The sequence below is a fragment of the Camelina sativa genome, chromosome 2 (assembly GCF_030686135.1).
Source record: "Camelina sativa cultivar CO46 ecotype springtype chromosome 2, ASM3068613v1".
Classification (NCBI taxonomy): Eukaryota; Viridiplantae; Streptophyta; class Magnoliopsida; order Brassicales; family Brassicaceae; genus Camelina; species Camelina sativa.
Genome location: NC_141881.1, coordinates 19986443 through 20058531, shown reverse-complemented (window position 1 = coordinate 20058531; position 72089 = coordinate 19986443). Strand labels below are relative to the sequence as shown.

General features: G+C 35.1%; 4 protein-coding genes, 1 long non-coding RNA gene and 6 pseudogenes across 7 annotated transcripts; 7 read left to right on the top strand and 4 right to left on the bottom strand.

The window, feature by feature from the left end:
* Positions 1–14198: 14198 nt before the first annotated feature.
* LOC104752838 (uncharacterized) lies at positions 14199–15843 on the bottom strand (annotated as a pseudogene).
* A 2795-nt stretch (positions 15844–18638) lies between these two features.
* On the bottom strand, positions 18639–19388 carry LOC147948905 (uncharacterized). Its single transcript, XR_015573780.1, has 2 exons — positions 19236–19388; positions 18639–18978 (listed from the first exon to the last, which is right to left on the bottom strand). It is a non-coding gene; the product is annotated as an uncharacterized LOC147948905 (long non-coding RNA).
* Positions 19389–23327: 3939 nt separating this feature from the next.
* On the top strand, positions 23328–28513 carry LOC147948904 (uncharacterized; annotated as a pseudogene).
* Positions 28514–28621: 108 nt separating this feature from the next.
* Positions 28622–29269, top strand: LOC147948903 (uncharacterized). Its single transcript, XM_087469169.1, has 2 exons — positions 28622–28873; positions 28991–29269. Exons 1-2 carry the CDS (start codon positions 28622–28624, stop codon positions 29267–29269), a joined length of 531 nt encoding a protein of 176 aa, XP_087325295.1.
* Positions 29270–40953: 11684 nt separating this feature from the next.
* Positions 40954–47996, bottom strand: LOC104726353 (large ribosomal subunit protein uL11c-like; annotated as a pseudogene).
* Positions 42121–44545, top strand: LOC147948902 (uncharacterized; annotated as a pseudogene).
* A 674-nt stretch (positions 47997–48670) lies between the features above and the next one.
* On the top strand, positions 48671–51940 carry LOC109128662 (uncharacterized; annotated as a pseudogene). Its single transcript, XR_002035060.2, has 4 exons — positions 48671–49669; positions 49796–49973; positions 50059–50808; positions 50888–51940. The product of XR_002035060.2 is annotated as an uncharacterized LOC109128662 (transcript).
* A 966-nt stretch (positions 51941–52906) lies between these two features.
* Positions 52907–55350, bottom strand: LOC104726344 (folate-biopterin transporter 1, chloroplastic-like; annotated as a pseudogene). The gene is made up of 10 exons (XR_015568469.1): positions 55316–55350; positions 54816–54959; positions 54630–54720; positions 54472–54536; positions 54206–54368; positions 53954–54102; positions 53589–53850; positions 53306–53474; positions 53118–53210; positions 52907–52987 (listed from the first exon to the last, which is right to left on the bottom strand). The product of XR_015568469.1 is annotated as a folate-biopterin transporter 1, chloroplastic-like (transcript).
* A 2621-nt stretch (positions 55351–57971) lies between these two features.
* Positions 57972–61897, top strand: LOC104726335 (65-kDa microtubule-associated protein 3). The gene is made up of 12 exons (XM_010445180.2): positions 57972–58360; positions 58501–58588; positions 58704–58910; positions 58998–59249; positions 59343–59552; positions 59636–59791; positions 59919–60230; positions 60306–60393; positions 60477–60550; positions 60644–60718; positions 60825–61041; positions 61139–61897. Exons 2-12 carry the CDS (start codon positions 58517–58519, stop codon positions 61609–61611), a joined length of 2136 nt encoding a protein of 711 aa, XP_010443482.1. The 5' UTR covers positions 57972–58360; positions 58501–58516; the 3' UTR covers positions 61612–61897.
* Positions 61898–62723: 826 nt separating this feature from the next.
* Positions 62724–65646, top strand: LOC104726324 (AT-hook motif nuclear-localized protein 4). The gene is made up of 5 exons (XM_010445170.3): positions 62724–63849; positions 64276–64343; positions 64474–64605; positions 64698–64859; positions 64947–65646. The coding sequence occupies exons 1-5, from the start codon at positions 63324–63326 to the stop codon at positions 65346–65348; spliced, it is 1290 nt and encodes a 429-aa protein (XP_010443472.2). The 5' UTR covers positions 62724–63323; the 3' UTR covers positions 65349–65646.
* A 2626-nt stretch (positions 65647–68272) lies between these two features.
* On the top strand, positions 68273–71066 carry LOC104763379 (AT-hook motif nuclear-localized protein 4). The gene is made up of 5 exons (XM_010486757.3): positions 68273–69269; positions 69696–69763; positions 69894–70025; positions 70118–70279; positions 70367–71066. The coding sequence occupies exons 1-5, from the start codon at positions 68744–68746 to the stop codon at positions 70766–70768; spliced, it is 1290 nt and encodes a 429-aa protein (XP_010485059.2). The 5' UTR covers positions 68273–68743; the 3' UTR covers positions 70769–71066.
* Positions 71067–72089: the final 1023 nt, after the last annotated feature.

Sequence of the window (72089 nt, the reverse complement as noted above, 5' to 3'; positions counted from 1 at the left end):
AGAATACTCCAAAATCTCTTAAAATATCAAATTCAATACACCCCCCGTAGTATTTCCTATCATGATCTAATATGTTAATATCCAACATACCATACCATGAAACCAAATTTCTTCTAGAAATACAATATTGCAACATAGAAGTGGTGAATTTCACACCATGATTTTGTTTTTGGAATTAAGCATCAACCATAAATTATTTTATCAGGAACAATTACATAATTTCCCAAAAGTCAATATATATATATCTTAATTTTAAAATGTTCTGAAAAAATAAATATTTCACTAATTTAAGTTTCACTATTGCCTTAAAATCTATATATACATTCTCAATAATATTTTCTTTTTTGTTCCTTATTTAGTTCTGAAAAGTCTATATACAAAATATTTAGAAATCAAAAGTATTGGTGGTGATAGTATTTGTTTTTGATTGTGTTTTTGTTATTAGAACTTTAACCCTTAAACATTTTGCACCTAGAATGAGGATGGTTTGTAACACTTTTTGTTTTCCATATCTAATTGTATGAGTATGACAAATGGATGAATATGTACTTTTATTTATTTATTACAAATTTATGATTTACAAATCACAGTTGAAACAAAATATTACTAGCTTACATTTCCTATGAAATTTTGCAGGGAAACACAATGATGAAATCCCACAAACAAAAAAAAAATGAATGAAAATTTAAATGCTTACCTAAAACACAGAATATCTTAAATACCAAAAATAATATAATTAACTTAAATTTTAGATAAAGATACACAATATATCTTATTGTCTTGATCAAATTGGGAAACCTGTAACTCTCTCTTCTTATGTGAACCGAGAGTGTTCCCCCTAGACAAGACAAGGATGGCTGCTTTAACTCATGATTCAGCTTGTTCAACCGTCTATAAGTCTCATAAACATTGTTCTTCTTCTTCTTCATCCTTTCTTTCTCTTTTTTCTCAGTTTCAAATGACAATATATTAGGAAAAAAATCTTCAGTGTCTTTCTGGAAGCTATCCATCAGGAGATACTCACTTGGAGTCCCAAACCTAGGTTGGTTTTCGAACAGTTTTGGCCTGCTCTGTCAACAAGGGGAGTTCAACAAATAAGGGGAGTTCAACAAATATTTCATTATTCCGATGTAGTGAATAGTTGAGTAAATTCGATTCAATATTTTTCATATCTTCTGAGTTGCCGACTTGTAACCGAGGTCTAGCCGATCAGGTTTAATCTTAGACAAAAAATTTGGTTAAATAAATTTGATTCAATTTATGAAATCTAAAACTTGTTTAACATATTCTCTTGGAATTATCATGCAATTATGTTTATAGTGTTGGATGTCTTGTTAAATGATTTGAAACAAATTATGTCTATGTTATCATTTAAAATTAATTAGATAAGTATGTTTGAATATATATTTCTAGAATCTTAGAAATTGTATCATACAATATACAGTTTTATATATTTTAGTTACAATAAACCTAAATATATAGAAAATGTTGAATTTGATATAATCAAATTATAAATAAAGTAGTAACTCATTTCTACCAAAACAAGAAAAATAGTAACTCATTAATTAAAATAATAATAATAAAGTATGGGAGGCAACATGTGCATATGTTGTTCAAATATGCATATCGTAGCATGATTTAAAAGAGATTGATATAGATGAAGTCAAGATGGTTTAAGTCAAGTGTAATGTAGAAGAAGAAGAAGGCTGAAGAAACCAATCAAAAAATAAAAAAGGTGGTGGAAGCTTGGATTAGATTGGGAATGAAGAAGGATGTGAATAACTTGAAGAACAATGTGGCCAATGTAGCCTATTCATAATTACATTAAAAATACATATGATCCTTCTTCCTCTAATCAGCATAAGATCCTTCTTCCTCTTATACCTACACATGGTCAATGTAGCCTATTCATAATTACATTATAATAAATGGGTATCATGATCTCTTCTCCACACTCAAAGATTTTTTTTGGAAGTATAAGCTCTTATATACTTAATGAGGAGGATGTGAAATCAAGACGTTAGGATTTAGTACTATGACTATCATATAATGCTATTCTTCAAGTTTCTTGTCTTACATACATATCTCTCATTTTTTTTAAATATTTTAAATTAATAAAACTTTCATTTTTAAAAAAAGAAAATCTCTGAAAAGTCAATTGGTTAAAACATTGTTTTAACTAATGCATTTGGTATAGTTTAACTGAGGTTGCAGTTATTTGATTTACGTTACTTAATTTAAATATTTAACATTATGTCATCCGATTAGTGTATCTTTTTATAGTATTCCATCATCATCATATGGATTTGATATTGTCGTTGTATCCTAAACCCTAAATCTCCAGAACTTGCAAATTCGGTTAGTATCCATATGACTACGAAATATATGGATTTGATGTATTGATATTACCACATTTATGGTCATTTGTTATAGATTTGATAACAAACTTTGATGTGTTACTAATACCCACATTTATGGTCATGTGTTATTAGTACCAACAAATTCTATTGGTATCCACATAACCACGAATATATGGATTTGATGTTTTCGTTGTACCCTAAATCTAAGTCCTAAACCATAAACCCAAAACATTAACACAAAATCTACATAAGGCCTAACATCTAAATCCTAAATAATAAAACCCTAAACACTAAAACTTAAACCATTAATCATTTCCAAAAATTCAAAACCCAAAACCGAAAACCCTAAATTCTACCCATGATCCCTAAACCCTAATGTACATTAGTTCATCTAAAATATAGTAATATGGATCTTAAAATGTAGAAAAAACAAAATCATAATCTATTGTATAAAAATAAATAGAAATTGTTTTTGATAATAACTGCTTAGGCCATGATTGGTGACAATAAAAAAGCGTATTTGGAAAGAAAAAAAAGTGAAAACCGCTTTTGTTTACCAATCACAATTAACTGCAGTTGTTTGCGTTTTTTTATAAAGTGAAAAATGATTCATTTGCGTTTTTCCAAACAGAGTAATAACTCATGGACCGCGTTAGTTTTTTGAACCCTCAATTATGCAGCGGGTTGTTTTAAAAAACGCACCTGAATAAAATAAAAGAAATTTAATTTAATTTATGATTTTAATTTATGATTTGAAAAGAACTAATCAACATTCTATATATTAACAAATTTCTCTGTGTTAAACTTGTATTTAATTTAAAAATTGTTAATTGACGTCATAAATCATTTACTTTTTCATATTTTTTTGAAATTAATCTATGTTATTATTTCTTCATATATGACAAAAATCAGTTTTAATTTTCAAGAACAAATTTATAAGAATAAAAATGCAAATAATACACATGTAAATAATTTGTAAATAAAATAAATAAAAACAAAAACATAAATAAAAATTTTGCAATCCAGTTTTTGATATAAAAACATATAAAAACATATAAAAACATATAAAAAAATAATAATTTGTAATCCAATTTACTGATGTTTAGAAAAGAAATTTTTAGTTTTAAAGAAAAACATATGTTTAAAAAATTCTGATTAACAACTGAAATTTTTTATTATTAACAATACCGCTAATAGTTTTTTTTACCAATCAAACATTATTATGTACCGCTTATTCTGCATAAACCGCACTTGTCTCGCAAATACTTTTATGCCACACGTACCGCAGTTGAACTGTACCGCACTATCAAATTGTTAGTTCCGCTCTACCAAATCCGCCGTTATCATTTGGACCCTTAAAGTGGCAACAAAAGGAAAGGAAAAGTAAAAGAGAAAGAGGAGAGGGAGAAAAAAAAAAAAACAATCAATTAAAAAAAAATTATCTTTCACCAATTTTTGTGTCTACTCAAAATCAAATACAAGGCCAAAATTGTCCAAAAAAATAAGCCACATATACAAAACACATTCAAAAGTACACATTCCATCCAAAGTGGGTATAAGTGTAAGAGCTTTGAACCAAAGTGGGTGTAAATGTGAAACGACCCGACCTGTTTTTTTTTAATTAAATAATGGTCCCATACTCACTACCCGCCTAATCACAACCAAACCAAACATCAGAAATAACCAAACAATACTATTATATCAGTTATTAATAAATAATACACCAATAACCGATAATTCAATCCAAAAGAATCATAAATCATAAAACCAGCAACTTAGCAATGTTCTAATGACCCAATTCTAACAACCTAACAGAAGTCAGACCATAATTAACGAGCCACTAGAACATCCTCCTCTTCATTGCCTTGATTCTACGATCACACTTTGCCTTTACCTGCACCACAACACATATGAGATGCGTGAGTATTTTATAAAGTATCAATAAGACAATCCTCCCATATACTGGGCTATACACACAAGCATTTGAGATAATCTAACCATCAAACAACAATCAACAAACAAACAACAAACCAGGACAACTGCATCGGCCAACACCAACCCTTGCATCAACCGACACCAACTGGGGTTGCATCGCCTGACACAAACTTGCTTCGACAGATACAAGGTTCACTTCCATCGACTGACACCAACACTGCATCGACCGATGCATGCTCGACATTTAACGAAATCCCTAATTGCATCAACCGACACCTCCACATGGCATCGACCAATGCTCCTAGGTCAATTCGCGCCGTCCTCGCATTGCATCGATCGACGCACAAAGTGCATCGATCGACGCACATGCCGAGCATCATCTCCCCAGAAGTTCCTCGCTGGATCTCCGTCTCTAAACCACCAAAAGACAAACCAATGCCACAAAGAAGCTTCCCAAAGCCTCTTGTGAGTCAACAACGTTCTAACAAGCCAAGAAAAGAACCACATAACACATAAACATGAAAAGCAGAGAAATGTCGGGCTTAGATAAGCCATGGTCATTCAATCACCTTTGCCAAAGAAGATTCTGACCCAAAAACGACAGATCTACACTCCTAGCAAGCTCCTACAATGCCCCTAGCCTCAGATCTCCCAAGAACAACTATGAATCTCCCAAAAACTCACCCCCCTAAACCAGGATTTCGCCCTTGAATCTCGAACAACCATCAGTCAAGGCCTCCCGTGCAACCGTCTCCATGGCCCTCTCTCCTTTGACCGATCTACAAAGGTCGCCTCTAAGTGATAGACTCACGTTCCATGCATTATTTTCTCTCAACTTTTGGATTTTCCTTTACTCGTTGGTCCCAACCTTTAGTTCTGATTGGATTCTCATCAGACCGAAGCCTGCATGCCATAATATTGGCTCCTCATCGGGTCTAAACCCGCATGCCATATATATATAAGGAAGTCTAATATTTGTCTCTCGGGTTGCCACCCTATAGCGCGCCTCTGGATCGTCATCAGAAGTCAATATACCAGCCATACTCCCAAGCCATAAAGTCTCGAATATGACGGTACTAGGAGGACCGAAATCCTCCAAGAGTCGTTTAGGACCAACTGTCTCTAGAGCAAACAATTCTGAACACGTTTGAGTCATATCCCTAACCAGGTTTCCTTTCCATGGCTCGCGTAAAACAACACAATGCCTTACCAACCACATATCCCCTCACTGGAGTACCTCATGACCACACAAGGATCATCAAAATGCCACAAGGGCCGCCACAAAGGCCAAACAAAATGCCCTAAACATGACCGTCACCAAAGCCAAACAATGTCCTAAACTGGACCGTCACCAAGGCCAAACAATGTCCTAAACATGACCATCACAAAGACCACTTGTCCCGAAGGACCGTCATGAATACCACTCGTCCCAAAGGACCATCACGAAGAACACTTGTCCCGAAGGACCGTCACAAAGACCACACATCTCGAAGGATTGCCTAAACATGACACATGTCCCGAAGGACCGTCAAGAAGACCACATGTCCCGAAGGACTGCCTAAACATGCAACATTGGCTAAACAGCCCGCCACAAAGGCCACACAATTGGCTAAACAGCCCGCCACAAAGGCCACACAATTGGCTAAACAGCCCGCCACAAAGGCCATACACGTCTCGCAAGACCGCCACACATGGGCTACACAATGACTCATAAGTCCACCACAAAGGCCACACAAGCCCCACCAAGGCTCACACCACTGAAAATGGACAAATTCTAACTCTCATAAAACTTTCCATTTTTATCACTTTCCACTTTTAGAAACTTTTCTCTTTTAGCATAGCCTTCACGGAAACTCATATCCCATACACCACCTCATCTTGGTTGTTAGTCGCACAACCAACCATCCCTAAGCGACCAAGTATCAAGAGAGATAGGCTAGAATACTCCATTCTCGCTCCAGCCATGGACTATAGCTGGGACCAGGCTAGACAAGCTCAAGTCGCGGCCTGCTTCTTTAACCACTTCTTAAACCTTGCCTTCATCCTCGTTTCTGACTCCCAAGTATGCTCCTCCACACCATCACAGTCCTATAGGACTCTCATCAAAGAAACCTTCTTCTTCCGAAGTTTTTGATCCTCCTCTCGAGAACCCTCACTGGTTTCGCCTCCAAGGTCATGTTAGGCTGAAGATCCTCAGGAATCTTAGCCAACAACTGATCATCTTCGCGGAGATACTTCCGCAACAAAGACACATGAAAAACCTTGTGGAACGCACGGATAACATCAGGTAACTCCAGCCGATATGCCACCGGAACCACCCGCTCAATCACTCTGAACAGACCCATATACCTTGGACTCAACTTAGTTTCCGTCAATGACCTGTTCAGACCCCACAACATGGCCATCTTAAGGAACACTCTGTCTCCCACTTGAAACTCAAGATCTCTCCTCCTCTCATTGGTATAACTCCTCTGCCGATCTTGAGATTCCTTCATGTTGAGCTTCAGAATCCGAATCTTCTCCGAGGTTTCATGAACAAAACTCACCCCATACATGCTCCTCTCCCCCACCTGAGTCCAACATAACGGTGTACGATATGGCCTCCCCAATGCCTCATAAGGAGCCATCCCAATACTCGCCTGTTAGCTGTTGTTGTACGCAAAGTCTACCAAGCTCAGGTGATCTACCCAATGGCCACCCCAGTTCAACACACACATCCTCAACAAATCCTCAAGCGTCTGGATCGTTCTCTCTGACTGTCCATATGTCTGGGGATGATACGCCGTACTCATATGCACCTTAGTGTCCATCTCTGCCTGAAATGCCCTCCAGAACACCGAAGTGAACTTGGAGTCCCTATCAAACACAATACTCGCTGGCACCCCATGCAACATGACTATCTCCTTCGCATACTTCTTAGCCAAGACCGCTGCACCATCAGTAATTTATTGTAATATCTCAGAAGGCATATTATCAATTGGAGCTAAAATCCTATAAAATGATTTAACAATATAACAAATTTGAGATTTCATCAATTTTATCAAATGCTTTTAACCCAAGACATTGGCAGAAACAACATATTTAAAGTACACTATATTTTTTGAGAAGACGAAACTGAGGTTGCATCACAAAATTAACATTTGAAATAACATATAAGGATTTTAGAAAATATATAGCTTGGATTAGTGAATGGATATTCATTGTCGGGTTTAACTGTTTCACCATGTAAGCATTTTTGACTTGGTCGAAAATTATATTATAACAGGTGATGCATTTGGACAACCCCGTTGTAGCGACATAGCACTAAATATGTTCATGAAACTTTGTATATTTACATTTAATATGGGATATTGATATAATTAAATGATCTCTATAATTAGGCTTACGACATTCGACATTAGAACTTTTAAAATTATGTTTTTATGGGATATTAATATGGAATGAACTCTTCTAGGGCCAAAAGGTCAGAAGATTGTCGACAATACTGTTTACTCTTCCAGTGAGGTTCATAACTCATTTTTTGTTACCACGTGATATATTGTTGATTTGCCGAGAAAACATTATTGTGATACTAGAAAATATATGTTATATATGTAGATTAGTAAAATAAGTATGGTGTTTATATAGATTTATCTTTTAAACTTTAAATAATTATATTTATATATTCAATGATTTTTATTGGTAAAATTTTAAACTAAAATTTCGCGTAAATAGATATAGCAAAGAAATATTAATTATGTTCAACAATATATATGTTATATATCACGTAGTAAAACAAGTTTAGTATTTATATAAATTTATATTCAAAAATTTCAATGATTATATTAGAATCTTGCGCTTGTGCGGATACAAATTCTAGTATGTCATAATATGCATTAACTAGAAATTATATACGTCATTCGTAAAAAATAGAATGGGAAGGTCTTCTTGATCTGTATATAGTATTTACTTTTGATATATAATAGCATGAGAAGGATGAACAAAACAGGCAGTCGGGCACCATTTTGCGAGACATCATGGCCCGAAATATATATATGGAATGTCAAACGGAACTAGGATATATCATAACAAACTTTTTTTGTGTGGTTTGCTCAACGATTCTTCAAAAAATATTAGAATCGAAAAAGCTAATATATAAATCGTAGATTCAAAAAAATCGTAGGATTTTGTGATGCATGAAAATTTGTAATGGATGAATCTGGGATATAGAGTCAACGGAAGGGGACCCTTGAAAAATTAGCACAACTTTAAGATTCGCCAATAATTACTAAGTCAACGTAAAATAATAAAATCTACAAATACAATCGAGAATTGAGAATTGTTTATATCCATTAGGTTCAACTCCCATATTTTCTATGTTTAACCTACTATGCTGTATTTCTTATTCTTAATATATATGTAAGCATTAATACAAAAATAGTTTCTTTCTAATTGATGTACTCGTGTTTCTTGTAGCATATATATAAATACAATAAAGAAAACATATGAGAAAAGAAGAAGAAGTAAAAAAGTTTGAATCCAATCATAAAAATGATGTAAGAGAAAGGAGGCAATAGGAGAATTAGCTGATTTTGCAACAGTGGCTCTGATTGGTAACCACGTTTAAATGAGGCGGTTAGAAAATTATGAGCGGTTGTAGAGAAGACGATTAAAAAAACAGTGATTAAATATAGCAGAGGGAAAAGACAGTACAGTTAAAGAGAACGGTTGAATATTTAGTTTGATTGGTAACATTGTAGCGGTTGGATAGTATATTTTAATAAATAGTAAAAAATTAAATTAGTTTAGTTGGAAAATGAAAAGTTAGAGTAACAAATTATTTTTTAATTCATAATAAGATATATAAACATAGTTAAATTAAAAATGTTAAAATGCTAAATAATTAGTTTTGTCATTATGATAATAGATTATACTATTTAAATATCATAAATTATTTAAATAATTGTAATAAATTATATAAAAATAAAATTTATTCTAAAATTATAAAAAAAATTGAAATCATTATCTAATACATAGTAAGAAATATTAATATAGTTGAATGAGAGTTTTTATAATGCTAAATCAGATTGTATTCACTACTTTTCATTATTCTGTCAGATAAAAAGAATCCAATACCAAAAACAAAATAAAAGTTGTGTAACTTTTAAACTTCACCAAACGTTGGTTTCATCGAGTGACTCAAGTTGGTGTTTGCAACCACTAAAAGTAAGGTTTAACCACCTTTTCCAACCAAGATTTCCAACCAAGATCTCCAAACGATATGTTGATTGGTGATCATAGGAACGGTTCGTCTGCAAACGATCTTAACTAATGAAACCTATCAGATCCAGTATCAGAGGCAGTCACGCTGCTAACCATGTCACCAACGTTCTCCTTCTGACTCCAATTATTTATTTCTTCCTTAACTTCCGATAAAATTATATGACATTAGGCGGTTTAGTAGCTATAAAATGTGGGCCTGAAAAAAAGCCATCTCATGTTGTTTAGGCGAATTCGTTAATGGCCATGGAGTATTAAAATACAAATGTTACCATACTATACACTAGCTAGCCCATCCTTCGGGTTATGAAAATATGAATCTTTTGGGTAATAGCATGCATACATGGTAAAATTTGGAATTGGGTAGAAGAAGTTCAAACCGAGAAACGAGAAGGACAAGAAAAGATTTACAGTATATGGAAAGACAATATATATCTTGACTTGACAGGCAAGTAAATTAATATTTTATGAGAATGGAGTAATTATCACCAATTCCCCCAACTAGGGTTTTTTTTCTTTTTGTAAGTACCATGTGTCTTTATGAATGGGGTCATCCATAACCACAAGAAAAGGACGATGAGGGAGGGAGAATAGAAGGGGAGGCATATAATGGTGTTCAAGCTAGACGGGGGTGGAAATGCTTTGTACACTGATGACATTGGAGATCTCTGCATTTTCCTGTCCAAATCTGAACCTTTCTGTGTCAAGGCTAGCTTGTATGGCCTTCATAAAAACTGCGTCTATTTCGTAGAAAACAACGAACGGGGAATAGTCTTTCTGGATATGAATAATGAAGCTCGTATATTTCACACTTACCCGGCCCCTTATTACATTCATCCCTAATCCTAATTAATATTATGAAAGGGGTTGCTTCTGAATTTGATTTGCTCTCTATGTATTAATATATACTCTCACTCTCTCTTTGCTTTGCATTTACAGTAGAAAATGTAATAAGTTCTAAAGTCGTCCTGTTGTTACACGTACTTGTCCTTCAAATAGACGAGACCTTTACTTCAGTGTTCTGCTTTGTAACAGGGCATTTCTTCTCTGTTTACTTACTTCTTACTTTTCATCCAAGAAAAAGTTACTCTGCCACTTGTACATTTTTAAATTTTAATTGCTGAGAATACAAATGAGATAGGCTATATTATTATTGCTCGACTTAAAGCAGCAGAATTTTCTGAAGACAGAACTATGATCTGCTTTTGGTACCATCGACACCCTCAAAAAGGGTAAGCATATATATATGGTAATAAACTCCAGTGGTGGACAGTAATTCCGAAAGATATAACCCCGCAAGAGCACTTGTCCTAATACTGCATTCTGTTTCAGAGCTCATTACAAACTAATGCATTTTATATGAGATCATCAGATCATGCATGGTTCATGCCACAGTAACGAGAGAGTACGTAAAACTAAAAGATCAACAAAAGGAAAATTCCCATTCTTCTCATATACCAGGAAAAATTTTGAGATATAGGCATACCTCAGTAATCACTTCCTGTCTAATTGACTGCCGAAGAAGAACACATAACACATCATTCTTCCCATGACCAGAACAGCACACCCAAATGCCAAAATACAGATAAATAGTTTGAAATATGAGGCAAGCCTGTGAATACTAAAAGTTGTGGAACAATGTATTAGTAAAATAATCTCATTCTTATTAATTAAGGTAAAATGTACTATTGGGGGGTTTATATACAATTGACCAGACCTAAACCAAAGCCTCTAAACCAACTAATCCTAAACTATAGAGACTCCAATTAAACCACAATAATATAAAGTATATACAATGAGAATCATATACTATAATAGTCCCCCTCAAGATGGGGCATATATGTTGAGAAGACCCATCTTGCTTATCAACTGTTGAAAGGGAACAGGGTGAAGAGCCTTCGTGAAAGGATCAGCAAGCTGCAAATGAGTGTTAACATGAAGTAGCTTGAACAAACCTGCAACTAACCGTTCACGAACACTGTGACAATCGGATTCGATGTGCTTCGTGCGCTCGTAAAAGACAGAATTATTGGTGATGTGAATGGCAGCCGTATTGTCACAGAACAGAAGAGTCGGTTTATGCAGAGGAATCTGGAGTTCCTTGAAAAACTTAGTGAGCCAGACAAGTTCATCAGTGATCAAGGAAAGACTACGATACTCATATTCTGCAGAGGACTTCGACACAACCTGTTGTTTCTTGGATCGCCAGAAAATCAAAAATGTACCCAAGAATATGCAATGGCCTGAAGTGGAACGTCTCGTGTCTAGACAAGAATTATAATCCGCATCAGCAAAAGCTTGAATCTGAAGTTCTGCATTGGAAGAGTAAAATAAACCTTGACCAATAGTGCCTTTGATGTAGTGGAGAACTCTGTAGGCTGCTTGGAGATGATCATGCCGAGGTGCTTCAGAAAATTGATTGAGCTTGTTGACAGCAAAGGTAATGTCAGGGCGAGTGATCTGAAGGTACATGAGCCGTCCAATGAGTCGCCGATAAACTTTGCCATCAACAAAATCACCACCAGTATCCTGAGAAAGCTTAACACTAGGATCCATAGGGATGTTAGAAGGCTTACAGCCAAAAAGACCAGTTTCATCTAGAAGATCCAAAGCATACTTCCTTTGACATATGTGAATGCCATCAGCAGATCTTGCAATTTCCAGACCCAAAAAGTAATTGAGTGGACCAAGATCACGTAATTTGAAACTGGACTTAAGCTGATCTTTAAACTCTTCCACATCAGCATCATTATTGCTAGCAATGATGATGTCATCCACATAAACGAGAACACACAAGAAGAGATCAAGATTGATTTTCAGAAAACAAGTATGATCAGAATGAGACTGCACAAACCTCAAAGCAATGAGAGTCGATTTGAACTTGAGAAACCATTGACGAGAAGCTTGTTTGAGTCCATATAGGGATTTCTTCAGCTTGCAAACAGCATTAGGAGGAAGAGAGTCCCCCTTACGAGAGGCATATCCTGGAGGAAGCTTCATATAGATTTCTTCGTCGAGATCACCATTAAGAAAGGCATTCGAGATGTCCAATTGGTGAGGAGAGAAACCATAGATAGCAGAGATTGCGATAAGGAGCTTCACAGAAGTAAGTTTGCAAACCGGAGAAAAAAGTATCATGAAAATCAACTCCCTCTGTTTGTGTATAACCTTTAGCAACAAGCGCCTTGTATCTCTCAATAGTGCCATCAGCATTGTACTTGATCTTATAAACCCATTTGCACCCTATAGGTTTCTTGTTTGGAGGCAAAGTACAAATATCCCAGGTACAGGTAATTTCTAAAGCATCAACCTCATCATCCATAGCCCAACACCACACCTCAAATTCTTTAGCTTCAGCGTAGGTTGAGGGTTCTTTGTTTTTATCAATACAGGCTAAAAAGGAACAATAAAGTTCTGACACTTTGTCATAAGAGAGAAATTGAGAAATCTCGTGAATGGTTGAAGACCCTACTGAATGATAGTAGTAATCTTGAAGATAAGCATGCTTTTTGGTTCTCCTATGCGATGTTTGAATAGAAGATTCAGGGACATCATTAGGACTAGCATAAGGCACAGTCTCTAAAGAAGATGAAGAAGGGGAAACTTCAACACCAGATATATGAGGAAGCATAGGAGACTTGCTAATCAGATCAGGAAAAGAATTCGTAGCTTCCTGAGACAATTCTGACTTAGCGAAAGGAAAGAGCGTTTCATGAAAAACAATGTGTCTGGAAATGAAAATATCATTGGTTTCTAAATCAAGGAGTTTATAACCTTTGTATCCAGAAGGATACCCAAGAAAAACACACGCTCGGGCTCGAGGATCAAACTTATGTCTGTTCTTAGGTGATGTGGAAGCATAACATAAACAGCCAAGAACACAAAGCTCGTCATATGTAGGAATAGACTTAGTGAGAACTTCAAACGGGCTCTTCTCATCAAGCACGGGAGCTGGAAGGCGATTAATGATATGAACAGCAGAGAGAACACAATCTCCCCAATAAGAGAGTGGGAGATGTGATTGGAATAAAAGAGATCTGGCAACATTGAGAATATGTTGATGCTTTCTTTCTACAACAGAATTTTGTTGTGGAGTCTCAGGACAGGAATGAAAAGAAACAATTCCTTTTGATTGATAGAATTGAGTAAAATTAAACTCTTGAGCATTATCAGACCTAACTCCCTTAACTCTAGTCTCAAACTGAGTTTCAACCATTTGAACAAAAGAAGAAAAAATGTGAAGAACATCTGATTTACTTTTCGTTAGATAAACCCAGGTAGCCCGTGAATGATCATCAACAATGGTCAAAAAATATTTGAAACCATCGTGAGTAGGAACAGAGAAAAGACCCCAAGTGTCTATATGAACCAATTCTAAAGGAAGATTTTTTTATATTATTCTTAGAAAACGGTATATGTTTTTGCTTTGCCAAATGGCAAGGTTTACAATGGAAATCTTTCAAAAGTTTTGGTTCAGACTTGAAATGTAAAACATTAGAAAGAGACTGAAGCTTGTAAAGAGAAGGATGACCTAACCGTTTATGCCAGAGATCATGAGACGTGACAGTAGCAGCAAGAAAAGAAGCTTTATGGACATGTAAATTTATTGACTCTATGTCCAGAAAGTAGAGATTAGCCACCTGTCTACCCATTCCAATCATTAAGTCCCGAGAAAGATCCTGAAGAGCATAAGAATTCTCATCAAACCAGATTTTACAACCCATGGATTTTTCAAGCAACTGACACTTAAGAGATTAAACTTGAATTGGGGAATAAAAAGGACATCTTGGAGAACTAAGTGGTTGCCCAAATGAATAGATCCTATCCCAACAATGCTCACTAGACCCCCATTAGGAAGGTTTACGTTAGTATTAGAAAATGGCTGGAAGGTGGAAAAAGAGGATTTATAATGGCAAATATGATTAGTAGCTCCCGTGTCTATCACCCAAGTATTGATAGCAATAAGATTGCTATTAGTGGAACAGACATAACGCTTAGTTTGAGATAAAAGATCTGGCCTATCAACACTGGAAAAAGAACAAATGATAGAGGGATAAAAGTTACCAGGTGTTGGACCATTAGGTAAAGAAGAAGGGATGGAAGACACTGAAACCGCATGAACTTCAGGTGTGGGAGCAGAGCTATGGATTCTGGTGTTGAGGAAGGAAACTATCTGTTGCATCTGTTCTGTGGAGAGATCATCACTCAGTTTTGGAGTTTCTGTGATGATGCTACCGTCAGAATCATTCTCAGCAATGATGTTAGCTGCTGTAGGGATGATCCGTGAAGACTTGAAACGAGGATGACCAACAGGATAGCCATTTTTCTTGTAACACTTATCCATAACGTGACCAGTTCGACCACAGAAAGTGCACACTGGCTTATTTCCTCTCTGAAAGTTATATCCACCAGAAGATGTGCCCTGAGATTGCTGTTGAGTAACTTGAAATGCTGAGGAGTCAAGAGTGCCAGACAATGGAGGTATAGCAGCCGACCTTTGAGAGTCATCTTGATCGAGCATATTGTAGACTTCAGACAAAGACGGCAGGCTCTTCTTCATCGGTATCTGACTACGCACAGTGTCATAATTACTGTTGAGTCCCATCAAGAAATCAGTGACACGGTTTGTCTCTCTTTCAGCCAATAAATCTTAAACAATCCTCGCAGTCACCTGAAGACTAGACAGTTCTTCCCACAACGATTGAGTCTTCGTATGATAAGTAGATAAATCCATGCTACCTTGACGAAGCGAATGAATCTGTTGGCGAATACAATCGTGGGAGATTAGACTTATGAAAACGAGTGTACAGATCTTTCCAGAGCTCTGCAGCGGTAGCAAAGTACAAGATACTTGAGTAGATCTGCTTCATCACACTGTTAAGCATCCATGATTTCACCATACTGTTACATCGCTTCCAGATAGGATAGTAAGGATCAGTTTCCGCAGGTCGAATGATAGAGCCATCCACAAATCCTAACTTATTCTTAGCTTCAATACTCGTAGTCATAGCTACAATCCAAGTTCCATAGTTTGTTCCATCTAAGAGATCAAGAACAAGAACCAAACCTGGATGATCGGAGCTATGAAGATGATAGGGACTGTGGATGTTGTGAGGAGAATTCGAAACCGTGAAAGGAGGAGAAAACGACAAAGGACGAGTGTCGAGTGCCTGATGCGCAGATCCAGAGGCGACGAGCTACGAGACTTGTCACGAGAGATCGGAGAATCATTTTCTGGCAGATCCGGTGTAGATGAGCGATACTTCGATGTTGTCTTTCGTTTTCCCATGGCAGATCGAGCTCCAATCAAACGAGAGGTAGTCGAACTAGAGAAGGAATCGAAAGAGAAGAAGAAGACGCAAGAAGCTACAGCGAAAAGGATCAAATCGGAAAAAAGAAACAAACGTTGGCGATGATTCAAATTTGTCGTCGGAGAAGTTTGTTAGACGGTGAGAGAGAGATATTTTGCTCTGATACCATATTAGTAAAATAATCCCATTCTCATTAATTAAGGTAAAATGTACAATTGGAGATTTATATACAACTAGATTAGGACCCGCCCGATGTGCGGGTTTAGAGTTTTTAAAATGAAATTAAATTTTAAAGAATTTAAAATAAATATTTTTAGTTAGTAAAAACTATCTATAAAAGTCAATAGATACACCGAAGTGTCCAATGTGGTGCTTGGTGTAAAAAGTGTGATTCTGTGGTTGAGACTATTAATACACATGTCAAATAAAATTTTGTGCCTGAGGATGTTGACAAATATATTTCCCCTTTATATATCTTGACCAAGACACTCGTCATGATGAGCACAATATTATTATTTTCCACTCCACAATATTTGTCTTCCAAGTGTTCTGCTTGTTCTGTCCATAATGTTACAGGTATTTCGTTTCCACTATATCACCAAAGAAAAATTACTATTAACTAATGAACTTACATAAAACATATAGTTATATAGAATAATACCCCCTCTGTCCACAAAGATTGATGTTTTGGGATATTACACATTTTAAGAAAACAATGATTAATGAGTTTAAATATATTTTTTTCTTTGACTAAGTTATATTATTTAATTTTAAACCAATAACAATTCAAAATTTTAAATATTTTCAATGATTACTTCTTGAAATTTACAAAACATCAATCTTTGTGGGACAAAAAAATATCTCAAAACATCAATCTTTGTGTGACAGAGGGAGTATTAATTGATGCGTCTAACTTACCTTTCTAGTAATAAAGTCAGAGTGACCTTTCTTAAGGTGGATATAGTTGTAGTACGAACATCAATTTTGTCCATATGTTTAATATATCCGATCGCATCTGTATTTAAATAATGTTAAACATGCTTATGCGAAACATATAATTTAAATTAATAAATTATTTACGTACCATATAAATCAATTGTGTGATCTTGTAATTTGACAAATTCCTCATAATTTCGAAATCAAAATTTTTTGACAGCTTTCTTGTCCTACACTGGTAACTCTCGTCCTTTCTGTCAATCTTATTTGGAATTTGTGGTCAGAAACTCTGTAGTATCTTGCACATTGAAATCATAAATTTCAATAATACTTCCTTCAGACAACTGATTTCCAAACTTTTGAAGAAGAGAATGATGCACAGTTCCTTGAATAGTATCTTAAAGATCTTCGTTTTGGGTCTATAACAGGATTATCTTGATTCTTATCAAGACATAAATTCGATGGTGTTGACTGCTTGCTAGTTCGAGCTACTTTTGAAACATATCTTTTGTTGTAAATCCTGCGGATAATTTTTTTTGGATCAGATGGAAGTATTCAAAAAATGTATAAGCGAAATATAATAAGCTCTTAGATGGAGGTGTTTACAAATTGTATAAGATAAATTCAATAAAATTCCTTACCATCGTTTAAGTTGCAAAGTTTAAGTTGCAAAGTTGTTATTTGTGAACCCTATATTTTGGTAATCAATGTTAGATAATGAAAATTTTTAAAAATTAAAACAATATAATTTAATCGTATATATATGTGTAGCATTATATAAATATTGTACTTACATATTGATTTAGTTTGTCTACCCATATTTGAAGTGTAGCTAAATCTATGAGGTTCATCTGCAAGTATTTTTTCCATCATAGCAATCTGATCATTACTCATGATACCCCGTTTTCTTTTGCTAGTATGGTTTTCCGATGTCTCATGGTTTATAAATGTCTCTTTGGTGTTCATGATTTTCTACTATACTCAAGGTTTTTATTTGATATGGGATACCACTTAGTAGATATCTTTATAAAATAAGAGATATGCTCAATTTCCTTCTTTATAGTGATAGGTAAATATTTTTTGAACTTTTTTTGTTTCTAGAAATGTGGACAATAATTCACATAGAATAGTAGAAATCAAATTAATTGACATATTTAAACAAAAAGACGTGGCCAATATCAAATTAAATAGGATATCTCCTACGGTTAGATATTGAAATTGCAAAATATCTCCTACGGTTAGATATTGAAATAGGAAAATCTAGTAAAGGTTTAGTAAAGATTTTGTTAGGTTTAGTAAAGATTTTGTTTCTAATTCACGTAAATTAGTGAAATAGTAAAAATCAAATTTGTTTCTAATTCATGTTGATTAGTAAAATAGTAAAAATCAAATTTGTTTCTATATTTATTTTTGACACGTGTCAACATCTTATCAATATTTTTGACATGTATCACGATCTCGTTAATAAGAAATTTTGTCATTGAACTTTATATAATAAGATTGACCAGGCCTAAATCAAAACCTCTAAACCAGCTAATCCTAAACTATACAGACTCCAATTAAACCACAATAATATAAAGTATCTACAATGAGAATCATATACTATAATACAATGGATTTCATTGTAAAGCAAAAAATAAATATTAATTCAGAAATATAGACATTTTTCTAAATAACAACCCTAAGCAAGTTATATTTTATATATATAAAACATTTCCATGGCTAGTATTACTAGCCTAGTAAAGTAGTAATATAATAATAAGAACTACTAAACAACTGCTCACCAATTCGCAACTGTTCTGTTTGGAAATCCCGGTAGCGTTTGGCTCAGCATTAATTAATTAAAAATTCATGATAATTGGTAAGGAGAACATAGGCTATATACCCTTATTGACATAATAATACATGCGGCAGTAGATCGTCAAAAAAAAAAAAAAAAAAAAAATACATGCGGCAGTTTTTGCAGCAAAAGGCAAAGGTCTTTCTTCATCAATTTAAACTACATTAAAATTTAGCAAAGTAATTTTCTGATCAACATATAAAATTTTCAAGGAAACAAGATTCATAGTAATTTTGAATGTAAACTTGAGCAGCCAAGAAACAATCATCATAACGAGATATATAACGAGAACCTTATGGAGAAACCTTGTGTGTTGGAATTGTATCCTTGATTGAATCTGCAAAAGAGAAAAGAAGAATCTATGAGAAAAGAGAAGAGGAAGTTGTCTCACGAAGAAGAAGAAGAAGAAGAAGAAGAAGAAGAAGAAGAAGAAGAAGAAGAAGAAGAGTCAATGAGACTAGACAAAGTCAACACAAAACAAGAAGAAAGTAGTTGGGCTTTGTGTTTTTGTAATAAGGGTTAATGGGCTGGAGAGACTAATAGCAGATGACAGTTAAATAATGAGGATCTACAAATGCCCTAGCAAACACGTACCTGTTCTAATTAGTGGCACCAGAGACTCCATCCATATTCCATAACGCCACCGCGCTTAGCTCCAATCTTCGGAATCGGAGAGCAGGCCACTCGGCCTCAAGATCATCGCCGGAGACAGTCGTCAATCTATCTATTTACCGTTGAATTGAATCTACCTATCGAATTGGTTCACAATAAAATTTAACAAATTTTTTTTTTTTTGTTTAGCCGGTTTATATCGGTTCAATTACATTAAAGGTTAACCGGTACAATTGTTGGTTCAATTCAATACAAAATAAAAGACGATTTAGCTTAACTCATCAACCGGTACAATTGTCCGTTGTTCTCCCGAGGGATATTAACAAGAACGAGGTCCCTTCGAAAGCTAGGGGTAAGTTCTATGCTATCTAATAAAATTGGTTCACAATAAAATTCAACCGATATGAAATTGTTTTTTTAGCCGGTTTATATCGGTTCCATTTGAATTTTCTTACAAAACCGATTTTAACTTTTCTTTGAGTTCTGTTAAACTTTCCATATTGGATTATGTTTCACTTTGTTTTATTTGCTCCGGTATGTGGTTTTTTTTTTTTTTTTTTTTTTTTTTTTTTTTTTTAAATCATTATAAGAATCAAATTTTGATAAGTTTCTAGATTAAGGTTTTTTTTAATTAACTTCTACCATAGTCTTTTGATCTTAAAATTTACAAATTCTACCCACTTAGTTTACTTTAAACAAATATCTAATTAATTTATGATATCATTTAAAAATAAAATTTCATTACAAAACATAAACAGAATAGAAATTATTTATGCATATCTATTTATTAAAAAATTATCATTAATATAATTTTCCCACAAATAATCAAATATTGCACTTTAGAGTGAGAAATGAGCTTCTTTGTCTTTGATTTGTCTATATCCAGCAAGAAATTCTTGAAATTCAAGAAGAGTTCTATTTCTATTTTAAAATTTCAATTAATTTAGTAGCTAAGTTATTTTTATATTTTAAAATTTAAATTAATTTATGTTATAGTAACATTTTATTATATAGTTTTTAGCTATAAAATGATAATATATCAAAATTGAGGGAGTACTTTGTAAATAAAAAATTTTTGCTCCAAAAATAGAGAAAGAAATAGTAGTTGCTGTAATTTTTGGAGCAAGATACAAAATATCATTGGCGATGGTTTTAGACCAAATATTCAGTTTGGAGAAATACTTAAAACATAAAACATTGGTTTCATCTATATTTTACTCCAAATATAGAGATCTCTGAAAATAGAATAGAGGTTTACTCCAATGGTTAACTCTATTTCTTACTCTAAAATGTATATTTTAAGTATATATATATATATATACTTTTTTATTTGGTTATTAATTTTTAAGATAACTCTCTACTTTTAAAATCTACAAAATTATGTTCATTTATTTTACTTTTAACAAAAAATTAATAAAATAGAATTTTTTTTATTAAAATTAAGCTTTAAAATAAAATTTCATTCCATCTCATAAATAGAAAAAACAAATGACTGATACATTTTTTATTTAAACATCATTGTTAATGTATTTTTCCTACAAACGATCAATTAAAGCGTTTTGAAGTGAAAAATGAGTGTCTTTATTCTTGATTTGTCTATATCGAGCATGAAATTCTTGGAATCTACTTCATCAGGGAAATATTTTGAAAACATTAATGTATCCGGAAATGATCTACCGGATTGTTAATCACTACTTTGCAATATGTTTTATTTTGTTAACAACATGTTTTTATTTGAATTTTTTTGTTTATATGTTAATTTATGGCACTAGTTATGTATCTAAATTTATTGTTTGGTATGTCATTATATTTCTAAGTTAAAAATATGTTATTGTTGTATTTCAAAATTTTAATTAATTTAATAGCTTTTTAAAAATATTTATAAATTTATATTAAATGCAAAATTTTATTACATTTTAAAAAATTATATTAAATGCAAAAATGTGTAGATATAAAATGATAAGATGTAAAAATTGAGGCATTACTTAGTTACTAAAAAATTTATATAGAGAAATGAAAATGTTAATCCAAATAATACAGGGTATAAAGATGATTTTACTCTAAATATATTAATATAGAGTTTGGAGTAAAATATATACAATACTTTTGGAGATGCTCTAAAGTAGATAGTGAAAAGGAAAGGAGAAAATGTTGATAATTAAATTTAGTGTGTTTTATTTGTACTACTCATCTGTTTTGTTTGGTTTCTTCTTTTCTTACACAAATCATTTTCACTGCTGATGATTTTTGTTTAGCTATACAAATACAACTTTACAGAACATATATCTAGTTACCTTTTTTTGTTTTTTTTTTGTGAAATAAATATCAGGCATGTGTATGTACATATATCAGGCATATATAATTACATATTTGAAGAGATGCCATCAGTATATCACTAGTCCAATGAGTGTTGATAATTTCTTATATCCTATGTAATATATGAACCCCTAAATTTACCTCTAACTCAAAACTCGATCAATATAGTTCATTCCAGTAAATATTACTTCGTGTCAATTTAAAGGCCCATGTATGACTCTACCCTGTTTTAGAATCTAGTTGTTACAGTAAATGTTTTATTTTCCAAATATTCGTCGTAATTAACTTCTTTCGCATATATCCGTACGTAATGCAATTTTAAAGTTCTCTTATTGAAATATTTTTATATTCCTATGTGAGGTAATAATAATAATCGAACGGTCGAATGTTTAATATTCCCAATCAAAATACTTGAGTGATGTACAACTCAATAATAAGTAGATATTGGCGGTTATATCTCATGACAATTGACAAGGTATTTTTTTGTTTTGTTTAAATCTTTTTTTTTTTTGAGAAAAAACTTTAAGATATATCTCATGACAAGGTTATTCGAATATGGTGGATATATAATATCTTTACTAGATAGTGATCCATGTTGTATATCGTGTAAAAATATTTACGTAAATTTAGATTTATTTATTATAAAATAATAGTAGAAAATTTATTTATTTTATATATTTTATAGAATTATATATTTAATTTACTTAATTTTATACTCCAATTTTGACATATAGTCGGTACTACTATTTTAGTTTGGGTGCAATATCAAATTCGTTAATTATAAAATCTAAAAAAAAATCCAACAAAATATTTATTGATCTGTGATCTGGTATTACAAACTGTTGTGATCGTGTTTAGAGATCTTAATATATCAAATTTACAATAATGATTAGTGTTAATATTAATACCATTGCAGTTATTGGTATAACATGTTATTATATATTAACGTTATATGTGAAAAATACAATTAGATTATGTATATGTGAAAGGATCGCACCCGGATTCTCATTCATCACACAGGATCCACTAGTAAAAATAATGTATAGCCACATTTCTGTCACCAATCATCATGACTAAAAATTTATTTGTCACGAACAGGCCATAAAATAATCACGAACCGACGGCGTAACTATATTTGTCACTGATATGTCAGAAATACATTCGTGGCTAACTAGACACGAACAATTTTGTGGCTATTTCGTGGTTATTCCACCGAATTATCCATCCCATCACACTGTACCACGGAAAAGTAAGAAGACTCTATAGCCACAATACCGTTCGTAGCTAACTCGTGACTAGCTCACTGTCACAAAGTACATTCATGGCTCATTCGTGACTAACCCACCAAATTATCGTTGCCACTAATATCGATCGTGACAAATTCGTCACTTCTCCACCGAATTATACGTTCCATCGGAGTTAAAGTGATATGGTTGTATAGCCACTAAATAATTCGTGAAATTTTTGTGGTCATCCCACTGAATGAGCCGTCTAATCCAACTAGTTCGACAAGATTGAAAGTTTGTAGAACCAATAGTGGAGAGAATATCTTCAAAATATTGTCACGATTTATTTTAGTGGCTTAATCTTGGCTATAAAAAAATTCATAGTTATATTAGCCACGTTTCGTTTGTGGCTAGGTCGTGGCTAAGGTTTTCTATAAAAGCTAAACGTTTCTCGCTTCAGTTTCCATATCCATTAAGCAAGTAAGAAAAAAAAAAATTGGGAGAGAGTTTTGTTTTTCTTTTCAAAAATTTCATGTCTTATTATTTTCAATATCAAGAGTGGATGGATCAACGTATTGATCCAGTGAGAAATTGTATTTTAGAAACATTTATGACGAGGATTGATGTTTTAATCGAATTTGCTTGTAATCAAGCATCTTATTGGGAAACCAACACTTTGTTGTGTCCTTTTGCTCGGTGTAAGAATGGAAAGCAGCGTGATGCAAGAACGGTCACTAGACATCTTTATCGGGTGAGATTTAAAGGAAATTACTATATTTGGCTGAACCATGGAGAACAATATTATCATGTTGGAGAATCTTTGGGGCAAGTCATTTTACCGGTGAAGAAGCAATGTTGCCGCCAAATGCTAAAAATTTTCAAGCTCCAAGAAATACTTATGAGTATTTTCCATACACAGATGTTAATATTGTACCAGAGGCGGCGTCTCCACACGTGTTGGAGAATACAATGGAAGCAACACATGAAGAGGCATATGTTGATAGTGTTTTTGAAGCTTTTGAAGCCGCTAAAGAGCCTCTTTATGATGGATGTCCGGAAGGAATTTCTCAGCTGTACCTGGCTTCCCGTATGTTGAAAGCAAAATCTGATTATAATATGATGGAAGCATGCGTTGATGAGCTATCACAGACTTTCAAAGCTGTTTTACCCACACCAAATAAAGCTCCTGCATCATACTACGAGACAAAGAAGCTGGCAAGAGAGCTTGGGCTACCAGTATATAAGATTGATGTTTGCGAGGATAATTGCATGCTCTTTTGGAAAGGAGACGATCGAGATCTAATACAGTGTCGGTTCTGTAATAAAGATAGATACCATTCGAACAATGGGAAAGGAAAAAATAGACCTAAGCAGAGAATGTTTTATATGCCGATTACAGATCGGTTGAAGAGGTTATACCAGTTAGAGGCGACTGCAATGGCTATGTGATGGTACGCTGAACATATGTCTACCGAAGGAGAAATGCAGCACCCATCTGACGGAGTAGCATGGAAACATTTTAATGAGGTATATCCTAACTTTGCTGCCGAAAGTCGCAATATTTATCTTGGCTTATCAACGAATGGATTTAATCATGTTGGTATGAATGGGGAGGCACATTCAGTATGGCCTCTTATCGTAACTCCCTATAATTTGCCGCCCGATATGTGCATGAAAAAGGAATTTTTTTTTTCTATCGGTACTTGTTCATGGGCCAAAGCATCAAAAAAAAAAGTCTAGATATTTATCTTCAACCGTTGATCGAAGAATTGCAAAGTGTATGGAGTGACAGTGTGGAAGCGTATGATGTATCAAGAAAGTCCAAATTCACGATGCGAGCTGTGTTGATGTGGACAATCAGCGACTTCCCAGCATATGTCATGTTGTCTGGTTGGACGACGCATGGTCGTTTATCGTGTCCATATTGTCTAGATGAGACAAAATCATTTTGGTTAACAAATGGAAAGAAACATAGTTGGTTTGATTGCCACAAAATGTTTTTACCTCAAGATCATCCATACAGGCGTAATGTTCAGGCCTTTCGACGGGGGAAAGAAGTACTAGATGATCATCCACCATGGTTGAATGGAGAGGAGATTCTTCACGAAAGAATAAACAATATTTTGGGGTTGTTTAGAACAGTCGATTGTGGAGGAAACAGACACCAGCAGCCTGCTCGAACCATCGATGGATATGGGGTTCATCATAACTGGGTTAAAAAAGTATATTTTGGTAGTTGCCTTACTGGGAAAATCTTCTTCTTCGACATAACCTTGACTTCATGCATATCGAGAAGAACTTTTTTGATAATCTCATCAACACGGTTTTAAATGTTCCTGGGAAGACAAAAGATAACATTAAATCAATGATGGATCTTGTTGCGTTATGTAGAAGACATGCATTGAATCTTCGCCGCGATGGGACAATGCCAGTACCTTTTTTTTTGTAGCAACACTACTACTGGGAACCTCGTTTTCATGACACTGTCTACTACCATTGGAAGCAGCACACTATGAAATCAGTTTGTGACCGCATCAGCAAAAAGAAGAGGGCAAATAAGAAACCCAAGTACATTGGCGAGGCTGATTGGGACACTCTAATGGAGTATTGGGGAACATAACCAGCAAAGAATGAAACAACCCTTCTTTTTTTATCATATAATATAATTCACTAGTGGTCTCATGCCCACTAACATCCTAGCAACAATCAACAACTGCGGATAACCAAAGAAAACAATTTCATTAATCCAATAAAAATTCCAACATAAATAAACCAATAATCAATAATGCAATAATCCAAACCAACAATGAAATAGCAAGGTTCCAATATCCTACAATGTTCTATCAACTCAATACTAGCAACCTAACAATAGCTAGACCACAATCAATCAAGCCTCTAGAACATCCTCCTCCTCATCGCCTTTGATTCCACGATCACACTTTGCCTTTACCTACACACCACAAACAACAATTGAGATGCGTAAGTATTATCATAAATACTTAGTGAGGCCGTCCTCCCATCTACTGGGTTATACACACAAGCATATGAGACCCTCAAGTTTAAGCAAGCAAACAAAACACAAGCAATACATCAAACCAGGAAAACAACTCTCGGTTGAGACTGGTGTCGACCGACGCTTGAACCGGTGTCGATCGATGCTATGAGCCATGGTGTCGACCGATGCTTGAAAGGTGTCGACCGATGCTGACACAAACAGTGTCGACCGATGCTCGAACGGTGTCAATCGATGCCATACCTGTAGACGTGAACTGCACGAACACAAACGACGGATCCTGATTCCAATCATCCCGATTTCGTTCCCAAACTCACCCAAATGACACACAAACCTATGGGAAACTCGAAAACAACACACCCAAGCAAACAAACACCACAGAAAGAAAAGGAACAGCCAAACAAAAGAGATCTCATGCTTAGATCAACCATGGTCAAGCACTCACCTCAAATATAGAAGATCGGGGTTGAGAAATCGATGGAAACAACACCCCCAGGAGCTTCTCCTTCGTTCCCAGCTACAGCTATCCCTTCTACAGCCACAAATCTCTCCAAAACACCAAGAACAAGCCCAGAAACTCACAGAAACGTTTTCTCTCCTTTTCCCCCTTTTTCTCACTTAACGGCGACAAATGAAACTTCCCAAAACCCTTAATACGTCGTTTAGTCACTTATAAATACGATTTAGGGATTCTAATTGAACCAAACCGAACCAAATAGCAATTAAAACAAACCCGACCAAACCGAAAATCATGGTGTCGATCGATACACCAAGGGTGTCGATCGACACCCACACCAAAACTACAAAAATTGGTTCGCGGATGTTACAAAGAAGAAGAGCAAGAATGCTGCTGCAAGCCGCTTATCTAATCCTGATGGCAAAGGGATTCACAAGCATTGTGTAGGTCCTAAGTGTTTTTTGCAGATTGAGCATGAGATGGTAAGTGTTATACTTCTCCTCTGTTATTATTTACTTTCACATCTATACTAATGTTTCATCTTTCTTTTTGTAGATGATTGAGTCTGGATCGGATGAACCACCAGCCTACACTGATCTTGTGCGGAAGACACACATACGCAAAGATGGAACTTTCATCGACCATCGTGCTGAGTGTGTTGTCAACAAAGTAGAGGAAGCTGTTTCACAGATTACAACTGAAGATGGTTCTCCGCACAGCCAAACTGCCACATCTAGTGCTATTCCTTCTCGTATTCTGTTGAACAAAGAATATCTGAAGGTACTCTCTTAAAAAAATCTTTTATCTTTCTTAATGCCTCATGCTCTATGGTATGTATATATTGGTGAAATGTCTTGCTCTCTTTTTGTTTTGTTTGTTTGGTTAAGTTTGTTTGTTTGCATTATATATGTATATGTTTGCTTTTGAATATATGTTTGATATTTGTTTTGTTTCTCTCACAGCGTGGACAGTCTAAAAATGGGTATGTCTATGGAATCGGCAGTGTTCAATACCGGGAAATCAATCCTTCTGAGAAAGTAGCTGCTTCTATTTCTCGCAACCTGGACATGGAAGTGCGTATCTCTAGTTTGGAGACAAACTTCAAGACGCTCAACACCAATGTTGCATATTTGAATACTAACATGGGAACGGTTATGGAAGAGCTGGTTGCATCACGACAAGCACTTAATCTGATCATGCAGTCTCTTGGAATTAGACAACCCTCTGCTGCTGCTGCTGCTGCTGCTACAACTTCTGCTGCTGCTCATGCTCCAACTTCTACAACAGCTGCTCCTGCTTCAGCTTCTACAACAACTGCTCATGTTCCAGCTTCTCCTGCTCCAGCTTCTACAACTCCTGTTATAGCTCCATCTTCACACCAAGGTAACTTAGATGCTTGGTGTGCATCATTCGGTATTTAAGTTTCGGTCAATGATGGTTAAGTTTTTTTGTTGAACTTTCTAACGGATAGACTTAAGTCTTTTGGTAAAATGTAAGATAAGACTACTTAATGTGCTATTTAGCAAGTCTTTTTGGTAACATGTAAACATCAAACTAATCATGGTAATGTAAAATATGGTTATTTGGATTTCATGTTTTGTGATTTTGGCTTTTCTTTACAAGTTTTTGGTTTTAGTAATTAATTTTATTGTATAATTTTGGCAAAATAATCAGCCACTAAACAAATTATATTTGTAGCTTTGTTACAATAATGCCACCAACATAAATCATGGCTTAACAGCTAAGCTACTAACATGTTACTCTTTAAATTTGTGGCTATATTTTCACAAATTATACGGTGATCAAAACGTGGCTAATATAGTCACTAAACACTGTGACAATTTCGTAGCTATAGTATGACACTAAATAAAAGTGATTGCTTCGTAGCTAGATCTAGCCACGAATTAACCGTCATCAATACGTAGCTAATATAGCCACAAACCAATAGTGATGTTTACGTAGCTAAATTTATTCATTAATAGCTAATATAGCCAAAGTAGCCCGTTTGGTTCCAGTAAGAAGCACGGATCAAGCGCCAGTCTTGGCAGAGAAGTATATAGACGAGATTTTAAAGTTGCATGATGTGCCAGCAAACATTGTCTCTGATCGCGATCCAAAGTTTGCGTCATTATTTTGGCAAGATCTGCATAGGGCAATGGGAATGGATGTTCACATGAGCACCTCATTCCCTCCAGAAACCGATGGACAGACGGAAAGGACTATCCGGACCATAGAGGACATGATCTGACTGTGTGCTTTGGAATGGTCATCGGATTGGGAGAAGAACTTACCATTGGTTGAATTTGCGTACAACAACAGTTATCACTCAAGCATCGGCATGTCACCATTTGAAGCGATGTACAAAAGGCCGTGTCGAACGCCTTTGTGTTGGACAGAAGTTGGAGAAAAGACGAGCTTCAATCACAATGATGAAACCACTAAGAAGATCAAGTTCATTCGTGAGAGCAAGAAGAAAGCGCATGATCGTCAGAAGAAGTACGCAGACCGTAAAAGGCAAGAAGTCAAATTTGAAGTCGGAGATATGGTATACTTGAAGGTTGCACCACAAAAAGGAAAAGATCGTTTTGGTAAAGTGGGAAAGCTTGCGGTAAGGTTTATCGGACCATACCGGATCGAGAAAAGAGTTGGAGAAGTAGCCTACCGGCTATCTATGCCCGAAGTTATGCAATTGCATAAAGTCTTCCATGTTTAACAACTACGGAAGCATGTACCAGACCCTAACATGATTGTGCCCGAGCCTATCGAGGAGTTGGAGCCAAATCTCACATACCCCAAAGGACCGTTTGGAATAGGGCAAAGAAGGACTTGGAAATTGAAGAACAGGAACATTCCTCAAATCCAAGTATTTTGGGGGAAGCAGAACCGTAAAGTCACCACATGGGAAGATGAGGATAGGATTCGTGCCAAGTATCCTCAACTGTTTACCGAAGAAGATGAAGCAGGACATCCGGAACCCTATGGAATTCGGGACGAATTCTATTAAGGGGGGAGAATGTAATGACCCTCACCAAGGGGTAAATTTCAAAAATAAAACTCAAGGCCAAAAGACCAAGAAGGGAAGCCAACAAGGAGAGAAGAAAGATTGATGAAGAAAAGTCCGAGAAATTCTGGACGGATCGAGAAATGGCCGAGTTGTCCGAAGATGTCCGAAGGACCGAGAGTTGTCTGAAGCGTACCGCAAATTACCGAGAATTGCCGAGAAAGTCTGAGAGACTATCCGAGAGTGCCGAGATGGATCGAGAATCGCCGAGAGCTGACCGACGATCGACCGAGAAACACTAACCGATCCCACAAGAAAGTCTTCCTTCATCAAAATCGCCTAAGTCAAGAGAAGAAGTGGAAGATTAAATTAATCAAGGAAGAGTTAGTGGAGTTAGTGGGATATTAAACAATTAAGAAGAAGTTAGTGGAATTAGTGGGAATTATTTAATTCAAAGTGGAGCTTAGTGGAGGATTAAAGAATTCAAGGAAGAGTTAGTGGAAATCAAGGTGGCTTAATCGACTTCCTTACAAGTGTGATGACATGCACTAATAGCACTAAGGAAATGTGAGTGTTCCACATGCATTGGCCGACTCCACCGCCCAAACTCTCTTTAAATAGAGCACCACTCTTCTCATTTCCGCACAAGAATACAAGAGGTAAGGAGAGAAAAATTGAGAGAGAAGCGAGAGAGTAAAGAAAGAGAAGTGAGCGAGTCCGCAAGAGAGAAAGAAGAAGAGTGTTGCCGTAAGGAGAAGAGAAGGAGCAAGCCAAGACTATCGACTATCGATCGCAAGTTGAATCGATAAGGAAATCGATTTCAACCGAAGAAGAGATCCGAGTGTGCCGCGAGAGAAGCTTCACCCAAGGGGACCGATCATCGCCGGTTTACTGTGAGTTCAGGAACATATTTTACCGGACTAGATGGAGAATTAAAGACATCCATCTAGTGCATGGCTTGCATGATCATTTAGTTGCATTTTACTTGAATTTCTTTTGTGATTTTCTTGTTTAAATGCATGCGCGGTGAGGTTACACCCGTTGCTAGTTCGAAATGTTCTAGTAACAAGGATGATAACTTAAGATACTTGTAAAATTATGAGCTGAAAAACCATATAACCTCAAGTATCAACTTTGGTGAAGTCTTAAGGCGTTTTAGTCCGCGAGAAATTCCGGCTAAGCGTAGTAAGACTTGGTATTGCTATCCTTCCCATCCGTACCACATGCAGCCGCGACATGCAACCCATGTTCGTGTGTTTGTAGGGCTGGCTACGAAGAGCTCGGAGGTTACTGGGTTCGCTACCCTGGCCGAAGCTGTCTACACGACGGTGTGGCTTTGAGTGATGTCTGATTGCATGCCTTTGTGGTTGCAATACGGTTGTTCATGAGGGGTTAGGGAAAGAGGATGCATACCGGGCCCATAAATTAAAACTTGTTAAAAACTATTGTTTTATTTCAAGTTTTTGTTGTTGCATGTTGTTGCATGTTGTGGTTTTAGCTTGCTTGATTAATTTGCTTTGCTCATTATCTTCCGCATTGCTATCTCTGATTGTGTGATTGATATTATATCGCTTGCATGTTGATTGTTTCGCTCGCATGTTGATTGCTTTGCTTGCATGTTGTTTGTGTTGCTTGCATGTTGTTTAATGTTGGGGTTTGGGGTTGGGGAAATTATTTTCTTTGCAGGAACCTTGAGCTCACTAAGTAATCTTAGATTACTTATGATGAATTTTTGTGTTGCAGGTAACCCTAGAGGGAACTAGAGGGCGTGGTGAACGATAGGAACCCCGAGTAGTTTTTGTTTTGTGTCTATTGTAAAATACAAGTATGTTTTATTTCGAATCAAACTTTGGCACTAGGCCTTATCCAAAACCTCTACAACCTTTTGTTTAAATCGCTTGTAATAAACTCTTTTAATTATCAAAGTATTCGGGTTTCTTTTAATTCGGACGAGTGGTGCTGATATAGACTTTGTCCGAGTCGGCTCAACACACGGCGTGTCTGTAGGGTTGCAAAGCCTCAAGGATGTGTCGTGTGGTCAGGAACCTCACCGACGGACTGGTCAAAGGGTCCTGATCCGTTCTTGCACCCGACCAGATCGTTGGTGAACGTTTCCTTAGGGCATCCCGGTGCTGTCCGATGGCCTTCGTGGTCATAGAACAGTTCGGGGGCGTTACACACATGGTGTCGGTCGACACTTCCGTCGATCTTCCCTCATCCAAACCTAACTCCAGCTGTCCTCCTATGACCCAAACACACAACAATTTGCTGGTGTTGGCCAACACCACCTTGGTGTTGCTCGACACCCCAACCTTACCACAAAACCGTCTATGCCACAAACACTTGATCAAAACACAAACCAACCGAACATTTCCAAACCCACCGTTTGATGTGAAGCTTATAGCACCACGAAGCTCCCCACCAAATTTCAGCCAAATCAGACTCCATTTCATCCTCTAAACGTTGCTCCGAAGAAGCCATCATGGACCAGTTCTCGATGTCTCTCCGTAGGTGTTGGTGTCGATCGACACCAACACAGAAATCACGAACAGAGCCTCCCTTCAAGCTCTCTTTTGCGACCAACTCATAAACCTTCACAACCATCGATTCTCTAGTCAAATAAACACCAAACAACACGACTTATCTGGATAATAGCTAGGAGAGAGCCTCATTGTTTCTCTCAATCCACACCAAGTACTCTCATCCTTCCTCCACACCCATAACGAAGATCTATCTCTTTTGTCCTTCTCTTACGGCACAACCGGAACTCAGCCCTCTCAGCTCCTCACCCCACAAGCAAACTCGGCTCACACTGGAGGCTACAACTCCATCTCTTTTTCCCTTCCCCTTGGTGTCTGTGACCAAGAAACATAAAAAGGAGAAGAAGATTCCCGCCCCCTTATAAAGCTAGGGTTCTGGTTTAATTTCACCAAACCATCAAACCGTTCGCAAAATAAACCAAACCCGAAGCCATAATCAACTTATGCTGACGAGCGACACTACGTCATGGTGTCGGTCGACACTCCCAACTCCAAAGTTGGTTCACGGGCGTTACAATATGTATATTGTCAACATTATAAACTCAGTATTGTTTATATAGTGAATATAGTGTATACAAAAATAAGTTTTCAGCTAAAAAAATAGTTTGTTATTGTTTTCTAAGATTTCTAAAACAATAAATAGAATAAATAATTTCAAAAAAATTATTTTATTATTTTGTAAACAAATATAAACTTTTCTTTTGTTAGTTATTAGATTAACTAAAATACAATATCATTTTTCGTAATATGCCACATCAAATCTGGTTAAAATTCTAACAATATTGTTTAAATAAGTATATAGAGATATTTTAAAAATATAATCAGTGATTTATGTTAGTTTTAAAATATATCTGTCATTAGTAAGCAATTTAAATATGTAAATATTTAATCTTACTTTTAGAAATAAAATTAAGATATATCTTGTTATTTTGTAAACAAATATAAATTTTCTTTTGTTAGTTATTAGATTAATTAAAATACAACATCATTTTTCGTAACATGCCACATCAAAGCTAGTTAAAATTCTAGCAATATTTTTAAATAAGTATATAGAGATATTTTTAAAATATAATCAATGTTGTATCTTAGTTTTAAAATATATCTAACATTAGTTAACGATTTAGATATGTAAATATTTAATCTTAGGTTTATAAATTAAATTAAGATTTACAATTTGTCTAAATAGTTTGTTATTATTTCCTAAGATTTCTGAAACAATAAGTATAATATGTTAAATAATTTCAAAAATATTGTTTTATTATTTTATAAACTAATATAAGTTTTTTTATTGTTAGTTATTAAATTAATTAAAATGCAATGACAATTTTTGTAATATACCACATGATAGTAGGATTAAAGTTTAACAACATTGCTTAAATAAATATATAGAGATATTCAGTGGTTCCTGGAAACTACAAAGATATTATTATTGGTTATTCTTTTAGCTAATAACCAGGAAAGTTTATAAAAGATAATTCAAATCCAAATTAATTATATATAAAAAAAAAAATAATAATAATAATAATAATAATATGGGTTTGAATTTGGTCGGATGTAAAGTTAGTGGAAACCAATGGTAGGTACTAGGTACATTCCTATAAAATGGAATATGTGTGTTTTACTTACAAAGTTTAATTTATTGACCACCAACTGCATGGTACATTTATATACATTGGCTCAGCTTTGCAGCCAGACTTTTTATAGATGTTGAATTATATCAAATTTTAAAATACAGTCTATTTTTATTATTATATATAGTTGGAAACTTCGAGTGAGGTACATTGTGTAGTGAATTTTAAAGAAGAGATCGGGGCCCAATCAGTGTGATCGGTATGAGGTAAAGGCAGTAAAAAATATTGAAATGATAAAAATGAAAGAAAACTTAAAGAACAACAATATTATTATCCAGCTCACATATATATATATATATATATGTATATATATTAATATTTTTCTGTTAAATTTATTTAGTTATCACCTTAGTTTATTCCAGGCTATAATTTAGTTATATATATAATACAAAATGATTAATATCCAAGCTATCACATAGAGTATATACGACCCCTACATGATGTAGGCAACATCCAAGCTTTCATTTTCAGCTCCTTTTAATTTTCATTTTCCTAGGAGAAAAATGATAACAGAAATGAAGGCAATTTCCTTACGCTAGACAGGATGAGTTCATTTGTACATACATGTAGTTAGAAAAATTAATGTCAATATGTTTCATTCATGCAAATTGGTTAAACTTGTAAAATTCAAGATACATATATAATTCCCTTATTTCTAATCTATTGTAAACTCGAAGCATCTAAAATATAATTAGAGAAAAATCATAAACACAAACTATTATTCATGTGCGATGCATCCATGTGCGATCCAGTTGTCGACATTTCAAAAAAACTAGAAACAATCTCGGTTTCATTCACTTAAAAATATGCTTCAATTATTAACTATGTATTACGCACGTGTGCTACTTTTTATACTAGTTGAAAAAAATTGAAGCATAGATTGATGAAAAAAAACGATTCGAAAAGCTCCACACATCCGCAATTATTAAGACCATTGACGGTTAATTAAGTATACTTGTCATATCCATGATTTATTTTGTAATACTGTAAATTATTACACGGGTAATGTTGTTATTATATGTAAACTAACTATTTTGTTGGTTTGCTACAAGGATTAGAATAGCTAAAAGAACATGATTTATGTAAATATCATATCTTATAAAAACCAAAACAAGAAGAAATCTCTTACTATGTGTAGCCATTATTAGCAAAGTAAATATATATATATATATATATATATATATATATATATATTTTTATGGTCAAAATATTAGTATTAAACTATTAGTGGGGGGTATTGGACACGAGATTGTGAAAGAATTTATTAGAAATTTGAATTCCAGTGTTATTCGATTAAACATTTTATCAAGTCTTTTAAATTCATCTGTTATTCAAGTTGTTAAATTTTCATTTCTATTAAATTCTAGTGTTATTGGATGTTATGTATTTTTTAATAGCAACATGATTTAACAAGAATGTAAAAGAATTGTTGGTGCAAATTGTGAATAATAAAGTCTGACCTTTTAAGCTGAGAATTGAAAAAAAAAATGCAGAACATGTTGTCGTTGTGGAGAAACAGAATCACTTGTCATTGGATCATCATCCCTTAATAATGAGGGAGAGTGTGTGAATTGAGAGAGAGCGAGAAAAAGAGGGAATGAATGGTGGTGATGTTCTTGTCTTGTTTGTTAATACGTTTCCATCATTGAAAAGTTTTGATTTTTGATCAATTTTGTATCTGTTATGCTTAATGGGTAACTTGAGAGTTTTAGGGCTGTTGTAATTGAACTATATAGCATAATCATTTCCATTTTGTTGGATCGATGCTATTCTGGGTAGAGTAAGAGCAGTTGGTGAAAGAGAAAGATAAGAATTTTTAGGGTTTTGGGCATTGGAGAAGAAGAGAATGTGGCTATTGACGAGAATTGATATCTTTTTAATTCTAGTAATATATTGCAAAATATAATTGTTGGAATCTAACAGAAAGATTTGAAATTCTTTTACAATACTTGAAAATCAATAATTTATGTCTTCAATTCAATCATATTCTATTCTATTAAAGTCTTTCGTCCAATACCACCCCCTTAGTTACTACCAGCTTTTTTCGTGTTTTTGTTTTTTTCTTCCTTGTCATCAACACAAAAAGAAAAATGGAAAAAAATAGAAATTAATACAGATTGTTGCATATATTTTTGTGAAAGTGACCTTGTAAAAGCATTAACGGGCAAGTTTAACAAAGACTCCGAATGGAGAGAGTGTATCGGGCAGAGCAGATCAAACGGATCAAATGGTTCAAATAGATCAAGTAGAACAAAAGCGGATCAAGCAGATTTGGCTGTTGAAGTGTAGATCAAGCGGTCAAATATATTTTAAATATATTATATTTTCTAACAAAAATTATTTAATTTATTATATTTTTTCCAAATTTAAATTATTATATATAATATAATAATATAAAATGTTAATAATTGTTTTTATAAAAGTGGAAAGAAAAAAAATGTGTTTGAATTATTATTTTATTTAATTGGTCTGCATAAGAAAAAGGTGAATAACATCAAAAATGTTGTTGACTATGGATATGAATGAAGAGATGGATATTAACCAGTTCATGGTATGTGACAGATGGACTGCATTTCACTTCCCATTCACAAAAAAAAAATATTATCATTTACAGTTGTGGTTCAACCGTCAAATTTCTGCAACTAAAAAATGATTTTATTTTATGGTCATGTTTTTACCCAGATAAAGCAGAGCAGACCAAACACCATCATAACAGGGGGTTCAATAAAAATTCATGAACAGTAGTCTTGAAAAAAAACTAGAAACCAAATATATAAATTTTAATTTGTCAAAAAATATGATGAAGGAGAATTTTCAAAAATACCATTTTTCTATGTCATTTTTCAAAAATACCCTTTCATGGTGTCCATTTTCAAAAATACCTCTTTTTAATATATAAAATGACAAAATTATAAACCCTAAACCCCAAATACTACCCTATCCCTTAAAAACTATACCCTAAATGTAAATTGGGAACCCAAACCTAAAAAAAAAATTTAAAAAATTAAATTTAATATAGTGTAATTGTGTAAAAGAGAGTAAAAATGAAAATGTTAAAAAAAGATTTTTTTGAAAAGGTATATGCCAAAAAGGGCATTTCTAACAGATTCTCATTTATCAATGATGTTTCACTATTTGGATTAAACATGATTCTATGCATAATTTAAAGAAAGAAAAAGCTAAAGATTATTTTATTTTTATCATATATATTATACACATTACTTGACTTTTTTGTCATTTTAAGTTAATAATTTTTATTGCCTATTTAAAATATAATTTAAACTGTAAGAATCAAAATAAAACAATTTAAATTTATATGATATCCAAATTAAAAGTGATTTAAATAAAATTAGTATTTTTTTACTATATAAATATTTGATCCGCAATATTTTATCCGTTTTCACCATTCAATATATATTTTAAAATATTTAAACTGTTTAATTAGTACTTGAATAGTCAAATCTGCTTAATCTACTTTTGTTCTGTTTAATATGCTTGATCCACTTTTGTTCTGCTTGATCCGCTCGATCTTCTCCGCTTGATACGCTTTCTCCATTCAAAGCCTAAATGCATTTCTCCTGCATTTACCACAAAAAAAGATTTAAAAAAAAAAGTCTGAACTGTACGCAGTTCATCTGCATTAACTTTTAAAAGTAAAAAAAATTCTTGAATTATGATTTAATCATAGGAGGACTGCATTAAAAGGTGACCTGCTTTTTTCTGTCCTTCCATTCTATGCCAAAGTCGTTGAATGGGGTGAAAGAGAAAATGCAGTGGACCAGCACATGCAATTGTTCTGTCATAAAAGCACCATTCAACATTTAAAAAAAAAAGTTAATGCAGTTTCTCTGACCACAATTCAATTTTTTTTTGTCTTTCAGCAATAAATGCAGGAGAAATGCCAATAAACTCGCCCACAGCTTTTTTGAAGTTGTTCATCTGTATTTATGCAAGCAGATCAATTAATTTTTGCAAGCAGATCCAACACATTTACCCTCTATATAACACACAATTTCTTCACTTTTACAACCGCATAATCTAAATTTCTATCCACTCTATTTCCTTTCATCTTCTCTCCATCGAAGATATTTTTTCAATAAATAAACACTTTTTCTATTTATTGTAACATCTATTTTGTTTTGTACATAATTCAGTTTATTTACCCTCTATTTTTCTATGCTGAAATGAGGAGGAGGTGGAATCAAAATGTTAGGATTTAGAACTATGACTATCATATCTCTTAATCTTTTTGAAATGTTTTACATTAATAAAACTTTTTCTTTAAAGAAACAAAAAAAACCTTTGAAAAATCAATTGGTGAAAACGTTATTTTAACGAATGGATTTGGTATAGTTTAACTGAGGTTGCAATTATTTGATTTACCTTACTTAATTTAAATATCCAACATTATGTCATCTGATTAGTGTATCTTTTTATAGTATCATCATCATATGTTGGTTCTATAACTATTCTCAAAGATTTGGTAAACTGATTTTGATTACTCATTTTCAAGACTTGTGATGCAATTGGATTGACCAAGAATTTGGGTTGACCTTAATCTAATATAACATGCGTCGACATTATCTAAAATTTTTTGTTAAAAGGAAGTTTGTCTAATATGTTGCAGAATTTATTCATGTTTTTTCTTTTAACTTATTAGGTTTGTTTGTTTGGATTTATCTCTGGTACAGGTACGGGGATGAGAAACGGCAAAGCAAAAATTTATAGAAACGGGGACAGCATGGGTACTTCAATAAACATATAGAAGTAATGGGCTTTAAGGCCCAGTACAAATTAAATCAATTAAATACCCATTTAGAAAGAAAAAAAATGTAAACCGATTTGTTAACCGATTTTGTATTAAACCCATCGGTTGACCACTGCCTAGCGACTAGGCGCCCGATTAATCGGCTAGGCGCCCGATTTTTAAAACAGGGCCTATAAGTTAATAGATATAAATGTAAACATATATATAGCTTAATTTCAAAATACCAAATATAATAAAGTCATTACAAATTTTAAATTTAAACACATAACAAAGTTTAGTGATAACTATAAGCTAAAAGTTTGTTTTTTTTACTTTATTTATCAAGTGTTTTTGTTAGTCAAAATAACACTTTTAACATTAGAAACCCCCGTTTAAGACTTAAGTTAGTAGTCATGTGTATAAAAAAAACAATTAACAAGACATGTCATCATCTTCTACATTTAGATTAGTGTTTGTGTTGAGAAATGTTCCGTTGGCGTTTCCTAGTCGTTTCTGTCCCCAAAACGTTTCCGAGACGGGGACGGTGTACCTAATGGCGTCTAAGTGCTACATAGGTTCTTCATTGCAATGACGATCGATGAAATTGATGAGATGGTGGTCTTCCTTTATATTAAGACCACCATCATCATCTCCTTCTCTTCATCTCTCCTCTTCCTTCATCTCCATCTCTTTTGCTTCAAAAAAATTTCTGAAAGTAATGGTGAGAGGCAGAATATTCACGGCGTTTCTCAAAACCATCCCAAATGGTTCAGGTTTGAAGATAACTGGTCTCCTCTGTTCACCAAAGCTGTTGAGAGCGTGAAAAGACACTTGGCAGGATCTTCTTCTTCTTCTTCTTCTTCCTCCTCTTCCTGAGAAGACACAGAATGGAGAGACAAAAATGTAATCTTTCTCTGCTCAAGGATGCACACACTCCTTCTAATATGCATATGGAGTCATCCACTACTCCAAAGATGGCCAAGATGCATACAGCTTGAAGACTTGCACCTTTGATGAAGAGATGCAAATCTTGTGGAAGAAGAAGAAGAAGCCTAAAGAAGTCAACCTAAAAAACATAAAAATTTTGGAAGCTTGGATCAGATTGGGCATGAAGAAGGAAGGGAATGACTTGAAGAACATAGATGTTGATCCAAGCAAGATGGCCAAAATTTGGTTGGACATCTGACAAGTAGAAAATGCAGTAGATTATATATTGAATTTGATATACTATAATTATAAAATGAGGTAGTAACTCATTAATTGAAGCAATAATTAAAAAAAAATTATGAGAGACAACTTGTGCATACGTTGTTCAACTATGCATATGTTAGCATTTTGTATGAAAATAGTGAATTCAGCACTATTAGAAGTAAAAGCTGATATAAAAGAGGATCTTGTAATATTTGCGTTAAAAGAACACATATGGAGACTCAAAACAATCATAAAATTAGATTTTTTTGGTGGCGAGCTATCTTAAAAGCCTTCACTATTGTTGAGCATTTAAGTGTCCATGGTATTCCCATGAATCTTTATTATCAAATATTTGGAGTTGCAATTGAACTATTTGCCATGTTTTACTCAATTTCAATGTTGCAAAACATTTTTTGCCTTTGATTACATTCATTTTTTCTGAAATATACGTATTTTTTGTTGAATGTCATATAGATTATGTTCTATGATATGCTCAAATTTATCCTAGAGCTACTCTCTCAAATAGATCAATTGTAGCGCTTATGGGTCGAATTCGATAAGGACTTTGGAGTACGCAATAAATTATTTAGTTTCAAATTAACCTAAACCAAATAAATTGTTTTGAAATAAAACGCAAGAAAATGAATTAAGAAAAGGGTGTATTCAATAGAATGAAAGATAAGTTCAGAGAATTTCTCAAGTAATTCAGAATTGCAGATTAAAATGTCACAATTAATTAAGAACATATTCTAAAACTGAAATCACAATGATAAATTAACTAGCTTTTGTTGAGGAAAATATCTATGTCTAAATCTAGAATTCCAAATTTCTTTGCTAAATTCAACAATTCAGACAAGCATTAAATTCAAGTTTGATACGTTCACAAAATCTCTAAACCAAATTTATTTGTGAATATGTAGTTTGCTCATCTAAGATTATTTCTAAAATCTCTAAATTTGTCCAAAACGTACATAAACCTACAAAGACTTGAAGTATACTCTAAAAACACCCAAAAAAACTATATAAATAAAACTTATATCATGACCAAAAACTCTATAAACCATGATATATCACTCTCATTCCATCTCGTATAAAAGAAAGTATTCTTTGGATTTTGTGGATGATATGGAAGAACTGTAATGCCATAATTTTGGAAAGTAAGAAAGTAAACATCAGGAAGGATGTAAATATACATACGAACTCTGAACAGGTAATGCAAAAACTAGCCGCAAGAGATTTTTGAAGGGAAAATAGTTTAAACCTCATAAGAAAAATTTGACATGTAATGTACATGTTCCTTGGGTGAATGACAAGTCATTAAGCATGCGAGTGTGAGTCCTACGAGATCATACTGGTCAAGTTAAATGCCATTTTAGAAATGCTTTTGTTGTGTATGACTGTAGATTTTTTGGGACAAAATAATTAGGGTAGAAATTAAAAAAAAATTGTATTAGTAGAAATTAAACTTGGTGATATAATTATTGTCTTAGACAGTGATTACGACAAGAATTCTATCACCGAGTTTATCTGCGGTTTGGGCATTGTACTAATTATAGAACAGCTTAGCCATATGTTTTTCTTCATTGTCTCCCATCGAAGCAAAGAAAGGATTTATCAATTAAATACTACAGCTACAAGTACTAGTTTCATAATGAAACTTCCCCATGTTAGGCTTTTACAACAAAGCTACTTTCTTCTTAGGTTCAAGAATAGGAGGGTTGATGTCTATCCCCATGTTAGCTGCAGTTGCTGCAATGGTTCTCATAGCTGATACAATGGTTGTGCAATTCAGTTCAGGCAGCTTTCTTTCTGCAGATTTGCGCAGTTGGTCTATTGTTACCGCCCCAACTTTAATTTCTTTTGGATCTTTTGATCCTTTCTTAACACCTATTTCCACAAGTCATCAATAATGTCAAACATCAGAAAACTCCAAAGTGAAAGAAACTATCGTAGATTATATAGGACACATGCATGATCATTCTTATATTGAGAAAACTACATCAAAAAACATATGATACACCTAATTTTTATTTTCTTGCATATTTGTTTTTGTTGCACGCTATATATATATATACATATAGTTTGAGAAGGGACATAAGTAATTATGATCTAGCAAAACTCAAATTAACTAAGAAAGAACACTACAAGAAAACACGCGATTTGCGACGTATATATGCGACGGAGAAACCTCGTCGCAAATTTGCTATGGATTTGCAATGATTTTGCTACTCGGAAAACGTTGTCGTTAATTCCTCGCAAAATTAGCGACGGATATTTCCCTCGCAAATTTGCGACGGAACTAAGACACCATTGCGAGGATAAGTAAATTCCTCGCAAATGACACGCAATTCCCTAACAAATTTACGACGAATTAGCGATAAGACTGCCGTAGCAAATTTGCGAGGAGTTTACGAGGGACTAGATGTCGGCAAGCACGTTTTCCCCGAGTGTACCTGTTTTGTCGGCAAAAAGGACACTGCCTCGCAAATTCGTAGCAAGAAATAAATATCTAAAAGCAACCTGTTGCAAATCCGTCGCAAATTTCCTCGCAAATCCGTAGCAGATATTTTTAGAAAGTCTATAAATAGCCAGTCCGTGAGACATGGAAACCACAACACAAAGCAATAAGAAAAAAAAAAAACTGGTGGGAGAGAAAAAAAAAATTCTAAGAGCAAGAGAAAAAAAAAGAGAGAAAAATAATTGTCAAAAAAAAAAATTTGTGATAAAAAAATTCTAGAGAAAATAATGTTTGGAGGTGGAGAGCACGAGATATATACTATACGACGGTGGATGTACAATCATAGAGACCCAAACACCGGTGATGTGACGAAAGAGTTTTGTGATGGCTTGCGCGGTTTCATGTACCAGGCGACCAACCAAGACTTTGCTCGTGAAAACGGTACAATTTTTTGTCCATGTCCTAGGTGCAAGAACATTAATTATTTGGAATTTAATCTAGTGAAGAAGCATCTTTATAATAGAGGATTTATGCCAAATTACTATGTATGGTTCCGTCATGGAGAGGGTTGTAGCAGTAACGTTGGAAGTAGTAGTATGAATTATGCTGTTGATCAACCTAGTAATTATGGGCATCAAGAATCTGATCAATTTGGTTTTTATGGGTATAATGAAGAAAATAGATTTCATCATATGGTTAATGATGCATTTCATGAAACTACTGCTGCATTTCCTGAGAATAATACCGAAGAACCCAATGTAGATGCACAACGTTTTTATGATATGTTAGATGCTGCAAATCAACCTATCTACGATGGATGTAGAGAAGGGCATTCTAAGTTATCTTTGGCATCTAGGATGATGACAATTAAAGCTGATAATAATTTAAGTGAGATTTGCATGGATTCTTGGGCTGAACTCATTAAAGAGTATTTGCCACCTGATAATGTATCGGCTGAGAACTACTATGAAATACAGAAGTTGGTTGCAAGTCTTGGATTACCATCTGAAATGATTGATGTGTGCGTTGACTATTGCATGATTTTTTGGAAAGATGATGCTAAGCTGCAGGAATGTCGGTTTTGCGGGAAGCCGAGATATCAGCCTACTGAAGGAAGGACATGAGTGCCATATAAACGTATGCGGTACTTGCCTGTTGGTGATAGATTGAAACGCCTATACCAATCAAAACGGACTGCAGCGGCAATGAGATGGCATGCAGAACATTCTACACACGAAGGAGAGATTACACACCCATCTGATGCAAAGGCGTGGAAGCATTTTCAATCGGTATATCCTGACTTTGCTCAAGAGTGTAGGAATATTTATCTTGGGTTGTGTACAAATGGTTTTAGTCCATTTGGTATGTCAGGGAGGCAGTATTCTTTATGGCCTTTATATTGACACCATACAATCTTCCTCCAGATATGTGTATGCAAAGCGAATTTCTGTTCTTGAGTATTTTGGTACCAGGTCCTAAGCATCCGAAGCGAGCTCTAGATATCTTCTTGCAACCTCTGATTCATGAGCTTAAGCAATTGTGGTATGAAGGTGTTCGGACATATGATTCCTCAAGAAAACAGAATTTCAATATGCGGGCAGTGCTAATGTGGACGATTAGTGACTTCCCTGCATACGGAATGTTATCTGGGTGGACCACACATGGAAGATTATCATGTCCTTATTGTATGGATGGTACAGAGGCATTTCAGTTAAAGTATGGGCGAAAACCTTGTTGGTTTGATTGTCATCGTCGATTTCTTCCCTTGCATCATCCGTACCGGAGGAACAAGAAGTTGTTTAGAAAGAATAAAGTTGTGCGTGTTCCCCCACCAACTTACGCCTCTGGCAATGATTTGTTTGAACAGGTCGATTACTATGGTGCTCAAGAAACATGTAAACGTGGGGGTAACTATCACACACCAGCAAACATGCCGGATGGATATGGGACCGCTCACAATTGGCACAAGCAGAGTACTTTTTGGGAGCTTCCATATTGGAAAGATCTTCTATTGCGGCACAACCTTGACGTGATGCACATCGAGAAAAACTTTTTCGATAATTTCATTGTTACGCTTCTGAATGTGCAGGGTAAAACAAAAGATAGCAGGAGATCTAGGTTGGATTTGGCGGAAATATGCGCAAGGGTCGAGTTACATCTTACAAGAGATGAGAAATTACCAGTACCCCAATTTCGATTGTCAGCAGAGGCTAAGAGGGTGTTGTTCGAGTGGGTTAAATCTGAAGTGAAGTTTCCAGATGGATTTGTCTCTAAATTTTCAAGATGTGTTGAGCAAGGCCAAAAAATTTCAGGTATGAAGAGTCACGATTGTCATGTCTTCATGCAACGGCTACTACCATTTGTATTTCTAGAGCTATTGCCGGGAAACGTGCATGAAGCTATTGCAGGTATATATTTCTTAAATGTTATACATTTTTATAAACCTATTTAATTAATTCACCCATTGATTGAGTATGCATTGGCTTGTAGGAATTGGGGTATTTTTCCGGGACTTATGCACTAGAACATTGACCATTGATGTCATAGAGCAGTTACAGAATAATATTCCAGTGTTGCTTTGTAACTTGGAGAAAATCTTCCCTCCTGCTTTTTTTGACGTGATGGAACATCTTCCAGTCCATCTCCCACATGAAGCAGAGCTTGGTGGACCAGTCCAATTTCGGTGGATGTATCCTTTTGAGCGGTTTATGAAATCTCTTAAAGGAAAGGCCAAAAATTGCGTCAAAATTGTGACGCTTTACAATGGTTGCCTCGCAAACTCCTCGCAATTTACCACGTAATTGCGACGTTTTGACGAATTTGCAAGAGTTTTGCTATGGTTCATCTCCAGCCACTCCTACATCTTTGCCTCAACGTTTAAACAGTATGACGTTGGAGGAGTTACTCAAGAGTCCTGGCCGTCAAAATCTAACACGATTAGATCCAAACCGTCCACCAGGAACTCTCTGGTAAGAGAATGATTAACTTATTTCAATTTTAAATTTGAATTTTTAATTTTAGGATCAATACTTACATCAAAACAATTATGTTATCCCTAGGTTTTGTGATGATGGAGGCGTTGCAGCCACTGTCCGCAGCATCTTTGAAAGAGATTTCAAAGAGCCTCATGCTAATTGGTCACAAACGCCACAGGCGGTCGTAGATCGTTGGTATGAAACTTTTGCGGTAAGTAATAGTTTAGTTTAGTTTAATCATTGATATATAACTTATGTAGCTTGGATCAATACTAATATATTTTGTTTTCTTTTTACAAGCAAACATATAACTGGGACCGTTCTATAAACGGTAGAGTTAGACATGAGTTTGAGAAGAAGTTGAAGGAGCGGATGTGTGATCAAGTGTGCCGGTGGAAGGGAAAGTGGAGGGAGAATGGTGATGATGCAAGGCCGCGATGGATTGATCCTCAAGTATGGGATGGACTAGTTAAGTATTGGCGTGATCCCAAATTAGAAAAAAAGAGTATCAACGGTCGTAATGCTCGATATCATGATCCTGATGGCACTGGCATACATAAACACCGCTCAGGCCAGACCTCTTTTAAAGCTCGTGCCAGAAAACTTGTAAGTTTCTAAATTCTTACAAGTTACTTCTTGTCTGTTAATTCTTACAAGTTACAAGTTTCTAAATTCTATGTTACTTCTTGTCTTTTTCTTACTAATGACCTTTGTCTTTTGTTTTACTTTGTGTTAGTCTGAGGTGACTGGTGAAAGCACTCCGGATTATCTACGTGTCCTAGAAGACACTCACAAAAAACCCGATGGGAGTTTTGTCGATGGAAAGTCAGAGTCCATCTTCAATGAAGTGTCATCAAAGATACAAGAGGTTCAGTCTCAGCTCTGTTCAGGGGATAACACGGAGAGTTCTGCTTCTGGTGGGTTGTCTGTTCATGCCAAGAACAAAATTTATGCCGAGGTAAACTTCTATTTTATGTTGGATGTTTGATGTTGCCTTATTGTTTGGAGTTTTTGTTGGATGTTGAACGTATTTCTTGTGTGCTTTTGAAAACTCTAAAGTTTGTCTTGTATGAGTTTGTGTTGTTGTTTTTAGTTTGTCATATGGTATGCTAAGATTGGTCTTGATAGTTTGTCATAAGATTAGGATATGCTACATTTGTGTTGTTGTGTCTGTTCTAGGATCCGAATCTTGTATGTCACTTGTTGGCTGTTTCAAATGAATATGAAACTAATTGTTTGATTGTATTGCTCGTAGGTTGCTCCGAGGAAGAAAAATAGACTTTATGGAGTTGGTTCTCTGCAACATGAAGCATCTTCAGCCCATTTTGGACCATCGCTTCCACCTACTGAGGATCCGATTGTTCTTGCTCAGAAGCTTGCTGTCGCTGAAGCTACTCTTGCAACCCAGGCCACTCAAATTCAAGACAGTGCTCAAAGGATGCATAGCTATGATGCATATTTTGACTACCTTGCCGGCAAGGATCCTGAGTTTGCTGCTAAGTTTGGAAGCAGGCTTGTTGACTCCAATCCTCCAGCAACACTAGACGGCACAGGCACAGGCACAGGCACAACCACTGGCACAGATACAGGAACCGGAACTGGGGTTCCCTCTCTATCACCCTCTTTTTAAGACAATTTGATATTAAGTTCTAAGGTTGATTTTGTTTTTTGGACATGGTTCTAATGTTGTTGTTAAGACAATTTTTTGTTTCTTAATTTTTTGTTTAGAAACAAAAAATTGTCTCGGTTAATATGTCTGAATTTTATTTTATATTTTGATTATAATTTCTATTTCTTATAAAATATTGTGAAAATATAAATATATAAATATATAAATTTGAAAATCAAAAATATAAATATCAAAATGAAAAAAATTCTTAATCCCGTAGCAAATTTATGCTACGGATCTGCGAGGATTACTAATTTGCTACGGATTTTGCGACGAAACACATATCTGGGTTTATAATCTTATTAAAACTTTGTGACGGAAACAACGTCGCAAAAATCTAGCAAATCTGCGAGGGATTTACGTCGAACATATTTTGCAAGAGGAAAGCAAGGAATGTTGTTCATCGCAATTTACGAGTGCTTTGCGACGGACATTTATTGCAAGAGAGGTGCGAGGAATGTTGTTCATCGCAATTTGCAAGTGTTTTGCGACGGACGTCAATTCGTCGCAAATTTTGCGAGGGAAGTGCTACGTGTATTAATTTGCGACACACGATTAGCGAGGAATTGACGATCCTCGCAAATCCCTCGCTAACACCAGTTTGCGAGGGAAGAACGACAAATCTTGCCATCGCAAATCGCGTGTTTTCTTGTAGTGGAAGATTCAAGAAAGGGCCTTAACATTCATTATAAAGGTCATGATACTTAATTTGAGTTGGACAAAAGAAGAAATCAAATACCTGCTGCCATAAGTAACAAAAACGAAGCTGGAGGTGTCTTGAGGATAAAAGTGAAACTCTGATCCTGAAACCACACATGTAAACAACTTCATGAAACACCAAAACATGGAACTATATTTATGAACCGTACGTAACCAATCACCATTATTTAAAAACCAATCTTTTGATGAAAAACGTACTCTTCTCTAGTTGAGAATTTAAATCGGATATAGAGATTATGGTAAGAGAATAAAAAAAATATTAGGGTAGAAATTTAAAAAACTAACATCGTAGATTGTGATTACAACAGGAATTATATCACCCAGATTATCAGCGGTTCGGACATTGTACTCCAATTGCATAAACGCTTAGCCATATCTTTTTCTGGATTGTCTCCCCTCGAAGCAAACTCCGAAATAATTTGTCGCCCCAAAGTTGCTTTTCCGGCCCACACATTCATTCTTATAGTTCCAACTTCCAACCACTATGAAACTATATACACGCATCTCTCTAATTCAGTAACGCTTAGAATTAAGGGTTTAGACTTTAGAGGAAACCGGTAGTGAAAAGATATATTTTACCTTTTTTGGTTTTGCCTCTGGGTCTCAGGGAAGCCATAGGGAGAAGGGTGAGAAATCTCGGGGTTGAGGAGAGAAGCGGGGACTGTTTCTTTCCTAGAAACTGAACGGAAACATTTGTTTTGATGGTTAAGTCAGCCGAAAGATAACGTGAGAGCTTAGAGTTCGGATACATAGAAGACGAAGTGCAACTGCAAAGGGTTGGTAAAGAAGAACACGCCATTGAGTCAGAGTGAAGCCCAAGGTAGCCAGGTGTTAGTACGTACCTAGAGTGCGAGTTCATGTAATAATTAGTGACTTTCTCTTGTACAGTAAGTAAATTTCCTAAAATAATTTACATATACAATATGGGGAGGATTTGGACGATATAGTTTGCCAGTTTTTAAAAATAGGAAAATTTGGATGATATTGCAGTTTTGCTTACTCAGCATTCGAAAACATTGATGATCTTACACGAAAAAACGTTAAACGTCCGGCAATATATTATACTAGACATAGCTAGCTAATTATTTGAAAAGAATGATCTTTTTAGTATAATTCATTATTTTAAGTGTCTGTATGTTGTTTGTAAAAATGTAATTCAAATTAATATTAGTGGAATTGGGTATTAATTTGAATTACACTAACATTAATTTAAATTAATGTAATTCAAATGGAATTGGGTAGAAGAAGTTCAAACCGAGAAACGAGAAGGACAACGAAAAGAATTTACAGTATATGGAAAGACGGCAATATATATCTCGACTTGACAGGCAAGTAAATTAATCTTTTATGAGAATCGAGTCACTATTATCACCAATTTCCCCAACTAGGGTTTTTTTGTTTTTTTTTTTCCATAACCACAAGAAAAGGACGACTAGCTCATAAGGCCATCTTTAACGCCATAACACTTGCTATGTTCTTGGGCTTTTTAAAATTGTAAAATATTGAACAGTGGACTTAGATCAGAAAAACTGATCTTATTTGAGAACTGTTTTTATGTTGTTCTTGTGCTACGTGTGTTATTTTCATTGGACATATTTTTTGGTCGGTGGAGAGATTTCTCTCGTTTCTTCGATATTGTCGACCTTGATTTTTTTTCTTTCTCTCCCAACGACGAAACGGCGATTTTCTTCCCTTCGATATTGTGCCGATCTCATCTCCGCTGTCTCCTCGTCGAAGCCCAGTGATTCCTCTGTCACATCGGCGATCTCTTCGTCTACTTTGTCTCCATCGACGACGACGAGAGAAGCTGATGATGAGTATTCTTGCAGTTATGACACAAGAAGCTGATGAGGTTTTACAAGAAAGTGACGACGAGAGAAGCTGATGATGGGAATGGATGGACTGTGATGCTCGATTACAGTTTACTGCTTTAAGCTAGTGATCAGTAGTGGGTTTGATTGAATTTAGCTAGAATCCTTGTGATGTTTAATCGATTACAGTTTACTGCATTAAGTTAGTGTCCCTAATGTTTGATCGGTTTCTTGGTTTTGCCGTCTGATTTCTTATGTGTTCAATAGGTAGTGAACTCGATGAGTGGCAAATTTGATAGTGTTCTGAAGCTCTGATTTTGATGATGTTTAGCTAAAATTTCCTGTAATTTGGATCTGTTTGAATGTCTGTTGAATGTCTATTCAACATAAAGCTGAGAATTTGAAGCTATACCATGGTAGTTAAAATTGTGATGATTGTATTTGCAGTAGTTAAATTAAGATCACGAAGCTATACCATGGTAGTTAAATTAAGATCACGAAGCTATAGGTTTGTTCCTTTCTTTCTTTCTTTTGCCTGGTGAAACAACGATATAGGTTTGTGTCTGTGGCTGTGTGTTCCAAACCAGGACAATGACTCATATATTTTCAAGGACGTACAAAAACATCAAGGTTTAGCACTGAGAGGGAGGGGACTTATCTTGTAAGTTTGTTGTTGTCAGGACAGTGATGTGTGGTTTGGTTGAAAACACACAACTTATTCATTGGCCACATTTTCAATTTTCTATTAATTTGACGGTGATGTGTGCTTTGGTTGTTTTTTTCCCAGGTGGTGATCGATGTCTTGCAAACTCTAAAGGAGGTGTCTCTGAAGATCTAGTAGGTGTTTCTTAGTTGAGCACTTTGATCCCAGTTGATCTTTATATATCCTAGTCTTCTTAGCTTCTATCATGTTGTTAGTCGAAGCTTTTAAAATGCCAATGACAAGAGACTGCATCTGCCCCCAGGTATGAAGTTTAGAAAACAAGCCTTAATTACCGTATCATCGAATACTTATATGTATTTACGTTATTGGTTGTCTTTCTTTTTCAGTGATAGGCTTCCTGCTAATTCCAATTCTGACACGACTAGTGATCCTGGTGTTGTGACTTGTAACTAAGCTCAATCGTCAGGTCAGGCAAGTTAGACTCATTTACTCACAATCACTCAATAAATTCATTTCAATTCCCCATCCATATGTGAGACTGAAGATCACGAAGCTATACCATGGTACTTATTCTTCTTGTTTTTACAATGGGATTTAAGAATTTGATGAAGTACCCATGACTTCACACAAGTTGTTGTATTTTCTTGTTTGTATCTGTTTCATGTTTTGGTATTAGTTCTCTTATTAGGATTCATTTGTGACTTTCATTGAAAGTTATACAATTTGAAATTTATATTATTTGCAATTTACAATTTAAATGTTATTTTTTAAAGTTTTTAAAATTGTAATATGTTTAAGAATATTTTATTATTAAATCTAATGATCTTAAACATGTTCTTCCTATAACTAACTTTTTAGTAAAAGTTCTTAACAACTGATCTTAGATTATTTTCCTAATATATCTAATCTAAGAACACTAAAAAGTGTTATCCCTTTAAAGATGCCCTAATAGAAAGATACGTTTCCAAGATCTGAAGTTGAACAAGGCAATTCACCTTTAATAGTGGAGGCATTATTACCAAATTTTTCAATTACTTACGGTTAGTATTATTCATCTGCCTTTTACTAAGAACGCTATGCGGTCCCTGCTTCTCCTCAGCCGACTCTGTCTGAAGAAACCACCTGCGATCGTAGTTGTAAGCTTCTCTTTCTTCTCTTCTCTCTGTAATTGTTATTGTAATATTTCTGTTCCTGATATAGGGAATTACTCCGCAGAGACATATCGGTGGCGTCCGGTGGCTGTCGAAAACCCCTCTCTGTCAAATCGTGTGCGCTGTACCTACTTTGGAGGATGAGGATGAGGATATCGGTAACCTTATGATTTTCGATTATGTTGCTGATTCTCGTGGTGGGAGCAAGCTTCTGGAGAAGAGGGTGCCTATGAAACTGTTGAAAGAAACGGGAACAATATGAGCATCTCATGGCTGGGTAGCTACTTTGAAAGACGGTGTAGTGCGTCTCCAAGATGACCTCAACCCTAGTGCTTCAGATTCAGACCCGAAGCGGATCTCACTGCCCCCACTCGTAACTCTGCCTCATTGCCAAACGCAATTGGTTACCAACGTGGCCATGTCCTCCTCTTCTCCTGAGGACGACGACTGCATCGTGGCCGTCAAGTTCTTGGGTCCTCAGCTAAGCTTATGTAGGCCTGCTCTCAAAGAAAAAGCCGAGTGGGTCAACATCAGTATCCCCGACCCTAGCTTCTTCGTCTCGTCCGGAGTCATGTATTCCGAGACAGACAAGATGTTCTCCATGCCGGCCTGTGGAGGCACACACACGGGATCTTGGGATCTTGAAAAACACAGGGACAAACCCAAGATGCAGACATGGAGCTTTGAGGACCTTCCTGAGTTGGTGCAGTCATGCTTGCAACGACTAGATTCGTGTTGTACGACAGATCACTTGGTGGAGTCACGACCGACGGGAGAAATGTTTATGGTTAAGTGGTTCAGAAAAAGAAACAACGATGAGGGAGGGAGAATAGAAGGGAGGCATATAATGGTGTTCAAGCTAGACGGGGATGGAAATGCTTTGTACACTGATGACATTGGAGATCTCTGCATTTTCCTGTCCAAATCTGAACCTTTCTGTGTCAAGGCTAGCTTGTATGGCCTTCATAAAAACTGCGTCTATTTCGTAGACAACAACGAACGGGGAATAGTCTTTCTGGCTATGAATAATGAAGCTCGTATATTTAGTACTTACCCGGCCTTCATAAAATCCATCTAATTTATTTTCTACTAATTAATTATACACTATTAGTATCTCTTACAGCTGCATGTAGTAAAAACAGCTCAAATATGACTCAAAACAAGCCATGGATACAGCTTACTAGACAGCACATGGACATAATCGATTAAGTGTAAAGGAAAAAAATGCTTCTGCAACGAACATATCTCAAAACTCAAAAAGATGCAGCAAAAAACATAATATGGGAGCTACTTACCTTCCAGCAGCTATTGTTCTTCCCTGAACATAATGGTCAACACTCTCAGTGACTTCTGTGAGAAGGTCAGCAGTTTCAAGTACCTAAAAAGCCCAACATTGAAGGTATTATTTCTATGGACAATAGACGGATCTAATGAAATACGACCAAAGTACAGAAGCAAAATATACCATCGTGCAGCCATTTTAGAAGAATCAACATTATGACCACGTGCGCTCTTGTGATAAACCGTCCATATTCCTTTGCAGCCTGGAAGTTCAACCTACCCAGCAAGAACATGCGGAATAGAGTGCTTAAGGATTGAAGAGACTAGGTCACATACAGAGCATTACTAAGTGACCGGATACATCCCCATTTACTAAGTTCCAACTCGTACTTTTCACATAATTATTTTCGCTTTTCTTGTCTATATCAAGTAAAAAGATAGATTCCCCAGGGGTGGATAGTACTTGTGAAAGATATAAACCTGCGACTGTCCTAATAATGCCTTCTGTCCAGAGCTCACTACAAACTAATGCGTTTTATATGAAATCCTGTCCATGCCATAGTAATGGGCCTAAAAGGTTTTTTAAACTAAAAGATCAACAGATAGACAATTTCCAATTTTTTCTCATATACCTCAGTAATCATTTCTGGTCTAATTGACTGCCGAAGAACACCATTCTTCCCATGACCAGAACAGCACACCTAAACACCAAAATACAGATATTTAGTTTGGTACAGTTTTTAGACAAATACGACGCAAGCATGTCAACACTAAAAGTTGTGGAACAAAGGATTTCATTGTTAAGTAAAACAATACTTCAAAAATACACATTACTAAATAACAACCCTAAACAAGCTAACACAAGAACCGGCATGAATGAAGCCTGTGGAGTTTTTCTTTTAAGCTGTCAGTGCACTGATACTGATACATTCCAATAAAGCTGCATTAACTACATAATTAAAATCCGAGAACTCAAAGCCTTTGAGAAACTTAATGCTAACAAAAGCTTAAACCTGAGCGAGGACTGTTAGGATTAGAGAGTCTCCGATCGCAAACCACTCGTCGCTAATTCCCAACTGTCTGTTAAAACCTGACACAAGGATAACCTGCAAAACATAAGAGCGGTCCCAAGGGTTACTAATCGATTCTATAGCAGGGATAGATGGCAAAGTTCTTCTTGTAAAGTGCAGATGTGACCAACCTGAGTCATTCCAAGACCCGTGCCAAAAACTGCCGTCGCGAGAAAGATTTTTCTCAGTGGAACAGTCTTCAGGAATCCATTGTACAGTCCTACTCCGAGCAACGATGCAATTGAGGTCACAAATTTAACTCGTCCCAGAAACTCCGGAGTAAAGCCAATTTTGTTCGTTCTGAGATGAATTTTAAACCAAATAACATAAGAGGTTCTGTAGTTAATACTTATACTATCCCACAGTGGATATAAAATAAGCCGATGACCAGGAATCAAGTGGAAGAGGACATACGTGAAGTAAAACATTGCAGAATCTGAATGTGGTGTGGCTTGCCATAAGAAGCTAAAAAAGGTAAGGGAGGAAAGCATTTGGTTGCTTAATGGCACTCCATAGCTGAATCATGTTCTGCTTTGAGGTCTGAAGAGAGCCAGGACTGACCAAGGTTATGTTCTCTTTCTGCCCTAATGCTGGTTTGACCACACGTTGTTCGTTCACGAGAACAGCAACTGCTGAAGTTATCAAAGGTAGTAAAGCTGTCACCCCAAATACAAACCTGAGGTATAACAGCTTTTAGAATGCCACTTAGTTAGTTATCTATACCACAGGATACCCAAAAAGAAAAGCTACTGACTGTACGCGCAAATTGTATACTGTACCTTACACCATATGACTCCACAAGGGAGCCACTAAAGTAGGAACTCACAATTCCACCAAAAGCTGAGGATCCCCAGCACAAAGACTGCAGAGACCCCGACACGCTTTGTGAATCACCACGAGCCCGTTCCACTACCATCGAGTCTACTACCTATGAAGAGTTAACCACTCAACAATTCAACATGCTGGAATAAAAAAACTCTATATTGCAACTCAACCAGGCTAAGTTAACCAGAACGGATTAGAAAACTTACGACATCAGAAAAAGCGACAGAGAGGGAACCAAGAAGTATACAAAGAGCAGCACTATATTTACTATCAACAAAACCGGCCATCAAACTCCACGAAAATGCACCAAGAAGTCCCGAGAGAACTAGATATGACATCCTTCGATAGCCAAATAGAGGCACTGAATCACTGTAAAACAGAACAAGTTACTTAGACTTTTCTATTATATGGTCACTACAGTTTCTACAACAATAGAATCAAAACAAGTACAGAGGTGGAGAAGAACACATACCTGATAAAACCGTAAAGAGGCTTAACAAGCCATGGCAATGAAGAAAGACCCGTTATCACAGCTGTCTAGTCAAGAGGTATATATTGTCAGCCTATAAAGAGAATTTTATAAAAGGAACTTCAAAAGCATCTCCTTAAAAGGGCATAACAAGGACATACACATAGCTCAGCAGGATCAAGATGCAAGTCATCTTTTAGATAGAAACTAACAGCGAGCCTGACGAGTCCTAAAACACCTTGAACAAATGTCCTGCGGGAAATTTGGTATATCATCTTAGGGGATTCTCCAGCCGAACTGAGTCCACAATTGAAGAACAAATATGCTGAAATAATATATTGACTAACCGAAGAAGGTACAGAGGCTTCTGACTTGGAAAGATCAAGTCTCTGGACAGCACTTCAAGAAATAAAGTAGCCACATCGTTTGATATCCAGGTTCCATGGGCAGCACCGAGTTCTACACTGAAATTCAATGCAGGCAGTTCTTGACTGAAAGAAATCAGACACACATAGAGAAAGTAATATGGTTAACAAGATTGAGGATTCTAAACTAAGATTGAGGTAACAAGATTATATCCATAAGAAAGCAAGTACAAAGGCTAATTTGAGATTTGGGAAGAGCAAGTTTATGTACAAAAACTGTTTGCAGTCAAATTTACAAGCGTCAGCAGTAGCTCTAAACTAACAATTACGAAACCGAGATTGCAATCAAGCAATCAAATGCGATTCAGAGCTGAACTTTTAAAGCACAACACTCCAATACCTAATCATCACTTGGAAACCAAAGTCCAAGATTGGATTAATTTAGGTCTACAAACACGTACCTGTTCTAATTAGTGGCACACATGAGCTCAAGAGAAACACCAGAGACTTCTACCATTACACCACCACGCTTAGCAAGCTTCGGAATCGGAGAGCAGGCCACTCGGCCTCAAGGTCTCGCCGGAGACAGTCGTCAATCTATCTATTTACCGTTGAATTGAATCTATCTATCTATCAAAATTGGTTCACAATAAAATTTTAACAAATCGTCTTTTGTTTGTTTAGCCGGTTTATGTCGGTTCAATTTCATTAAAGGTTAACCGGTACAATTGTTGGTTCAATTCAATAGGAAATTAGAGACGATTTACGGATTTAGCTTTAACTCATAAGCACGTCCCTTGTTCTCCCGAGGGATATGTAAACGAGAACGATATACCTTCGAAAGCTAGGGCCTAGGGTAAGTTCTATTCTATCTATCAAAATTGGTTCACAATAAAATTTAACCGATAGCAAATTGTTTTTTTGTTAGCCGGTTTATATCGGTTCCAGTTTACTAAAAGTTTTCCATTTGGATTTTCTAACAAAAACGAGTGTGTATTATATATCTTTTATTTGAGTTTTCTGTTAAACTTTCCATATTGGATTATGTTTCACTTTGTTTTATCTGTTCTCGTCATTATAAGAATCAAATTTGATAAGTTTTAGATATGATTAAGGTTTTCCTTTTATTTTAATTTCTACCATAGTCTTTCGATTTTAAAAATTTACAAATTGTACCCACTTAGTTTATTTTAAACAAATATCTAATTAATTTATGATATTATTTTAAAATAAAATTTCACTACAAAACATCAATAGAACAGAAATGATTCATGCATATCGATTGAAACATCAAAGTTTATAAAAAATTATAAAAAATATTAAAAACAACAACAAATAAACTATTAAACTAAGATTTTTAGTATTTATGGATTTAGTTTATTATACTAAAATATAGCTAATTAGATAGTGGCATGTGTCACTATGTGATAGGCTTTCATGGGTTTTTCAAGGTTTATCATACAAATAACTTGAGAATCGATTCTCTTATTTCTTTTTGGTTAAAATATTATTTTTTCTCTCTTTCTTTTCTTTTTCTAATTGTAAGAAATTTCTCCAAAAAACTATCAATGTACATAGTCTAACACTTAACTTTAGGATGGACAAATTATTCATTAGATTCGTTTTGATCCGTTATTCAATTCGATTCAAAAAACTTGGATATTCGTAGTTTTGTAAAACAAATAAAATACTAAAAACTAGTATTCGTAAAAAACGAAGCAAATCTCAAATACTATAAAATTTTAAGGGAATGATTTGAGGTTCTAGAGAATGGCCAATTTTTCTTGAAGGATTTTTGTATCAAAACTATCTTTCTCGTCAGTGGCTTCAGAAGAGGTGCACTTGGTGTAGTTGATTTTACCATACTCGAGCTTAAAGTGATATATGTATGGCATCTGGGTATGTAAAAGACACAGATCCATCATTTTCCCATGATATATCAGTTGCATCCGTTTCTTTTTCTCCAAAATAATTTGTTCAACTCCTCTTGTCTATGTTACTGTTTTCTTAAATTAATTAGATTATATATTGAATTTGATATAATATAATTATAAAATAAGGTAGTAACTCATTAATTGAAACAATAATAAAAAAATTATGGGAGACAACTTGTGCATACGTTGTTCAACTATGCATATGGTAGCATTTTGTATGAAAAATAGTAATTCAGCACTATAAGAAGTAAAAGATGATATGAAAGAGGACATGGTAATACTTGCGTTAAAACAACATATATGGAGGCTCAAAACAATCATAAAATTAGATTTTTTTTGGTGGCGACCTAATCTTAAAAGCCTTCACTATTGTCGAGCATTTAAGAGTCCATGGTATTCCTATAAATCTTTGTTATTGAATATTTGGAGTTGCAATTGAACTATTTGCCATGTTTTACTCAATTTCATTGTTGCAAAATATTTTTTTGCCTTTAATTACATTCCTTGGCCGCAAAATGGTTTATCTCCTTCATTTTTCTGAATATATGTATTGTTTGTTGAATGTTATATAGATTATGCTCTCTGATATGCTCAAATTTATCTTAGAGCTACTCTCTCAAATAGATCAATTGTAGTACTTATGAGTCGAATTCGAGAAGGACTCTGGATTACGTAATAGATTATTTAGTTTATTTGATATTTTGTGTGTATAAAGTGTAAGAAATTAGGCACATAATTCAGTTATGAGTTATTGAATTGTATAAACGTTATGTTTGTTCATGTTATCATGTAATGTCCCCGTCTATGTTCGATGATTTGGTTCGATATGTAATCATACCACACCTAAACCAAACACAAATTTCTCAAGTTCATAACCAATTAGTTACCTTACCTCTGTTATTCATCCAAGTAAGTTTTTCTAAAGAATAACTTAATCACATACTAAACCGATCTCTGTTTGATTTAAACTACACTGATCAATGAAGAAAATTGTTAAATTGTGGTTTGGTACGAATACCAGACCGAAATAATTGAAATCAGACCGGTTCTCTTCTCAAATAAAAGGTTCGTCGTCGGCTTTTAGATTTTCGTTTGTGAGATCTCAACCGTTAATAAAGACTAAGAATATTTCAACGGTTAATATCTATTCCTCTACTGAAAGCGCGATGCACTAGATTCTAAACACCATAGATCAGATTTTTTTGAAATTCAAAAGTTCGAAAAAAACCAAATTAAAAAGCACAAAATATACTACAAAATAAAATAAAATTAGAGGAGCTGGTTCGTAACGGACGAAATTCCCAATCTCACCATCATCACTCTCAAGTCTCAATTCAATCTCTCTCTCTCTCTCTCTCATTAACCCAAAACCTTTTAACATCTTCGTAACGGCTCTATTTCTCTCTTCTCTCTCTCTCTCTTTCTCTACACATTTGAAACACTTCTCGATCTAGGTTTCTAAATTTACTTCTTTATCTTCTTCTTCTTCCTCAATCTACTCGCGAAAGTTTCAGTCATCAGATTCGATCGACTATTAAACTTCCAAATTCAATCATCAGTTCTGGAAAATCTTCGAGAAATCTCCCGTTTCAGGCAAGTATTTTGAGTTTCTCTCAATTCAATTCGAAAATTTGTTGATTCGCGATGTCAAAATCAGTTAGGGTTTCTCAATCAATTTGCTTCGAATTAGCTGCTAATTTCGATTAGGGGTTCTCGTTTTAAATCTGTTACAGGCTGAAGCATTTCGAAATGGCTTCTATTCAAAAAGATCCGATTCTTCAAGTAGAGACAACTTGTGGATCTCTCTTATACGAACTCCAGGTTTTTGGGAGATTTCTGTGTCTCTTCTTTAAATAGATTTGTTCTGAATCTTTCAAATTGTTTGTGTGGAGTCTTGATGAGAGATTTGGTTTCTGTTTTTGTTTTCCTGGATTAGATTATTTGGGATGAAGTTGGAGAAACAGAAACTGATAGAGATAAGATGTTACTTGAGCTTGAGCGTGAATGTTTAGAAGTTTATAGAAGAAAAGTTGATCAAGCGAATCGATGTAGAGCTCAGCTAAGGCAAGCAATTGCTGATGCTGAAGCAGAGCTAGCTACAATCTGTTCTGCTATGGGGGAACGTCCTGTTCATATTAGACAGGTACGTACGTGATCTGATAAATGACTTGCTTAGTTTATGGTTTATGTTATCTTTTTCAACTTTAACCTTTCTTTTTGTATGCATCAGTCTGATCAAAGCGTTGGGAGCTTGAAGCAAGAGCTAGGGACGATTCTTCCTGAACTTGAAGAGATGCAGAAGAGGAAAATTGAAAGAAGGAACCAGTTCGTTGTTGTCCTGGAGGAGATAGATAGTATTGCTAATGATATTAAAGGTCAAGGAGAACATGTTCACTCTAAACCACTTATTGATGAGACTGACTTGTCTATGAGAAAGCTTGAAGAGTTACACTGCCAGCTGCAAGCACTTCAGAAGGAAAAGGTGAGATTTGATTTGAATTTGCATTGTTGGCTTCTTTGGTTATTCCAACCATTAGATATGTATTTACTCTTTTTGTGGTGTTGTTTCCCTCAGAGTGATCGTGTGGAAATGATTCGGAATCACTTGTGTACATTGTATTCACATTGTTCAGTACTTGGGATGGACTTCAATGAGGTTGTTGGCCAAGTGAATCCTACATTGAGTGATCCAGAAGGACCAAGGAGCTTAAGCGATCATACAATCGAGAAATTGGGGGCTGCAGTTCAAAAGCTGAGGGAAGTCAAGATACAGAGAATGCAGAGGGTAAATGATGATTTACTTTGACGAGTTATGTATAATTTTCTTTCTTGTTGTTGCTCATAGTTGCGTTTTTTAATTCGATGAAGCTTCAAGATCTAGCAACAACAATGTTGGAGCTCTGGAATTTGATGGATACACCCATAGAAGAGCAACAAGAGTATCAGCATATAACCTGCAATATAGCTGCATCAGAACATGAAATCACTGAAGCCAATAGTCTCTCGGAAGAATTCATTAAATATGTAAGCTATGGATGTTCTTTTCATGGTTACATTGTTTTATAAACTCTACGACCAAGCTTATAGCTTAAGTGAAGCTTTTTGATGTCGATGCTTGTATCCATAACATGACTTCCATTGCTATATACAGGTTGAGGCAGAAGTTGTTCGATTGGACGCTGTCAAAACAAGCAAAATGAAAGAACTTGTTTTGAAGAAAAGGTCAGAACTAGAGGATATATGTAGGAAAACCCACTTGTTGCCAGTTTCAGACAGTGCTATAGACCAGACTATAGCGGCGATAGAATCTGGTATTGTGGATGCTACAATGGTCCTGGAGCATCTTGAGCAACATATCTCTAAGATCAAAGAGGAAGCTTTAAGCCGAAAGGAGATACTAGAAAGGGTTGAGAAATGGTTATCTGCCTGCGATGAAGAAAGTTGGCTTGAAGAATACAACAGGGTTAGAGTCGGATCATGAAAACCTTTTAAAACTTATAAAAGCTCGTTACATATTCTGATAGTTTTCATTCTACAGGATGATAACCGATACAATGCTGGAAGAGGGGCTCATCTTACTCTCAAGCGTGCTGAGAAAGCTCGTAATCTTGTTAACAAGCTTCCAGGTAAGTTACTATTTGCTGTCAATGTATCTTACATGTTTATGCTCTGAATAGATTATGTATCTTTTCATTTTTTATTCATTCAGGAATGGTTGAAGCACTGGCCTCGAAGACTATTGTTTGGGAACAAGAAAAGGGGATTGAATTTCTATATGATGGTGTATGAATTCTCTACACATTCGCTATTGGTTTCACTTGGTTATAATTCTCTATGTCTAGCTGACCATTTGTAATTCTCTTTATTTATGTCCAGATCCGTCTCCTTTCTATGCTTGAGGAGTATAATTTACTGAGGCAGGAAAGAGAAGAAGAACACCGTCGCCAGCGGGTATGTACAAGTCCTCCATTCTTTTTTGTTTCCATCAGAAACTTTTGACCAATATCATCCTCCTAATCCAACTCTATGTGTTGCAACTGTTTTCTACATATTAAAGGATCAGAAGAAGCTTCAAGGACAGCTCATTGCAGAACAAGAGGCTCTTTACGGGTCCAAACCGAGCCCATCTAAACCCCTTGGTGGTAAAAAGGCTCCAAGAATGTCGACCGGTGGTGCAACCAACCGAAGACTTTCCTTAGGAGCAGGAATGCATCAGACTCCTAAGCCTAACAAGAAAGCAGATCATCGACAGAATGATGGAGCTTTATCAAATGGTAATTACGTCTTATAATATAATGTGCTCATTTGTTATCAACATAGTCTTGAGTTGATTTCTTAATTGCATTGGTGAATGAATCTTAAATCTTGCAGGAAGAAGAGGGCTTGATATTGCAGGGCTTCCCACAAGGAAACAGTCAATGAATCCTTCTGAGCTGTTGCAATCTCCATTAGTTCGCAAACCATTCTCGCCCATTCCGACTACGGTGGTTGCATCAAAGGCCAACATAGCAACAACAACCCAACAACATCTGAAACACAACGCAGTGAATGAGATGTCATCGTTTGCAACTCCTGTCAAGAACAACAACAACAACAACATTCTTAGGAATTTGGAAGAAGAGAAGATGATGACTATGATGATGCAAACACCGAAGAACGTTGCTGCTATGATTCCAGTCCCATCAACACCAGCAACAATCTCTGTTCCAATGCATACCGCACCAACACCATTCACCACCAATGCAAGATCAATGTCAATGTCTGAAAAGCCTGAAGTTTTGGAGTATTCGTTTGAGGAACGAAGACTCGCCTTCATGCTACAGTCTGAATGTGGTTTGGTTTGATGACTTTGATCATCCTTTGGTTTCACAATCTGAAGTTGTTTTATTTGTAAAACTCAAATTGAATGTGGTTTGGTTTGTAAAAAGGTCAATTATATGATTGGCTTTCTCTTTTAAGTAGTCATTTTATACACGTATGGTTTGGTTTCTTCGAGAGACTGACAAGAAGAAGAAAAAAAAACTTGTCCGTGAAGTGGAGCTTTAGAGGAAAACTAGTCAACCTAATTTGTATTTTACCACTTCACATTATTATTCAAGTTTTCTCAAATTATTACCTGACTTGTCATAATCTTTTGTGGCCCTTTTCGTTTTTCTTTTTTATTCGTCATGCTCTACTCGTTTATTCATTCACATTTTTCTTTCATCTCAATCTACTGATGCATTGACCACTTTTTCGTCTCCATGTAGGAGTTTAAACAAGGCTTGTGGGTGACTAAAGATTTTACCACTAGGATAATCATCTTCAATCGATTTGTAATTTATAAATTAGTTTCGGACCTTACATAAATAATACTTCCATGTAGTTTGTAGATGTAAAAATTTTGCTCCTAGAATTTGAATTAGAGTTTTTAGACTAATAATTATGTCTAGTCGCATGACCTAGTAGAAGACCAACTATAACTTACTTTCGGAAGTGATAAAACGACTGAACTATCTTGTGCAATTTGTTAGGTTACTTAAATAACCCCAACAACAATCATGATCAATTATATAATTCACACTATTAGTATTATCTACTCCATTAGACAAAAGAGGATAATGTCGGTATGGAGCCATTACCAAACTCCAAATGGCAGGGATTAGGACAAGAGATTTGTAGTTGGGATTTTGGAAGGCTAAATTGGTCAAGGTGTTGTTTTGGTTATATAGTCAACGTGGGTAGACTGGAAAAAGAAAGAGAGATAATATTAGGTGACAGAAATGTCTCTAACTTATTATTTTTTTTTTTTTAAATAGTATATGGATGAAAAACTCAAAATCAAGTCCAATTGTATTTTTTGGGGTCAACAAAGTCCATTAGTATACTAATTTATTAAAGCAATTAAGCTTTAGCTGTATCCCAAACTCCAAGACTTGTTAGGAGAGGTGTGTAATTTTTTTTGAATTTTCTAATTAAGCCCATTATTACAATTTTCTTTTAAGAATTACACTTTCCTCGTTTCTCTCTCCCTTTTTTAAAAAAGAAAAAACTTATTTAATTTATTTATTAAAATAACAAAATGTAGTAATGTAAAATAAAAAATATCTGCTCTTTTGATTTTTATTTTATTTATCTCTTTCCATTCTCCTCAAAACCCTAATTTCTCACATCCTTGTAAACTTAACCCACTCGTAGAAAAAAAAAGAAAAGAAAAGAAAAAAGAAAAAAAAAAAACTGCAGGTAATTATGAATGTTTTAGGAGAAAAATTCTTCTGAAATTAAGATTCCGCCATGGAAGCTTTTGATCTTTCTCTTCTTCACTAGTACTACTTCTACTACTACTTAATTTCAAAAAAATAAAAAAAATTGATTTTTATTTTTTCCCCTTTTCTCTGAATCTTACGTCCTTCTGGATCTCTTTCCTCTCTCTCTCTCTCTTGTCTATACTTTAAGTGTCTGTCTGAAGACGAAGCTTGAATCTGTCGTGATCAAACTAGTTCTCTTGTCTTTTTAATTTTGTGTTTTTTTTTCCGGGTCTTCTTCTTCCTTAGTTGTCGGAATCAGAATCTTTCAGATGGAGGAGAGAGAAGGAACTAACAACAACAACCTTGCTACCAGTTTTGGTCTGAAACAACATCAACAACATGAAGCTCCTCGTCCTCCTCCTCCTCCTGGTTTCCACATGGAGCCACCGCGGTCTGAAAACCCTAATCTTTTTCCGGTGGGTCAATCCAGCACTGCCTCCGCTTCTGCGTCGGTGAAAGCTCCTGAGAATGCTGCTCCTCCTTTTAGCTTGACAATGCCGGTTGAGAATTCGTCTTCTGAGTTGAAGAAGAAGAGAGGGAGACCTAGGAAGTATAACCCTGACGGCTCTCTCGCTGTGACTCTCTCTCCTATGCCCATCTCCTCCTCTGTTCCGTTGGCGTCGTCGGAGTTTGGCTCTCGGAGAAGAGGTAGAGGGCGAGGGAGAGGGAGAGGAAGAGGAAGAGGACGAGGACGAGGGAGCGTAATTGGAAGTGGTAGTGGAGAGCCCAACAACAACAATAACAATTGGCACAAGGCTCCTCAGATGTTCGAATTCGACAACAGTCCTAGTTCTGGTAATGTCTTTATCTCACAACTGTATTGTCCTGTATTTACATTGGTCTCTCTTTAGAATCAATAGATGCCTTTTTAATGGATCTTATATGCTATATTGGATCTCTTTGTCTTTGGTTTGACTTGTTAAAAAAAAGGAGTTGGAATAAGGACAAAGGACACACTTGTCCTATAAAGCAAAGGAATGTTACTGTCTGGTAAACTGGATTTGTGTGAAAACTGAAAAGGCTTTGTATTAAAAGGGAAAATGCCCTGAAGAGTAGATGAAGAAGAAAGCAATTTAGGGAAGCTACTTAGGATTCTTTGATGAGTGTGATTAAGAATATACATATAGGCACTGGTCTTGTTACAATAAGGGCTTTTCACATGAGCTAAGTATTATCAATTCGTCTGTTTTTACTGATCCATTTCGATGTTGGCTTTTGCAGGTGGAGGACTTGCAGAACTTGGCAGTCCAAGTTTTACACCTCATGTGCTTACAGTAAACGCCGGTGAGGTATGTACTTAATAATTCTCTTGTGATTTACTGAATACATGTGAGTGTAAATGTCAATTTACCAAGCTTATAAATCTTGACTAAGTCCTCTAGATTTCTTACTCTTTTTGTCCCACTGGTGTTCTAACAGGATGTGACAATGAAGATAATGACCTTCTCTCAACAAGGCTCTCGTGCTATCTGCGTTCTTTCAGCCAATGGTCCCATTTCCAATGTCACACTTCGTCAATCTATGACATCTGGTGGTACTCTCACTTTTGAGGTCTGCTCTTTCTCTCTCTCTTTATTCTGTCGTGGCTTCCAACTTTTTTCTTTTTTTTTTTTACTGAATTTAGTTAACAATTTCGTGGTCAGGGTCATTTTGAGATTCTTTCTTTGACTGGTTCATTTATACCAAGCGAGAGTGGAGGAACCAGAAGCAGATCCGGCGGGATGAGTGTGTCCCTTGCTGGACCTGATGGTCGTGTCTTTGGTGGTGGACTTGCCGGTCTCTTTATAGCCGCTGGTCCTGTTCAGGTAAATAACTTAGAGCATAATGTGTTGATCTCTTTAATGGACTCTGAGTGTTTGTTTCGTTTTAAGCATTGTTGGTTTGGAACTTAGGTGATGGTAGGGAGCTTTGTAGCGGGTCAGGAGGAAACGCAGCAGCAGCAGCAGCAGATAAAGAAGCAAAGAAGGGAAAGACTCGGGATCCCAACAACAACTCAAGGTTCTAACATCTCATTTGGTGGATCAGCGGAAGATCCAAAGGCTAGATACGGGATCAACAAGCCTGTTGTTATTCAACCACCAACCGTGTCAGCACCACCACCTGTGTCCTTTTCGCATGAGCCAAGCACTAACACAGTCCATGGTTACTATGCAAATAACACCGCTAACCATATCAAGGATCTCTTCTCTTCCCTCCCTGGAGAATATGAGGAAGATGAGGAGGAGGATTTAGACGGTGAAGATGATGAAGAATTTGGAGGCCATAGCGAATCTGACACCGAGGTTCCAAACTGATGATTTGATGGAGCGACTCCCCTGACATTGATCAACCATGATCTTGAGTTGCTGCGGCGTTTTATCTTTGATGTCTTCTGATTTGTTTAGAGTGTAATGGTATTTTTTTCTCAGATTGTAGTTGTTTTTCGTAAACAGAGATGTTTCATTAAAAGTTAGGGTTTATTAGAGGATGTAATCTTTAGGGTTCTTTGACTTGCTTCTTTCTTTTTATCCCCAAGTGGTCGTTGTAGAAGTGAAAAAAACTTGGTGTGTGTTCTCAAACTCTCTCTTTTAATCTACTATGTTCATTGAACTAGCATATTGTGTATCTACGCTCCTTTATAGTTTAACGTACTAGTAGTTGTATTGTACCAATTAGAATATACTTTTGTTAGTGTATACTGTATATGTATCAACAACATATACTTGATCACGTATTTAATACGAGGGAAGATAGTTTACAAATAATAGATCGATATTTATCGATTTAGAAAACCTAATTCTCTTGTAATTGAGGGCTGAGCAATTAAAGAAGCATAAAAGTAGAAATGTAGAATAATATACCAATTTTCGCAAAATTATGTAGTAGTACTGTAGTAGTAGCTAACTCCCAGCACTTACATCTTAAATTATGACCGTCTATCATCTATCATTTTTTTTCATTTGCTCCAGATTGTGTTGAGATTAATTTTGTTGGTAACAACCTCAAATAAAATGTTTTAATTTCGCAAGACAATGGATTTCGAAAATATATTGAAGTGACATTGAGCTTGAATTTGAGTCATTTGACTAAAGCTCGCTTACATAGTGTGTATGATACTAATCAGAATAATTTAAAAAGGATAGAAAAACAAATTAAATTTTTCATTACAAAAACTTCAAAAAATAACCCAAAAAAAAATACATATACATTATTTTGTTTATGATGGTTCCAAAACCCAGCATTTGAATAATAAACAACAATTTTTACTTTCTCCAGTTATTAAATAGTTCATAATGTTGGTTAGATGATATCCAACTTAGTCTCTACTTCAATAACTTTATGTTAAACTCCACTAAGTCTTACTTATTTCATCTTTTATGGAATCTATCTACATAGTACATTCTAAACTGTCTCACTCATAAATATGTGTTCATTGAATTAACTTTTTGTGTATCTATGTTACTTTAAAGTTTTCATCGCATTAGTATTGGTATTTTACCAGTTTTACCTAATGATATCAGATACTTTTGTTAATATGTGTATTTTTTTTGTTCCTTTGTCAATATTTCAGAAATTAAGTATTGTTTTTTTTCTTGTATCAACCACACAACAATACTGAAAGAGTATTCTTTGATTACTTATTTAATAAAAAGATAGTTTTTCTCAACAAATATCAATTTAGAAAATCTAAATATTCTTCTGATAATTAAAAGGGTTGATAAATTAAGGAAAATAAAAAATTAGAGAAACAAGCTTGAAGTAAATCAAACTTATCTGAAATATAAGATAAAACATATCATTTTTTACGGGATTATGTAACAGTAACTAACTATGAAGCATTACATCTTAAGTTCTGATTGTCTATCATTCAATCATTTATTTTCTTCACATATTTGTAAGTTTTGTCGCAACAAAGTTCCTTTGAACAAAAAAACCTCAAACAAATGTATTAATTTCACAAAACAAATAGTTTTCAAAAGTTGTGCTTTTGAAGCATTAAAGGTCGATCACCAACTAGATTGAAAACCTAGTGGAAAGAGTAACAATGTAACAAAAAAACTCAAATTATTTTCATGCATTTATCTCATGTATGCATTCAAAAATTCTATAGTGAAATAAAAATTTATCATATTTTAGTTGTTTTCTAAAACAAGTCTATCTCATTCAAATATTGAGGTTTATGTTTAGGGTTCTTTCACTTATTTGTTATTTTCATATCCCAAATGGTTGTCAAAATCTAGTTAGTATAGATTTAAACTCTCTTCTTCAATCAATTCTTCAATGACTTCATTTTAGTATTCAACTAAATTTTATTAATTCCACTCTATATAATCTATCTACTATTTACAACTACTCAATTTATAACCATGTGTTCATTGAAGTGACATTCATATTTACATTATTGTGTTTCAATGCTACTTTAAAGCTTAAACCACTGGTTGTATTCAAGTTGTTATAAATACATCATCGTTGCATAAAGTTTCCTTAATCTAACGCTTAAATGGTTTTTTGTTTGTCAAAATTATAGAGAATTAATATTGAAGTTACATTTTAACTTTAGAATTGTATTTAGCAAACAAACTAAACATAATATGATTTATTTTCTTTGTTGAATGATTTTTATGTATCTTAATTTTCATCGAGTATGTATAAATTATATGACCTTTCATAATTTTAAATGTGAAGTGCTAAAACTTTGTATTTAATTATTTCAAATTTATTGGCTTTTGTATCTAACAAGTAATTTAAGCTTTCAAATATATTTTGCATGAACCAATATTCTTTTAAAAAAATAGTAAACTTCTAAACAATTGATCTATGTATAAAATTCAATTAGAATTTTGGTAACAAATTACTCTTTTATAAATAAAGAGTTGCACTTAAAAATGGTTAAATAAGTGAATGAATATATTTGTTCGGCTAATATTTTGTTAAGAACTTTTGGATTGTTTGAATTTGATTAAAATTCGTACATATAGTATGTAATAACTGGAATCATTTACAAAGAAGAGAAAACAAATAACAAGAAAATACTAGTTATGAGATTTCCCAAAACTAGCATCTGAATAATAAACAACAATTCTTTACCTTTTACTAGGTAAGAAACAGTTAATAATGTTTTTTTGGATACCGTTTTTTAAATCTATTATCTTATTCAGTGAATTCATTTTCCTGCAGTTAATAACTTATTTAATTTATTTATTAAAATAACAAAATGTAGTAATGTAAAATAAAAAATATCTGCTCTTTTGATTTTTATTTTATTTATCTCTTTCCATTCTCCTCAAAACCCTAATTTCTCACATCCTTGTAAACTTAACCCACTCGTAGAAAAAAAAAGAAAAGAAAAGAAAAAAGAAAAAAAAAAAACTGCAGGTAATTATGAATGTTTTAGGAGAAAAATTCTTCTGAAATTAAGATTCCGCCATGGAAGCTTTTGATCTTTCTCTTCTTCACTAGTACTACTTCTACTACTACTTAATTTCAAAAAAATAAAAAAAATTGATTTTTATTTTTTCCCCTTTTCTCTGAATCTTACGTCCTTCTGGATCTCTTTCCTCTCTCTCTCTCTCTTGTCTATACTTTAAGTGTCTGTCTGAAGACGAAGCTTGAATCTGTCGTGATCAAACTAGTTCTCTTGTCTTTTTAATTTTGTGTTTTTTTTTCCGGGTCTTCTTCTTCCTTAGTTGTCGGAATCAGAATCTTTCAGATGGAGGAGAGAGAAGGAACTAACAACAACAACCTTGCTACCAGTTTTGGTCTGAAACAACATCAACAACATGAAGCTCCTCGTCCTCCTCCTCCTCCTGGTTTCCACATGGAGCCACCGCGGTCTGAAAACCCTAATCTTTTTCCGGTGGGTCAATCCAGCACTGCCTCCGCTTCTGCGTCGGTGAAAGCTCCTGAGAATGCTGCTCCTCCTTTTAGCTTGACAATGCCGGTTGAGAATTCGTCTTCTGAGTTGAAGAAGAAGAGAGGGAGACCTAGGAAGTATAACCCTGACGGCTCTCTCGCTGTGACTCTCTCTCCTATGCCCATCTCCTCCTCTGTTCCGTTGGCGTCGTCGGAGTTTGGCTCTCGGAGAAGAGGTAGAGGGCGAGGGAGAGGGAGAGGAAGAGGAAGAGGACGAGGACGAGGGAGCGTAATTGGAAGTGGTAGTGGAGAGCCCAACAACAACAATAACAATTGGCACAAGGCTCCTCAGATGTTCGAATTCGACAACAGTCCTAGTTCTGGTAATGTCTTTATCTCACAACTGTATTGTCCTGTATTTACATTGGTCTCTCTTTAGAATCAATAGATGCCTTTTTAATGGATCTTATATGCTATATTGGATCTCTTTGTCTTTGGTTTGACTTGTTAAAAAAAAGGAGTTGGAATAAGGACAAAGGACACACTTGTCCTATAAAGCAAAGGAATGTTACTGTCTGGTAAACTGGATTTGTGTGAAAACTGAAAAGGCTTTGTATTAAAAGGGAAAATGCCCTGAAGAGTAGATGAAGAAGAAAGCAATTTAGGGAAGCTACTTAGGATTCTTTGATGAGTGTGATTAAGAATATACATATAGGCACTGGTCTTGTTACAATAAGGGCTTTTCACATGAGCTAAGTATTATCAATTCGTCTGTTTTTACTGATCCATTTCGATGTTGGCTTTTGCAGGTGGAGGACTTGCAGAACTTGGCAGTCCAAGTTTTACACCTCATGTGCTTACAGTAAACGCCGGTGAGGTATGTACTTAATAATTCTCTTGTGATTTACTGAATACATGTGAGTGTAAATGTCAATTTACCAAGCTTATAAATCTTGACTAAGTCCTCTAGATTTCTTACTCTTTTTGTCCCACTGGTGTTCTAACAGGATGTGACAATGAAGATAATGACCTTCTCTCAACAAGGCTCTCGTGCTATCTGCGTTCTTTCAGCCAATGGTCCCATTTCCAATGTCACACTTCGTCAATCTATGACATCTGGTGGTACTCTCACTTTTGAGGTCTGCTCTTTCTCTCTCTCTTTATTCTGTCGTGGCTTCCAACTTTTTTCTTTTTTTTTTTTACTGAATTTAGTTAACAATTTCGTGGTCAGGGTCATTTTGAGATTCTTTCTTTGACTGGTTCATTTATACCAAGCGAGAGTGGAGGAACCAGAAGCAGATCCGGCGGGATGAGTGTGTCCCTTGCTGGACCTGATGGTCGTGTCTTTGGTGGTGGACTTGCCGGTCTCTTTATAGCCGCTGGTCCTGTTCAGGTAAATAACTTAGAGCATAATGTGTTGATCTCTTTAATGGACTCTGAGTGTTTGTTTCGTTTTAAGCATTGTTGGTTTGGAACTTAGGTGATGGTAGGGAGCTTTGTAGCGGGTCAGGAGGAAACGCAGCAGCAGCAGCAGCAGATAAAGAAGCAAAGAAGGGAAAGACTCGGGATCCCAACAACAACTCAAGGTTCTAACATCTCATTTGGTGGATCAGCGGAAGATCCAAAGGCTAGATACGGGATCAACAAGCCTGTTGTTATTCAACCACCAACCGTGTCAGCACCACCACCTGTGTCCTTTTCGCATGAGCCAAGCACTAACACAGTCCATGGTTACTATGCAAATAACACCGCTAACCATATCAAGGATCTCTTCTCTTCCCTCCCTGGAGAATATGAGGAAGATGAGGAGGAGGATTTAGACGGTGAAGATGATGAAGAATTTGGAGGCCATAGCGAATCTGACACCGAGGTTCCAAACTGATGATTTGATGGAGCGACTCCCCTGACATTGATCAACCATGATCTTGAGTTGCTGCGGCGTTTTATCTTTGATGTCTTCTGATTTGTTTAGAGTGTAATGGTATTTTTTTCTCAGATTGTAGTTGTTTTTCGTAAACAGAGATGTTTCATTAAAAGTTAGGGTTTATTAGAGGATGTAATCTTTAGGGTTCTTTGACTTGCTTCTTTCTTTTTATCCCCAAGTGGTCGTTGTAGAAGTGAAAAAAACTTGGTGTGTGTTCTCAAACTCTCTCTTTTAATCTACTATGTTCATTGAACTAGCATATTGTGTATCTACGCTCCTTTATAGTTTAACGTACTAGTAGTTGTATTGTACCAATTAGAATATACTTTTGTTAGTGTATACTGTATATGTATCAACAACATATACTTGATCACGTATTTAATACGAGGGAAGATAGTTTACAAATAATAGATCGATATTTATCGATTTAGAAAACCTAATTCTCTTGTAATTGAGGGCTGAGCAATTAAAGAAGCATAAAAGTAGAAATGTAGAATAATATACCAATTTTCGCAAAATTATGTAGTAGTACTGTAGTAGTAGCTAACTCCCAGCACTTACATCTTAAATTATGACCGTCTATCATCTATCATTTTTTTTCATTTGCTCCAGATTGTGTTGAGATTAATTTTGTTGGTAACAACCTCAAATAAAATGTTTTAATTTCGCAAGACAATGGATTTCGAAAATATATTGAAGTGACATTGAGCTTGAATTTGAGTCATTTGACTAAAGCTCGCTTACATAGTGTGTATGATACTAATCAGAATAATTTAAAAAGGATAGAAAAACAAATTAAATTTTTCATTACAAAAACTTCAAAAAATAACCCAAAAAAAAATACATATACATTATTTTGTTTATGATGGTTCCAAAACCCAGCATTTGAATAATAAACAACAATTTTTACTTTCTCCAGTTATTAAATAGTTCATAATGTTGGTTAGATGATATCCAACTTAGTCTCTACTTCAATAACTTTATGTTAAACTCCACTAAGTCTTACTTATTTCATCTTTTATGGAATCTATCTACATAGTACATTCTAAACTGTCTCACTCATAAATATGTGTTCATTGAATTAACTTTTTGTGTATCTATGTTACTTTAAAGTTTTCATCGCATTAGTATTGGTATTTTACCAGTTTTACCTAATGATATCAGATACTTTTGTTAATATGTGTATTTTTTTTGTTCCTTTGTCAATATTTCAGAAATTAAGTATTGTTTTTTTTCTTGTATCAACCACACAACAATACTGAAAGAGTATTCTTTGATT

Excerpts from the sequence above, each read along its gene's own strand:
- LOC104726335 (XM_010445180.2), top strand. The coding sequence starts at position 58,517 with ATGGCTTCTATTCAAAAAGATCCGATTCTTCAAGTAGAGACAACTTGT. Across the intron at positions 59,553-59,635 it reads AGATACAGAGAATGCAGAGG|CTTCAAGATCTAGCAACAAC; the intron begins GTAAATGATGAT and ends AATTCGATGAAG. Across the intron at positions 60,551-60,643 it reads TTGAATTTCTATATGATGGT|ATCCGTCTCCTTTCTATGCT; the intron begins GTATGAATTCTC and ends ATTTATGTCCAG.
- LOC147948903 (XM_087469169.1), top strand. The coding sequence starts at position 28,622 with ATGTACAAAAGGCCGTGTCGAACGCCTTTGTGTTGGACAGAAGTTGGA. Across the intron at positions 28,874-28,990 it reads GTAAAGTGGGAAAGCTTGCG|CATGTACCAGACCCTAACAT; the intron begins GTAAGGTTTATC and ends CAACTACGGAAG.
- LOC104763379 (XM_010486757.3), top strand. The coding sequence starts at position 68,744 with ATGGAGGAGAGAGAAGGAACTAACAACAACAACCTTGCTACCAGTTTT. Across the intron at positions 69,764-69,893 it reads TTACAGTAAACGCCGGTGAG|GATGTGACAATGAAGATAAT; the intron begins GTATGTACTTAA and ends GTGTTCTAACAG. Across the intron at positions 70,280-70,366 it reads TAGCCGCTGGTCCTGTTCAG|GTGATGGTAGGGAGCTTTGT; the intron begins GTAAATAACTTA and ends TTTGGAACTTAG.
- LOC104726324 (XM_010445170.3), top strand. The coding sequence starts at position 63,324 with ATGGAGGAGAGAGAAGGAACTAACAACAACAACCTTGCTACCAGTTTT. Across the intron at positions 64,606-64,697 it reads GTGGTACTCTCACTTTTGAG|GGTCATTTTGAGATTCTTTC; the intron begins GTCTGCTCTTTC and ends TTTCGTGGTCAG. Across the intron at positions 64,860-64,946 it reads TAGCCGCTGGTCCTGTTCAG|GTGATGGTAGGGAGCTTTGT; the intron begins GTAAATAACTTA and ends TTTGGAACTTAG.